We start from the raw sequence: 72,089 nt of genomic DNA on the forward strand, positions 1-72,089 counted from the left end.
ATATTAATATATTATAAATTATAATATATTAATAAGTCACAAATATACTATTCTCATAATATTATCCATATAAACAGTTCGGGTGAAGTGCAACCCAAATGGACCATGCCGGGTCGGGTCAAGTATATACCAAATAAGTTATGGACTTAGACACCTTATCCAACACAAATATGTTGGGTAGAACATGGGTAGATGAGATTGTTGGTGTGTGAAAAAAGATGAGTTGGATAATGAGATAAAAGGGTGAGGAGGTTAGTTTTAGATCCGGGAGTACGGATTATGTATTTTTGAACTATACGTTCATCCGATAAGGTATCATGTGCATAGTCCCTTTCATGGACATGACTTTAATACAAGTATTGATTAAAGTATTAAATATATATGTATGTGAAGTATTTGTTATTGCCCGAAATACGTGCTAGATATATTTGATGATATGCAACGTGCGAATCAGTTATGGTTCAATATGTGTTAAGATGTGAATATATGATATTATTACTTAAAACTTTGTGTTAAGTATACACTAGTTAGCGTTGCCTAAACGGAGATAGCATCGAAAATTGATTATAAACTTCGTAGGTTTGCCTAGTGATGGGTTAAGACTTAAAAAGGGATGTTTAGTTCAATTAAGTTTGGACATTGGGTAGCCTCTTATTAAGAGTACGTGTGTGGTGAGATCGATGATCGGTGGAGTACGTCTTACGTACAAAAGTACATTTTATGTATGAAGTCCTTTTCAAAGCCATGTGTCTTTGGTGCTGCTTGCGCCGAGGTATTATTATGTTCTCGGGTACAAGTCCTACGCATACCAGAGTACTATAATGTGCCAGAAGTACTATCATGTACAAAGTCTTTTTGACACTATTGTGTGTCGGTTACGGAAGCGTACGGGAGTACTCTATTAGTATTTCCCCATAGTTTTTATTTTGAAAGAGCTTTGGAGTCATCGTTTCTTTCTTTTATGAAGTGATCGAACGAGCTTCATATGTCAGCGTTTCTTTTCACGAAGTAATTGAGGGAACTTCGTAGACTGCCTAATAAAGTGTGTTGGTAATAGACCACCAATAGGTATGTCTGGTGTTATATTGCTGGATAGGGTGAGTCTGGGGGTAAAATACCTCACGATATTCAGACCACTGCTAGGCAAAGTTCGATGTTGGATAGGGTGAGTCTGGGGGTAAAATACCTCACGATATTCGGACCACGGCTAGGCATTTTTATCTAGATAACTACCCCTGACTTAATTGTCTTGTGGTTCTTTTTACGAACGGAGGTTCGTGGTATTTTCGAACTGAGTGTTCACCAGATCTTGTCACATTTGGGCCATTTCCAAGGCCAATCCGAGTATTGAGCCTGGAGGACGAAAAGGACTTCAGATCTGAGCATTTCTGAGCTTTAGGAGCTCTGAGTGGGTAGCTTTACCCAGTCATGGCTTCATTCCATGATGAAGACATCCATTTTAGCATGGATTTAGTGTTTTAGCTTCATAGCACCTTGCATGCACGTAGAGTTAGCAACTTTAAACTATGTGTTTATCAGGTGTTTATCAGGTGTTTGTGAACTATGTGTTTATCAGGTGTTTTTGAACTATGTGTTCATTAGAGGATTGTGTTCATTAAGTATTTTTGAACTAGATGTGTTCACCAGATGTTTTGAATTAAGTGTTCACTAGGAGTGTTAGAACTAGGTATTCACTAAGTATGTTGAACTAAGTGTTTACCGGTTGTAATTTGAGGACCTGGGCAGTGGTGGACTTTGTGTCAATTCCTTAGGTCAATCCTTAGGAATAAATGAAAAAAAGGATAGTTGATTCTTAGGGTAAATCCTTAAGAAATAAAAGAGATAATGGGGATGGGTAATTTGGATTGATTGATGATTGAATATAATAAATATATTATTGTGGGTCGAAAACCCTATATGCTCACCAGGATCCCAAGCCTGACCCACTCAGTTTTCTTTGCATTACAGGTAAAGGCACAAGAGTATAAGTTGGTTGACTTGACGAGAGATTCTGGATTATAGACCAGTAGTTGTAAATAACTACTGTAAGGTTAAATTGTACTGTTTATGCTTTTTGGTCTGTATCGGAACATGACATCCCAAGGTTTTATTATTTAATGAAAAGTACATTCTCTTTGAGAAATGTTTTGATAAAGTTTTATCATATTTTGTTTGGGAACAAATTCTGCAACTGTTTTCTTTAAAAGATTACTCTGATTTTAAAACAAAGCATAAACAAATCGGTATTTTCTGGCCGTGAAATTGGGGATGTCACACTCGTCGAGCCCTTCCATCTCCGAGTCCTAGTCCTGTCCAACCCACTGAGTCACCACTCAACACACTGATCTGACTCATGACCAGAAGAGATTAGGGTTTGTGACCCGACTCGCCGAGTTCAAGAACCGACTCGCCGAGTCCACTTCGTGTCATCTCTATTCTGTCGATTACAGTCCATTCCATTGCTTCCAACTTGTAGATCTGGACTCCTAAGGCTAGCATTACACGTAAAGTTGCTAACTCTACGTGCATGCAAGGTGCTATGAAGCTAAAACACTAAATCCATGCTAAAATGGATGTCTTCATCATGGAATGAAGCCATGACTGGGTAAAGCTACCCACTCAGAGCTCCTAAAGCTCAGAAATGCTCAGATCTGAAGTCCTTTTCGTCCTCCAGGCTCAATACTCGGATTGGCCTTGGAAATGGCCCAAATGTGACAAGATCTAAGCTAAGAAGGGGATCTATCTAATGAATGCTCAGGGTACTGACTTGTTACCTTCTACCAGGTGCCAAACCGAGATAGAGGCTGGATCTACACTTTCTTCCTCGTTCCTTTCTCCCAAACCTTCAAGATGCACTCCAAAGGGACCTTTAATCTTCACAAGAGCTCAAGAAATGAAGTTGGGTGGCTAGGGTTTCGGTCTGGACTAGAGAGGCTGTAAATAAAACCCTAGGGAGGAGAATAGGATGTTTAAATAGGGCACCAAGTCCCGAAATTAGGGTTTCCAAACCCAGACCAGACTCGCCGAGTCGTTTCCCCGACTCGCCGAGTCGGTCACTTAATCCGCGTACCAATGATTCGCCCCTACTCGCCGAGTCGGTCACTTAATCCGCGTACCAATGATTCGCCCCTACTCGTCGAGTTCCTCCCTAGACTCGCAAGTAGACTTCTTGACTTGGGGGTTTTCCTTTCCTTTCTAGGTCTTCTGAATTCGGGGTGTTACATCTATGTGGTCAATGTTTATTTGTTTCTTCTAACCTATGGTAAAAGCAATATCCTTGGGCCCTTTGATTATTTAGCGTTGACACTAAGTGTATAGTCGTGCTCAGATTGGATTAAAATTGGATCAGTTATATATTATGCTTTTGAAGTCATGACATATCTTTATCGATAAACAAAATATTAAACATCTTGAGATTGACATAATTCCATGTCTCGTGTTTATGTGGATATCATGAATAAATATATGTTTGATAACTTACCTATATAATTGATTAATACTAGCGAGTTTTGATTTTAATAGGGTCCTTTTTGGCTATACATTCATTTTCACAAAGAGATTGTCCAAGACTAATGATTGTAGATGTCTCTTCATAATAATTGTAATGGAGAAAGTACCACTTCAAATGGCTTGTCCTGAATGACATACCCGCTATTCAGGGGCGGATCCAAGGGGTATCCCGAGATACCCCTCAAAAAAATATCGGTAGTGTAATTTTTTTAGAAAAATTTCATTTTATGTAGTGTGTGTGTGTATATATATATATATATATATATATATATATATATATATATATATGCATCCCTTCACTTATAAGCACAAACAAATAGTTGGTCTACTGGTTAAGGTGCTGGCTTACTGAAACAAAGGTCTTGAGTTCAATTATTGCTCCTTACAAATCCTTTGTTTACATTTTTTTTTCAACTATTCTATTGTTTTATTTTCCCAACTATTCTATCCCACATGCCAAACACATGTAAACTAAGTTATTTTCATTTATTATATAAACTTGTTATCCTCATGCTTCATTTGATATCTACTTTGAGTCTCACATAGATTCAAGTATCAAAAGATACTTCAACTTCATGTTTATATAACAAGACTTGAAGTTAACTAAGGATTCGATTAAGGTTTGGGTTTAAAACCAAAACCAAACCGGGAAACCCAAGTACAAACTGAAAACTGAAACATCGAACTGATGGGTTTGGGTTCGATTCGGTTTTAAAAGTTTCAAAACCAAGGCTGTCGGTTTTGGGTTCGATTTTAGGTCAAAACTGACCCGGCCCGCCCCATGCTCAGTCGTTGCGGTGATACCCAGAAAAAAAAATTGTGATATCCCTTTGCTTTGAGCCTGGCTCTGCCACTGTCGCTATTAACTTTGGGGAATTGATGTAAACCATTGTTATTGTTACCATATCGTTATTGTGTCACGTGAAGTGGGAGTCTGTTAGAGATATGCCCATTAACACAACAAGATGTTGACATTACATAAGCATATTTGGTTGTATACAGATGAACAAGTTAAACATTAGAGTTTACCTATAAAATTCCCCCATTGATCATGTCATACCATCCTGGCATCCTCCTTCATAACTCATGAGTTCTCTCTTGTCTTACTTTCAGCCAAGCACGCACACACACATTGTGTGCCTTGGTCTTAAATAAATCAAGTTCAAGCATTAGAGAAGAAGGGTTTCAAGCTATTTTCATTGATTGTCGTCTTTGGGTGTGAACCAATAGATGAACTCTACTTTGGATTCTTAAGATCACCCAAGAACATCACAACATAAATGCATGGAAGATCTTGATGGTTTTATGTATTGCTTCTCTTGGCATGCTTATTTTAGTTTATGTTTTAAACTACTATCAAGATTCAACATAATAACCAATTGAGGTAATAGTCCCTCTTTTCTTCCTATTGGTAGGAAACCAATTAGATGTAAGTGAGTTTATAAAATTAAGTACAAGTCTAGTGCGGAAGTATATAGATACTAAGAGTATGCTTGTAGCAAAATGTTACAATTAGAGAGAATGTACGGATTATGAGGAGACATTATCTTGTGTTGCTAAGTTGGTAATTGTTCAGACATTATCTTGTGTTGCTAAGTTGGTAATTGTTCGTTGTATTTTAAGTTTAGTTGTTAATAATAATAATTGGTTATTGTTTCAACTACATGTAAATAATTTTATCCTTTATGGACTTCTTATTGTAGAAAAATGCTACCATTAGAGAGAATGTATGGATTACGAGGATGTATTATCTCTTGTTGCTAAGTTGGTAACTCTTCAATGTATTTTAAATTTAGTTGTTAATAATATTAATTGGTTATTGTTTCAACTAAATGTCAACAATGTTTTTCTTTATGAAAGTCTGAAAAAAAGATGTATATAAGATTATACAAAAGGAGATAAAAGAGTTTGCAAACTAGTTAAGTCTTTATATGGACTTAAACACAATCCTAAGAAGCGAAATGAAAAGTTGACTTGTCCATTTCAAGAATATAGATTTATCCAAAGCATGAATGATTGTTCTCGGTTTATTTTGTATAGAGGAGAAATTATTTTTATGTTGGTCTTTATAGATAATATTGTACTTACCGGTAATAATAAAGACAGATTGAAAATGTTAAAACTTTTCTAAAAACAAAGGTTCTTATCAAGGATTTTCGAAATTTAAAGTTTTTTTATTGGAATTGAAATCATTGAGAGCAACTAAGGAATTTGTTTATCTGTCGCTTTAAGCTGCTTCAAGACTTTGGTATGTTAAGTTTTAAACCTGTTTCAACCCTTATGAATCAAATTTTGGGTCTTTATAGATAAACTTTTCTAGTGATGAATTGCTGATTAATGTTACCAAGTATCAGCACATTATTGTAAACTAATATACTTAACCATCACTAGATCTGACAATGCATTCTTTGTTGTTCAAACGTCGAGTCAATGCATGTATAGTCCCATTTTTCACTCATAAAGATAGTTTTGACAATTCTTAAAGACCTTAAAGGCTGTCCCAGTAAGGATGTTAGTATAAACAAGTCTTAGTCCCTAGGCCTTCAAGCTTATGTGGATGTGGACCATGTCAAATATGTTAATCCTCATAAATCTATATTGGTAGTTTCTTAGTGATTGTTTGGTCTCTTGAAAAAGCAAGAAACAAACTAGTGTATTTAGATCTTCTACCGATTCCAAATACATAGCAATGTTTGTAGTTACTTGTGAAATGTATTTGATTCATGTTAGTGTTGGTACGTGATAATAGTTTAGCTATTCAATTTGTTTTAAATCTTGCACTTCATGAACGCATCAAACATCAAAATTGATGTTCATTTGGTTCGAAAAAAAGTCGCAAGTGGTGTTCGAAAAATCAAGAAAATCGACTATTTGGAGCAAAACAACAAATATCTTCACAAAGTCCTTGCGTACAAGTCGACATGGACATTTTTCAACAAATATGACACCCATTATATATGAAGACATTTTTTGTGGATTTCAGAGTAGAAGTTGTAGATGTCTAAAAGTTGGAAAAGGATTGATCTTAAAAACTTTTGTTTTACTTAATGTTAGTTTTATGATTTGATCTTCCAAAGTAGAAATTTTTTTTATATGTATTTTATGTGTTAAAGCTTCATCGTTGGCTCTTATAATCTCAACAACGTTGTTATTTTGAGGTTGTAAACCTAAAAAGGGATAACTGATAACATTTAGTTGGTGTCACAAAATTGTATAAACGAGTTAGAAATAAGTAAGTGATCGACAACGAGAAGATTCCTTTTGTACAAAACAAAGTAATGGCATATGACAGGTTGGGTTCACGAGGACTCCACTTTCTAGATACTTCTTTATTTGTTACTTTTGGTAAAAAAACGATTTTCACTCTTTTTTATATTATTAATTATTTTATGAAAGAATACTTTATCTTATATAACAGATTCAAAATACAATAACAAAATTTAATTATATAATTTCACACTACAAAACAAAAAAACAAAACTTATAAAAAAAATTACGAAAAAAGAGTTATTAGACATTAAAACAAGAACCCAAAAGTGAAGCAGTCTATCAAAGAAAGTACAAAAATCAAAAGTACATTACATACCTATTTTTATTCAGGCTTTTTACATGTAATGATGGAGAATTTTATTACATCTTTCTTAAATCCTTCAATCATCGATGGCATTACCATTGCTCCTTTTATAGTCTTCCATCCTACCCAATTTTAATAAAATAAAAAAAGAAAAAAATCATTATTAAGAAAAAGAAAAAAAAAAGTAAATCTTAATTACCACTCCTTAGCAATGACGTAATGCCCTTCCAAGACAAGGCTGTTTTTATCACTGCTGGCCAAAATGGTGCCACATTTCCTGACCAGTCTTCTGCTTTGATGTCCTAAATCAACAATGCAGCCATTTTAGAGACTTTAAAAAGGTAAATACGGTTTAAGTTTCATCAGCTGCGGTATAAGAATTTTAATTCTGCTCATATGACAGTGTGGTGTGGGTCAGCTCACAATAACGACTTTTTGTAAAGAAAAGGTAAACCTAACACTGGGTACCCCACCAACCAATCTCGTACTTGATTTATTGATTATTATATTTTACTGTTAGGACAAACATGTCGGATATACGGCAATGTAGTTTACCTGAAGGGAAAGGGATTCGAGTAATTTTACATAATCAGCGGTAGAACACCAGGCAGGAAGATAAAATCCTGAACAAATCTTGTTTAGGATTTTTTCTTCCTCTGGCCGTAGGGACTTTTCGGTAGACGAAAGGTCCCTATGACACCATGTGACTATGATAATTGTGGCTCCCGGAGCAGCCACTCGAGCCAACTCACTAACAAACTGCCAATTTAAGTAGAGTGAAATTAGAATATGTCAGTGTATGTCACCTTTGTGAATTCAGGAATATTAAAGATTTTTTTTAAGAAAACAAGAACCTTTAGTTTGTCAGGCATGTGTTCTCCACTCTCCATTGACCAAACTAGGTCAAACTTTCCATCAGGAAAAGGTTGATTCAAAGCATCCGCAACTTGAAATGAAACCTGCAAGCTTTTCATGCTTAGTTCAATAAGTTTATTACTATTACATTTCTGCAACTAATAGAAGCTCATGTTATGCAACGTTTTTTTCATCAAGGATAAGCAAAATTTGTCCCCAATTTTTTAGATGAATAAATAATGATTGTTACCTTGTCAGCTAATCCTTGGGCAGCAGCTAGGGCTTGAGCCCTTTCAGCTTGTACAGGGCTTAGGGTGATGCCATGGCATTCAGCTCCATATTTTTTTGCTAGGTACCTTGAGCTACCTCCTATGCCACACCCAACATCAACTATGGTTTTGGGCTTCTTTACTGGATCATCTGCAAAATAACAAGTGAGAAGGAAAAGGGCAACTCATGAGATCGATCAAGTACGATTTATTCTTTCCATGTGGTATCTTATTATTATTATTTTTTTTTTCAAATTGAAGGTTGTGAATCTCAGAAAAGTTAACCAGAAATACATAATCGCAAAAGATATCGTTCACAAGCTACTGTAGCATGAGTTAATCAATGGAAATAAGTTCATTCGTAAAGGTGAATGTGAAATATATAACTAAAACCTTGATTGATTCAAATTATCATAGATATCATCACTTTTTTGTCTCTAGTGAAGTACAGAAGTCGATTTTGAAGTTATGCGGAAGAATTACGAAGAGATTGAGGATGAAAATTAAATTTGAAGCTTCGGATTTGGAGAAATATTAGGTAGAAAATGGATTGATCGAACTAAAAAGAAGAAAGTAGAAAAATATTATACCAGGAACAGAGGCAAAAAGTAGGCTTTGTTCGATCATACGGATCTGAGCAGCGCGGTGGTCGGAGAGTTCTACGACGGCATCGGTGTCGTAGAATCCGTGATGCATGTGTTCTCCCCATATATTCTCCCACATCCCCGAAGACTCGTCGTAGAATTCTGCTATTCCTTTTTTAAGCTGTTGTTGCTGCTGCTCATCTGCTGCAGTCGCCATTGTCATCGGAGGAACTGTTGCATCAGCAACCACCGTACTCATAACTCCTTGAGTGACTGCAGAAGCTGCCTCGTTGTGGTGTTGGTATTGCGTCAACAATGGCACGTAGCAGAAGAAATGCTTTTATTTATGGACGAGTGGCCCAAAACATATTTTATAGTATCTTTATTTATTGGGTTTTTAATATTATATTATTTTTATTATTATATATATATATTAAAGTTGTAAAAGAAAAGAATAGTAAAGTTCACATACTTTGTCCAGCTTTGGCCCCTTGATTTACATATCCGGTCCTGTACTTCTTTAATTAATTTATTCATGTCCTTTTGTTTGTGTTCATTCAACTTCCCATTTTTTTGGCAGAATTTGTCTCTGTATTATTGTTGGAAGTTAGTAATACTAAATTTGGATGTTTTTTGACAACTTTGTTCATTATTCTTTACCAATTTTGACATTTTTGGTCCTTGCAATCAATATTTTTACACTTTTTTTGAACCTTTTAATATTTAAAGTTTGGCCACAAAACTTTAACGGTTTGACAACTTTGATCCATTTTCTAAAAAGTTGCTAATTCCTACCCATTTAATTCTTTAGCCATTTTCACACTTTTGGTCCTTGCAGTCAAAACTTTTACATTTTTTGTCCGGGGCAAAGCCCGGACTTTTCATCCTTGCACTTTCTATGTCTGTCATATTTATCAATTCGGAAACAACATTGAAAGCTTCTGGCCCCCGCGTAGCGGGGGTAACCTTTCTAGTTTTTATTATTGATATTATATTATTATTTTATAGTATCTTTTTTTATTGGTTACTAAAATGGTGAAATGGAATCAAAATAGAGAAGAGAGAGACATAGTACTCGATGATCTTATTAAAGAATTTAGGGAACTTGTTAAATCAAGTGATCAATTTAAAAATGAATAAATATGATGTGACCTTTTTACTAAGGTAAATTACTATTATGAAATAATAAATTTTGTTGTTCAAGTCAAACAAGATTAAATAATCCAAAAGAAATATAAACTCATATCGTATATTCTAATGTGTGAATTAGGTAAGCTATAAAATGAATACTGTTACATAGGGGAAAGAGGTTGAAAGTAATACACTCACAATGCCATTGGTAATGGTATCAATGAAGGTAAATCATAGGTACTAGAAAACAATAGCGGCAAGGAAGTGAATGTACCCAACGTACAAGATGATCATGAAATTACGATGTTGATTAGAATATGTGACGACTTTTTAGCATATAGCAAGCATATATTACAGCAAAAACACATTTTAAAGATTAGACAATTCTTGAAAAACATCATTAGCTTATATTCTAACATGTATTTCTAACAATTCACATATCAACGGATATAACAAGTATGAATATATTGGAAATCATTTTCTTTCTAAACTTCGGCTGTCTGTACGCATCACATCTTTCATTCTTTTTTTCAAAAATGTTTATAAAATCTTTTAGCCCCTAGTTTGAGTTTGAAATCATGCTAATGTCCATCCAAATCATTCAAATCAAGGCTTTAAGAACAACTTCTAACGTCCCAAATTTCAAACGAAAATTTCCATTTTTAAAATAAGATAAACAATTCAAAACATAGATAAAAACTCATTTGTTCAACAATCATAAAAAAAAGTATCCAAAATTTGAGTAATATTAATAATAGCGGGAGTCAAGAGAAATCTATCACTAATGCATGTGTACAGTCACATCGCGTCCTTCTTTTTGTCAGAAGAACAGTCTGAAAAATATTTAATCAACAACTATATGCATAAAGCTTAATGAGTTCCCAAAAATATCACATACTACGATACATATACATTGTATATAAACAATGGCTTACAACCTTGTGACGTTTCGCTAGACTCGCAGCCTAGCATCGTGAGTTCCGTCATCAACAGTCGACTCGTAGTCTAGCATGGTTCTGTCGACGACTTTGGATATCTAGGCTCACAACCTAGTGTCGTTCCACCACCAACCCCTCAAATATGATACATAAATGCACCATACAATCAAACAACATACATACAAAAGACTAATATAGTCTACTTATGTAATTATATACTAACAACACCTACATCCTATCATGCAAATGATATATATTGTCACATGCAGTATAACTAGAAAACTCAGCTGATATGAAGAGTTGAAGTCACAAGCACATGTCCTCGAAGGAAACAACTACACGAACTACCTAAATGTCAATCTAAGACCAAACCTCAGTTTAAAGCTCAATTTTATCAAAGTTTAACAAAAAATCAATACTGGTTAAAAAGTCAACGGTCAACAGTCAACACGTCGCGACCTAACTCTTGGTCGTGTCATGGACACTAGGTGACAAAACAGTCACAACAATCCTTGAAGCTTCGCATCGTGACCCTTCCGTGGTCGTGTCGCGCTTTACAAGTAAGAACTAACTTCTTGTTAAGCACTTAATCTCTTGAGACCAAGGCTCATATTCTCAAACATGAACCCAAAAAGGGTCTTAATGGATAAAGTTTCAAACTTTATCCAGATTCATGGCTCAATCACTCAAGATCTCAAACCCTAACACAAAAAAAGCCTTAAATGACTTGATTCCTTTTCATGGGTCCTAGGGATCCCAAACATGCACTCGAATGATTCTAGAATATCCATAAATCATCCTAAGTCAAACATAATGTTTTGGAGTTCTCCCAACTCCAAGAACATCAAGAAATGGACCAAAACACATCCACAATCCTAGATCTATAGAAGAAATGCATAATGAAAGAGACTTCTAACTTACAATGCTCCATAAACAAAGTATAAGGTTGGATCTTTTCTGAAATGAACTCCACAGAACACACCAAGAACACTCAAAGGGGCTAGGTTTTCTCTTATAGAGGTGGAGGCTGAAGATAAGATAGAACCCTAAATGTTTATGCCTTTATATGTGGCATAAGGCCCGAGGCTTAAAGTTTTGGGTTGATGCGGTTCCTCGTCAACCCACACTTGGTTACGTCGCTACTTATCGATGTGGCTCGCGTCATGGGCTAGGTTTTCTCGTATAGAGGTGGAGGTTGAAGATAAGATAGAACCCTAAATGTTTATGCCTTTATATGTGGCATAAGGCCCAAGGCCTAAAGTTTTGGGTTGATGCGGTTCCTCGTCGCAACCCACACTTGGTTACGTCGCTACTTATCGATGTGGCTCGCGTCATGAAGTCCAAAGCACACTCCGTGAAGCCCAAAACCCAATATCCCTTAACATTAAAACAATTTGCTTGATAAATTAAATCATACATGAAAAGTATGTGTTACAATATATTAAAGCTATAATGAACTTCTGCCATAATGACATTCTTTGAGAAGAAAAATATTTGAGAAACAACATAAATAATTTCTACAAGTTTACTCTAATAATTATTACAATACTAATACATGATAGGATGGATGAATAAAAGGCCATCAAATATGGTTTGTTATTAGGGTAAATAGCACAAAAGACACTAAGGGAGTGTTTGGTACAAGGAAATAAGTCAGGGAAAAGGAATCGATTCTTTTTCTCTTGTTTGGATAATAAAAAAGTAAGGAATTGAGAAATAAATCAATTCCTTTTCCATCAAATCCATCCTCTATTTTTAAAATAGAAAAGAGAGAAACGAAATAAGAAGTCGTGATTGAGAATCAAAAGAAAAAAAGTGGAGAAATCAAATTGCCCCCCATTCGAACTCCACCACCTGCAATCGATCAAGATTTTTCAAGCGTGGCTACTGGATTTTCATGCAATCGGCCCACGTAAGTGATCAAAACCAATCTTTTTTGCCCTACATACGACGATACATAGGATCAAAGTCGGCAGTACATAGGATCAAAGTCATTCACGACTGTTGCTCCATTCACGCATTATTTGTAGCTTCTTCTTGGGCGATTTTGGCAATATCGTCTTCCAATTCAAGGTGTGATTGTTAATCTTGATATCAATTCTTCCAATTAAAGAATTTTGTTTTTTGAATTGTGTTAAAATCTTGCCAAGATCGACTCTTTGAACATGTTTGAGTTCTGTTTTTTATGTTAAAATCTATTCTTGAAGTTAAAATCGATTATTGATATGTTAAAGTCAATTGTGTTTCACTAGATAAATGTTGTCTGTCAAAAAAAAAGACAACGAATTTCTTTCATTGATTGTAATCTGGTAACATTGTTAACAGGATATGTTTTACCTGTATGTACAATGGAAATTGTTTTACTATTGCATACTTTTTTTTGAATTTTTACCTTACTTTGAATCACCATAAAAGCTTCATACAAGCTCGTAATGATGCGATTTTTTTTTCAAGTTGTACTCATCTGTCTTGTCTACATTTTAGCATAAAAAAACAGCATAACTGGTTAAGTTTTGGTTGAGTTATACAGCCCCAAACAGGGATTGTTATGATTGTTGTATAATATTTCAGTACTTTTTATAAAAATTTCCAACTTTGAACCATCATAGACGCTTCATACAAGCTCGGAATGATGCAAATTTTTTTCATATTGTACTCCTCTGACTTGTCTACGTTTTAGCATCAAAAAAACAGCTTAATTAGTTAAGTTTTGGCTGAGTTATACAATCCCAAACTTAACCAATTAAGTTGAATTACTATTTCAACCCCTAAACTTAATTGGTTAAGTTGAATTACTATTTCAAGCATTTACTAAGTAAACTTTTTTGTAGGCATGGCAGGGTGAAACAAACACACATGGACTAACGAAGAGGATGCAAAGTTAATTGAAGCATTGTTGGAGTTACATGTATCCAGAAAGTATGGTGGTGCCGACAACGGATTCAAACCCAGTTATTTGAAGGCAATGCAACAATTACTAGATGTAAGTCTTCTTAACTCGGGTTTGAAAGTAGAGCCACATATTAAATCGAGGATGAAGACATGGAAAAACCATTTCAACATCGTGCACGACATGGTATATGGAACAAACACGAGTGGATTCGGCTAGGATACAGATAAATGTTGTGTTACCGCCGATGCTGAAGTTTGGGATGAGTACGTAACGGTACTATAATGATTATGTTTGTAGTATTTTTAGCATCATTAAAACATATTGTAAATGAATAGTAACCAATTAATTTGGTACCATTCTAGTAGAGTCATAAAGGTGCTGCATGTTTTCGCGATAAACCATTTCCCCAATTTGATAATCTATGTAAAATCTTCGGTAAGGATAGAGCTACTGGTCATGGAGCTACTGATCTTGGTGAAGATGTAATTGAAGAGACACAAAGAAACTCACCTATTAATGTGGAAGGGTTGGAAGATATTGTTGAAGAGACGCAACAAACTGCTCGTATCAATAGTAAACGCAAAAGGCCTCCAACGAATGACACCGAAAGCTCTAATAAGGAAGCAGCGAAAAAAATAAAAGAGACTTTCAAGGAGGTTGGTGAGAAACTTAATGAAACAATATACAATATAGGAAGACAAGAAAATAAGGAAGCGTGTGATATAATAGATAAAGTTATCGAAGATATACAACGCATGCCAAATATTTATGTCAAACAGCGAAATAATGCGATTGACATATTTAGCAAAGATCAATTTCACGCCCGAGCATTTTTTAAGATCACAGAAGAAGAAAATATTTGTTACATGGAAATGATTGCAGATGGGTCAATATCATGATTATATTATTTGAAGTTATGTTTTTTTTTTTGTAGTTTTTACGAATAGTGAAGTTGACTTTTTGCACATTCTATATTATACATAGTTATGTTTTTTTAGTTGTTAGGAATATTGAATTTTACTTTTTTGCATATCCTACATTGGACATAGTTTATGAATAGTATGATTTTCATATTTCTTAAAATCAATTTGTAAGTTATTTGTTTATATTAGAAATATGTTTTCAAATACAAGATGTATATAAAATAATATTAATTGATTAGAAAATAAATTATTTAGTAACAATTAATATTAAAATAAAAAAAATTAAAAACATAAAAACGCATATTTTGACTAATTAAGATGTACATCCTAATGCATTTTTATATAAAATGTTGTTTGAAAATGAATATACATGATAAAAAAAACTCATTTCCATTTCATTGATTATAACAACCAAACAAAAGAAATGATTTTCACAAACATTTCTCTAGTGAATTCTCAGTTCTACCAGACAGGGGAGTTAATTCTCTTTCTCTGCATTTCCATTCTCTGTAGCAATTCCTTTTCTCTGTACCAAACGCACCCTAAGTTTACACCAAAATTCTAATTTGATACTTTGTTTTCTTTTGTCTCAAATTTGACACCGTGTTTTCTAGTTTTTTACAATTTTGAGCACTTGATCGGTCAACCAGGTTACCTGCTGAGGTGACATGATGACGTGTCAATTTTTGATGACATGACATGCTGACGTGTCAAAATTGATTTTTTTCCCATAAAAGACACTAAGTTTTCATTTTTTCGATTTTGACACTAAGTTTATTTTTTTTTCAATTTTGACACTCTATTTTTTTGTTCCAAATCGAATATCATTTTTTCCAATTTTGTTCAATGTTGATCATTTTCCATTTGAAACCGTATAATATATTTTTTATTACATTTTAAACCGTATAAATACATTTTTTCGTTTAAAACATGGTTGTCAAAATCACGATTCTGGTCGTAGGATCTTACGACCCTACGATCCTAGGTATTAAAAACGAGTCGGATCGTAAATGGATCGTATTTGGGGTAGGATCGCATGTAGAATCGTAGGATCGAGATCCGATCCGATCCTACCTTCCATTGATTTTATTTTTTATTTTATTTATTTATTTATTTGCAAATGAAACTTTATTTACCATTTTATGTCTTTACCCTTTTTCAATTTACCGTTTATCATTTTGTGTTGTGACCTATGACTAATATTTTGAAGTTTTTATATCGTTTGAACAAAAAATTGAATGTTTGAAATATTTTTCATGTTTTAAAAATTATAAATTAACATTATGTTTTATTTTGTGGGATCTTTGGATCCCGATCCCGATCTTCCAAACCCAAAAAGATCCTACGTAGGATCCCGATCTTGAGAACCTTGGTTTAAAAACCACATTTTTTTTATAAATACAATGTTTTTTTTACATTCAAAGCATAACGTTATGCATAAATATGCATTAGTTATATCATGAGAACCAAACTAACCAAAAGCTTCGAATAAGATGTAAAAATTTCACGGATAGCAAACCTGACATCTGGGTTTTGATCGACTTACACGCCTTCAAACATCCAAAGTCATTTTAAAGTTGCGTGTTTAATATAAATTAAGGTTTTTATATAGCTAATACATATTTATACATAAAATTATGGTTTGAATGTAAAAAAAATAATAATAAAAATTAAAATAAAATTAAAAATTTTTTAAAAAAAACTTTGTATTTATACAAAAATATGGTTTTTAAATGAAAAAATGGAATTTATATGGTTTAAAATGTATTAAAAAAATATTTATATAGTGTCAAATGAAAAATGGTCAACATTAAACAAAATTGAAAAAAATGATGTTCGATTTGGAACAAAAAAAACAGAGTGTCAAAATTGAAAGAAAAAATTAAACTTATTGTTAAAATCGAAAAAAGTGAAAACTTAGTGTCTTTTGTGGGAAAAAATTCAATTTTGACATGTCAACATGTCATGTTAGCATGTCACGTCATCATGTCACGTCCTAGATAACCAAGTTGACCGGTCAAGTGGTCAAAGTTGTAAAAAATGGGAAAACGTAGTGTTAAATTTGAGACAAAAAAATGCAGTGTCAAATTAGATTTTTGGTGTAAACTTAGTGTCTTTTATGCTATTTACCCTTGTTATTATTGAAATAATACAAAATTGTGATAGAAGTTATTGGTATGGATATTCAATACAAAACATCATGATGGAGGATGATTGGATGTGATTGTATTTGCCGTTATATAATAATGTTAAATATTGTATTATTCGAAATAACAAAAACTGAAAATTGAATATTGATTTCGAAATAATAGAAATTGAAAATTGAATATTAATTGAAAATACACATTGAAACACAATTGTTATTTTTTTTAAAAAAAAGGAAAATAAAAACTCAATCAATATTAACCAAACGTGTTTTCTAAAATTTCTATAGAAAACTGAAAATGAAAATCTCACTTCTTTTTCAGAAAACTTTTTCGAAAAATCTAAAAACAATTTACACACCCAATCGTACCATGTTCCCTTTATTTTGATTATAACTTAAAACATACACTCATAAATTTTGATTTTAGAACAATGTTATAATAAAATAAAAATTAATGAAAACATTTTTTTTAACAAGCAACATATACTATCACCATGTATTTACTTCTCAAAATGCAATTTCACAAGCTATAACCAAATAATCCAGTTTTAATATTAGAGTGTGGGAGCATATATATTTAACTTAAACATTTGAGCATTTACTCGAACAAATCTCAAACGTGGATCACATTGATTGTGGCATAAACATTATCGTACCAAAACTCATATTTAATGCGATGGTAAAAAGTAGCTTGCCTTATTAAACCGTAAACATTTATTGAATAGAGTGGTCACCACCTCTGAATAAATCAATAAAGTGTATTCCCATGATGTCTGGTTACATCAAAAATTTATAAAGAAAGATTTTCAAAAATAGAAACTTCACAAAATATATAAATTCAGATATTCTTTTTAGAACGGCTCTCTATTTATAGAACTATATCAATCCATTAGAAAAAGACACCTTTGTAACTCCTTTATACCAAAATAAACATTTATAAAGACCAAGGTGTTGTTTGTTTTTTTAGAAAAACCTTTTCAAATCATTTTCTGTTGCGTGGCACGGCACACGCGCAGCACTTTCTCTCAGCAGTTTGTTTTTTGGAAGACTTCAAACTGCAAAACCTCTGCGGGTGTATTGCGTGGCGCAGCACTTGACTTGCCTCTTTGAAGTGTTTTTTTAGAATTTTGGTATAACTTATTTTTTTAAAACTTTTTTTTAAAACTTGTATTTACGGATTTGATACAATTTTTTATTATAGTTTCCACAAAAAATTTTAACATTTTTTAAAAAAAAAAGCTTTGATTTTTATAATTTTTTTACCGTTTCTGTTAATAATATTTTCAGTTTCAGTTTCATCTTTTTTAACGTGTGTAATTTTTTACGAACTTTGTAGATATCGTTTGCAATACTTTCTTAATTTTTTTTTTTATTATTTTCTTTTTTATGTTTTTTAAAATTAGTTTTTTTCTAGAATAAAGCTGTTAGCTTCTTTTATATTTTTGTAAGTTTTTTTTTTTTTAAGTTTTATATTTTTGTTTTTTTTACATGTTCTTTTTAGTATTATTTCAATGTTTTAATACTAGAATTATTAAAATTTCGGTGTTGAGAACTATTTAAGTTTATAAAATTAGTTTATTTAAATTTCAGTTTACTGCAGCAGTCTGCAGATGTTAAAAAACAAATATGCTTCTTATTATAGGTTGTAGCCGTTTGTTCCACCTCTTCTGCTACAGATGATTGCAGAGATGGTCCGCAGACTTCATGAATTTTCGCTTCGAAAAAACAAACAGCACTTAATATTCTTTAAAGAATATAAGTCCCCATGCTATGGTAAAACATGGTTTTTTATGGCTTATTACTTATATTCTTCGACCACATAATATTATTCAAAGTTATCTATCTATTATAGTATTTAATATTATTCAACCACATAACAAAGAAGAGGTGAAAAACAAAAAGTTTCTTTTTCATTGTTAGTGATTGTGATTGGAGATGAAAACGATGGAAGGCATAGAAGAGTCGTCGTTAGGCGTAATGAGTTTTGTCGTTGGAAAGGGAAGGGTGGGGAGGGGGCCGACACAAAGAAGATGAGCGATTGTGGAGGCAAGGTATGGGTGTTATGGTTTTATTTTTAGGTTAATAATAATAATAATAATAATAATAATAATACAAAGGGTAAAAATATCATTTTAACATAATTAATAGAGTAAACCTAATAGATGTCAACTCAAAGGGACTAAAAACACAACCAAACTTTGGCACAAAGACTATTTTTGCAAGTTAGAAACTTTTTTAAACCTTATACAAAGAAATTGCAAACCATATGAATAATTTTTGCAGTTTTCTGAATATTTAATAATCGGAAAAAAAAACTTTTTAAAAAACTTATGTATTGAAAAAGATTTATAAAAAACATTTTTTTTGTTATTGATGTAACAAAATAAATAAGCTTAAGGGCATTTTCAAATCACAACTTTTAGGAGCTTCTAACTTTTAAGAAAAATGTCAATTAAAAAAAAAAAACTTCGTTCAGCACTAAAAGTCTCTAGTTTTTAGCTAAAACAAAACTTCAAATCCGAAAAGCTATTTCAAATAGTGTTTAACAAAAACCTCTTTTATAATTTTGCAAATTGATTTAAATAGCTTTATTTTAAAATCAGTGATGTGTTTTTGATAAGTCTTTTTATTTAATTTTACATGTATTAAAAGCTTCCAACAACTTTTGTTGAACACTCGTAAACAAATAAAAGCTACAACTTCTCGCTTCCGGCTAGTCGATGAAAAAGGAAACAAGAAAAGGTACTTGTTAGTGACAGCAATCAACAAAAGGGAGCTCTATTTCACATAAATTCAAGTCCACAAAAAGAAAGAAACAAACAAATCTTACAATTGACAAAATAATATAGATGCACTAAATCCAATATACTTAGAAACAAAATCAAATTTTGTGGGCCAATTATGACAAATTCGTTGCTTCTAGATCTAGGCAAGAACAAGAAAATAACTTCCTTTTCTCACTTGAAAGGCAATTATTATTATCATCATCATAAAAATTATAAGCTACATATGCAATTATATAATTTTTGACACTTACTATACAAGATACATAAGTTGTTGTGAATTTGACTAAGAAGTGCCACCAGCTTTTGTAGATTCTGTGCTACTTGTTGTCATAAAAGATTCACCACAACCACACTGCCCTTTTGAGTTTGGATTAATAAATATAAATTCAGATCTGCAACCCAAAAAAAACTAAGTCGTTCTTTCTGTATTAAGTAAAAAAGAAACACAGATAAATAACCAAAATTTTTACCTGAGCTTGTCGTCCACAAAGTCCATTTTGGTACCAATAACATGCATAAGAGCCTTTGGATCTATCAATATCTTCACACCCTTTTCCTCAATCAGCTCATCAAATTTCCCTTTTTCATCTGTATATTTACAATATCAGTGCTCATATGATTACCATTGCAACTTGTAGCTCTAGAATGAAAATTATTAGCATTTAAAATATCAAACATAGTCCAACGCCATGGTTGTTAGTATATTACTTTCCTCGGCAAAATTACTATTGATTTTGTTGCAAGATTAACAACACCTGAAGACCATGATGAATGGATATACTGCTATTTCCACATTCTTATAAAAAAGAGCAAATATTTTACAGTGCGTTTATGCACCACAAATCATATTGATTCATGTGAATTCATTCGCAACCCAATTAAAATAAAAAACGATGAAGGTAGAGTTAGGAAGGTTTTGAAGGTGGATACAATGAATTACATATCCACCTTGAGGACAAGGTGGTTCTTCCAATCCAGTGTGGGATATTGCTATGTATCCACTTCAATCACGATTTTATAAGGGGTGAATTGGGAAATAAGAAAAATATTGAGCATCTTATTTGTGGAGGGGTATTTTAGGTATTCACTTAATATAGTTTGTTATGAAAGAATGTTTATAAGAAGGTAGTGGGAAGGAGTGTAGTATAGTCTTTTGTAAAAATATGAAATTATTCCTTGGGAAAGGCTATGCCCTTGAATCACTAGCAAGCATTAGGTTATCTTGTTCATCTGATTTTTGAGATTATCAATCATTATCAGAAGCTGATGTTGATGTTGTTCACAACATTATAAGCTGATGTGGTTGAGAACGTTATAAGTGCAGAATGCAGACCTAGATGTGGAATAGTTCCAACCATGAGGCATAATGACCATCGCCTTGATCAAGAAGGAGAGGAATCAAGTTCTTAGCAATTATGGTGTGAATGAGAACACTCAGTTACAAGTTTCAAATGTTTTTTGCTCTAGGAGGATAAAATCTATTCTCTATTTGATTATACAACAATACATGTTCCATATTCAAGTTGAACAATATCTGCAACTGATGCTAATCAAATATGTCCACATTCACACAGTTCATACTTTACTGAATATCATCTGTGTTTCTTAAATTGATTCATATTTTCTCGATTTCATGATTACAAATTTCGCCAAACTATTGAAACGAACCTGTTAGTCAAAAACCAATGTTAAGCGGGAAATTCTAAAACATTTCAGGCACTAAATTTCTACAAGCATCGATAAGAAGTCAAATTACCAGAAAATTAGATGATAGTCACAGAGGAAATTTTTGATAGACCTAACCTGCGTAATTTAGGGTATATGAAAGGCCGTTACAACCGCGAGCTTTGACGCCGAGTTTAAGGAAAGGGCGTTGGCGCTGCTGTAGGAGGTGGCGTATCCTACCCGCCGCCGCTTCTGTTAGCGTTAGGGCTTGCCGTCGCGTCGCCTTCACCACCCTCTCAGCCGCTGCTGCTGCCAATTTTGAAGTTGCCATGTCCCTCTCGAATCTCGATCGATGTTCAAGAAACCTCGGAAACTAACGGGAATTCCTTTCTACTTTCTATTTTGTGTTTTCGGTGTTTTACTAACCAAATGAAATTAGAATTTAATTAATATTTATATAAATTAGTATTTTAGAGTTTTGAAAAAAATGAAAAAAAAAATATTTTTTATTACCGAAAAGTTAATTACCTTAATAAGCAACAATATCCCACACTCTATTAGTCTATTATCCAAATATTTTTAAAAATAAAATATATTTAATATAATTAAATCTTAAATCTTACAAATATAAAATCAACATTTTTCTCTGTCTAATTTGTTGCTGATATTATTTTAACCTTTTTTTTTTACTTAATATAACTTAGAGATGGTTTTATGAATTCCATTTTTAATTTGCACATATCATGAGATTCACAAAACTTGTGCATAAAGTGCACAAAAATATACACCCAAAACACAAACTTTATGAATGCAATTCATAAAAAATTTGTCCAAACAATGTAACAAATAAAACTCGTCTCTATTTGCAACAAATAGTCCCTCCACTTATTATCCCAAATAAATAATAATAAATAAATAGTAATAATATTTTTTTAAAAGATGTCATAACATACATGTAAGTATGTAACTATTAAAAGCACAAGGTCACGAAGGCTTAGGTTCTAAAAAGTGAACATGGTTTGCTAGGCATATGGGCCTTTGACCCAACTATGTATAACCCCTCTACACCATGGCCCAATCTTTGACCCAAATAGAGGCCCATATCTTATTGAATCTTAAGCACACCTACATCATGTTACATGTACATAATAATTCAAACTCAAAATAAAGCTTAGGGTTAAGTAATAGGTGCATCATTGTACCAGGGTGGTTGAAAATATTCATTTCTTGGCCATAACCGATTTTCGAGGCACATACCAAACCAATGAAAGTCCCAAGTACCATCATGCATTCGGAAATGGTCTTCCACAACACTATCCAATAACAAATAACAAGCTTTAAGATTCTTAATGATGGTAGCTCTTGCTTTTTCTAATGCATGAACACCTTGGAGCACCCTTAAACCTTTCCCATATCTCACCAAATATTTGATTGGAATGTCAAGGTGTTCTTGGAACAAGCTGCTAAGCAAGAAGCAAGACTTTGATTTTTTGTCTTTTAGAAAATTAAAGCTTAACTCCGATGATGCAAAGATAATTGCACACATTCCTTTAACATCATTAGTTATAAAACTATTCTTAAACTGACATATTGATATTGCATCAAACCAAGCATTGTTTTCTCTTATGTCTCAAAACATGCCTGTCTCCGTTTTAAAGAGGAATACCCTTTTTTAGAAATTTAAAAATAATACTTGGAAAACTATAAATATTTTGTAAATGCATTGGATTGAAAAATCAACGACTCAACAAGTAAAGCGATTTGTTTTTGACAAATTCTTTATTCTGATCGGTCATCAAAATCAGAAATGTTGGTTTTTTTAATTCGACGCTCTAAAATCATTGATGTATTCAACAAATATTTTCTTTAATGGTTTTTCATTGATGGCATTTATCAAAATGGCCATCTATTTTAGTATTATCTCCAACAATTTTGTACAAGCAAAAAATAAACAACCCAAAACTAGACAAAAATGGAATCATCAAAACCTAAAACATACAAAATAGATTTTACAGAAGTTTGGGCGGAAATTACAGTGTTAGATGCCAAACTGTCTGTAATTTAAACTGCATCCCATTTTAACACAAGTGCACATCAGAAAAAGCAATCAGTGAAATCTATATGATTAGTCAATAATTTAATGACGTACAAAAAATTTGAACAAAATTTTGAACCTCATGCTATAAGACAAAAACGAAATACAAAATTTGTGAATTGAGGTGGGTGCTAATAGGGTCGGAACTTCCTTTCAGCCCTCATCTGTTGTATCCTTTTCTTGTCCTGCTCGAATTTGCTCTGTAGCATCATGATCTCTGAAAAACACACACACACACAATTTTATTTTTAGCATATCATATCGTATTTTATCAAGGGTTAGTTAGAGTTTTTTTTTTTTTGGGGGGGTTTACCGTTTCTTTGTGCCTCTCTTCTCTGAAAACGATAGAAAGTGAGGCCAACTTGGTCTTGGTTTTGTTTGTTCTTCTTTTTGGAGATGTTGTCCACGACAGCAGCCTGAGCAACAGACCCAACAGTTGTACCACTTTCCACATCTGTCGTCTTTTTCCTTCCTTTCATATGTGTGACAACTGTCCATCCACCTTCTGCAGCTTCACTCTCCCTTTCTTTTCTTTCCTGCATTTTCATTTTATATTCTACACAGTAAGTAACATGATGGATGGATAGATGGATTATTGATAGGCATAATAAAGTAGTAGTACCTTGTCCTTTTGTGCCCAGTAGTCAACTAAGAAGTCATTGATCCTTTGCAACAAAACCTCTGCCCCAGGTCTACCTCCATGGTATTCACCAATCCATCCTATCAGTAACCATCACAAGATGATCTTCAAGATTTGAATCAATGTATATATATAATAAATCTATTTGTAGAAAATACATACTTTTCATTCCTGTTGTCTCATCTTCATCCCCTGAGGAAATTTGATAAACTCCATCTTCATTGTCATTGGTGTTTATTTGAGAGATACTCTTTGACTTACCTATAAGGATGTAAGGTAAGATGGTATTTGTTAAGTAGATCAAACACATTGAATATACTGATTAAAGAAAAGGACATTGCGATTCTCTGCAATACATAATTCAAGTTAGAAAATGAAAGAAACAACATTATAGAGAGTTCATATCATACCGATTTGTTGGTTAGATTTGGCTCCAACTTCACTAGAGTGCAAAAGATGCTCAACAACACCATCTTCTTTTCCTTTCTTTTTCTTTTTTTTCAATTTCTTCTTTTTCTTGTCACTGGTTTTAACATCATCTGGAGTAGGGGGGGCAGCAACTTCACTCGTCTCCATGCCTTTTCTCTTTTTGTTTCTTGCAGCTTTCTTTGGAGAATTTGCACCATCATTATTATCTGCCAAAACTTAAAGGCATTATATTATGTAATGTAGCCATACAAATGAAACAATGCCTTAATGGGGAAAAAAAGAAACAGGACCTTATTAAATTAGTCTAAGTTTGTGAGTGCATACCATTTTGTTGGTTGACATCATCTTCACCTACATTATCATGTGGAACGCCTTCATGATCACCTCCCTCATTATTTTCTTTATTTCTTTTCTTTTTCTTCAATTTTTTCTTTTTGTCACTCATTCCAGCAATGTTTTTACCCTCATTAACATGACTAGTGGAAATAACCAATTCCGATGGCTCTCCTTCTCTTTTTTTCTTGTTCCTTGAAACTTTTTTCATTTTCTTATCTGAAGTTGCACCTTCTGTGATTCTCTGCTAAATTTTGGAGGAAATTATGCAATCAACTATTTAATATCATGAGTTCCCCACAGCATATATATATAAGAAACAGTTCGCCCCTAAACTCCCCAAAATGTAAAACAAAACGCATCTCCACCAAATCACCTCCAATTTCTTAAATATGTCCAACTCATCCTTCCTAAGTGGTTGATGGTTAGAGTTAATGTAACAAATGAATTACCAGGGTTCGTGAATGAAGCTGTGTTCCTTTGTCTTTTGCTCCTCCTCTTGCACGAGCTCTCTGTTCCTTCACCCTGCACATGCAAACTAGTTAGTTATTTATAGGCAATTGCTAGAAACTGTTTGGTAAAATGAGCGATTGGGACTTGTTCATCATGTAGATTTTATATTGTTTGATATGTTAACGCTTAATAGGTAAAATGAGCAAATAATTTCATCACAGATGTCATCAACTATACACCAGTTCATCAATCAAACTTCAAACTTCAAAAAATTTGCCTCACAGATTCCCTAACATCGGAGCATAATTCCATCAAATAATTTAGTAAAAAACAGCAAATAATCAACTTCATAACCGATTTCATTGTATGTTGGGGAGAACATTGCGACTTCATCATCAATTTCAGCAAAAAACAAGAGAAAAAAAGGAAAAACTGAAAGAACATACCTGAAGGCAACCTCTGCTGTGCGACGGCGGCGCTGGAGGTCTGGGAGGGTGACGATGGCTGGAGAGGAAGAGGTGGAGGAGTGGACCGTCGGCTGTAAGGCGAGAGAGAAGAGGCGACGTTTAGGTCAGGCCAATTTTGAAAGCGAGGTCGTTCCTCATTTGTTTGTAGGGTTTTTGAAAAACCCATTCAATGAGTTAATGGGTGTTAACTGTATTTTTAAAATTACTGATTTTTTAAAAAGTTAAGAAATTAAAAAAATGTTTGCACAATATTAATTTTTTAGGCAAAAATGTGACATTTTTTAAATGTACAAAATTTTTGTTTTTTCTTTAAAGTCAATAAGTAGATGGGAAAGCTATTTCAAACATACCCTGAATAATCTTTATAAAAAAAATTAAAATATTTTGGAAATTGACTTATAGGGTAATTATATTTTTTGTTTTGCTTATATTTAGGTAACTTTTTTTTGTGTATAGGTCTAGTTAACCAACTTGTTGGAAGTATTCACATATGACCATTATGACCAGTTGTGTGACAACTGAAATTTTTTGAAACAAGCAAGGTCTAAATTGTAACTGTCTACAAGTGAATTCACAACGTAATTTGTTGCAATAAAACTTTATAAACCAACAGGGGCATTATTTGTATAAGTAATATATATGCTTTGAAAATCATATTCGTAATAAACACTTGAAAGTCAACAAGATGGACCAAGAATTACGAAAATTCCATTGGCATTTAAAGTGTTATAGGCCTAGGACCCCACAACCCTAGTGATTTCGGTTTACTTAGGACCGAAATCAGTCAAATCACCCTTTAGTGGGAGTGACCTTCAGCTGGGAGAATAAACAAGAAACTGCCTTCCAAACGCTTAAGCAAGCTCTGTGTAGCGCTCCAATCTTGTCTCTCCTAGAAGGGACCGAAGACTTTATGGTCTACTGTGATGCATCCAAGAAGGGCCTAGGGTGTGTGCTTATGCAAAGAGGAAAGGTCATTGCCTATGCCTCAAGACAACTCAAGACTCATGAGGTCAATTACACCACACACAACCTCGAACTAGGAGCAGTGGTGTTTGCCCTGAAGATCTGGAGGCTCTACCTATACGACACAAAGTGCACCATCTTTACAGATCATAAGAGTCTTCAACACATTCTCAATCAAAAGGAGCTTAACATGAGACAACGACGATGGGTGGAACTACTAAATGACTACGAATGTGAAATTCGTTATCATCCAGGCTAGGCCAACGTAGTAGCAGACGCCCTGAGTCGAAAAGAATACTCGGGTCGCCGAGTAAAATCATTAACCATGACCATCCATTCACACCTGTCCGCACAGGTCAATGAGGCACAGCTAGAAGCCTTGAAACCCGATAACATCTCAGGGGAGGCATTGCGGGGAATGGATAAAAACTTCGAAGTTAGGGATGACGGAGCTCGTTACTTCATGGATCGAATCTGGACACCGAGATTCAGCGGGTACAGAGACGTTGTCATGAACGAGGCTCACAGGAAAAAATACTTCGTTCATCCCGGTTCATACAAGATGTATATGGACCTAAAGAAACTTTATTGGTGGCCAAACATGAAGGCAGAGATCGCTAGCTATGTGGGAAAGTGCCTGACTTGTGCTAAGGTCAAGGTAGAATATCAAAAGCCCTCAGGTTTGCTTCAGCATCCGGACATACCCCGAGTGGAAGTGGGAGCGGATAACTATGGACTTCATAACCAAGTTGCCCAAGACGACGGGTGGACTTGAAACCATCTGGGTGATCGTTGACATGTTAACCAAATCCACACACTTCCTACCAATAAAGGAGACCGACAAGATGGAGAAGCTTACATGGACGTACATTAAAGAAATTGTACGACTACATGGTGTGCCAATATCTGTTATCTCCGACAGAGATAGTAGATTCACTTCACAGTTTTGGCAATCACTCCAAAATTCCTTGGGAACCAAACTCGATATGAGTACAGCTTATCACCCTCAAACAGACGGTCAAAGCGAAAGGACCATTCAGACGCTGGAAGACATGTTGAGAGCATGTGTGATAGACTTTGGTAAGGACTGGGATACCCATTTACCACTCGTCGAATTCTCCTACAATAATAGCTATCACACTAGCATCAAAGTTGTGTCATTCGAAGCCTTCTACGGACGCAAGTGTAGATACCCTCTGTGTTGGGCTGAAGTGGGTGACACACAACTAGCAAAGAGGCAAGTGCCTGATAGCACACTCACCGGCCCAGAGATCATACGATTAACTACGGAAAAGATCGTCCAGATCTGTGAACGATTAAAGGCATCCCGGGATCGGCAAAAGAGTTATACTGATAAGCAACGAAAACCCGTGGAGTTCTAGGTTGGTGACCGCGTTCTATTGAATGTCTCACCCTGTAAGGGAATGATACGTTTTGGCAAACGTGGAAAGCTAAATCCAAGGTATATCGGGCCATTCGAGATCCTTGCTAGAATCGGCCTGGTAGCTTACAAACTCCGACTACCACAAGAACTTAGTAACGTATATCCCACCTTCTACGTGTCCAACCTAAAGAAGTGTTTGTCCGACGAGACTCTTGTAGTCCCACTCGGCGAAATCGAGGTAAACAAGAGTATACACTTCGTAGAGGAACCTGTGGAAATAATGGAAAGGGAGATCAAGAGAACGAAACAAAGTTGTATACCAATAGTGAAGGTCTGTTGGAACGCCAAGTGAGGGCCTAAATTCATTTAGGAGCGGGAAGATTAGATGAAACAGAAGAACCCATAACTTTTCCTCTAGTTGCAAGAACCTGTCCAAGATGCTAATTTCGAGACGAAATTCCCTCTAACGGGGGGATGATGTGACAACTGGAAAATTTTGGAACAAGCAAGGTCTAAATTGTAACCGTGTACAAGTGAATTCACAACGTAATTTGTTGCAATAAAACTTTGTAAACCAAAAGGGGCATTATTCGTATAAGTAAATATATATGCTTTGAAAATCATATTCGTAATAAACACTTGAAAGTCAACAAGATGGACCAAGAATTGCAAAAATTCCATTTGCATTTAAAGTGTTATAGGCCTAGGACCCCACCACCCTAGTCATTTCAGTTTACTTAGGACCGAAATCACCTTTTAGTGGGTACACACAAGACCGAAATCACATGAACCATATGGACCGAAATCATGCTAAGGACCCAAACTCCATGTCAAGACCGAAATCACCCTTAGTGGGTGATGACATGGCCGAAATCCTACCTAGGACCGAAATCACATGTGATTTCGGTCATACTAAGGGGTTTTCAATGAGTTCTCGCCTGGAAAGAAGATAAGGAGGTTTGACTTTATGATTAGATATTTCACCCTTTTCCAATAACAAAGATTACCCAACAAATATCCATGCATTACCCAACAAATAACAAAGTAAATGTCACCTCACTTCCCCTCCTTATCTTTGGACGAGATCACTCCATAAACCCCACCCATTCCATTTTCTCTAAGGTTTACTCCATTCTCTCTCAAGAAAGTTAGCCAAAAATCTTCCAAGGATTAAATCTCCAAGCTTATTCTTAGTATTTTGGTAAGTTTTTCTTATTAATCTAGTGTTTTTATACACTATCATGTTAGTTTCATCTTATTTACACATATTATTATGTGTTAAAACTCTTAGGATAACATCACCTTCAAAGAGTTCATCAACCACATTCAAGTGTTTAGGCTTGGAAATCTTCACACCATCTCTTCAAACAACCCACAAATCCACTCAAGGTGAGTTCATACCCCCACATTTTCGAGTTTTTCCTGTTTTTAAGGGGGGGGGGGATACAAGTAAAACTTGGTTTACCACACAAATACTTGCAGAGTTTCATTCTTAGGTTAAAAATAAGGCATTATTTGCATGAGTTATGGTTGTTACTAGCTTTTATACAATTATTAGAGATATATTAGTTTTGAAATGCAAAACTAACAAAAACAAAACATAATCTATGTTATAAAAATCATAAGAAAAATTATGATTTGTAAAACTACAAGGTTTATGGAAGCTTTTTACCAAAATATAACTTTTCTAACAAAAAGAGTTACATTCTAGATCATTTCACCATTTTGTGGGTTACAACCCAAAAATATGATGTTTTGACCATACATTTTGACACAAGACAAGATAGCTACTATGTATTTATATAAAAGATTATATAAATAGTCTCAACAAACAAACAAGATAAACTATAATTGGTATAGTTTGGGGAGTCACAAACACCACATTATCATTTCGGAAGAAACATATAATTATTTAAAGGTATAATTTTTTTATTTACAAAAGAAAAAGGATTTTTAGTTCATCACACGTAAACTCATTAAATCAATTATTTATGAGACACGTCTTCATATACTTATCTAAGTACCAACAAAAGTCTTGAATTATAACCAGAGTCTCTTGGAGGGAGAACGAGACAATTGTGTATACATCTATATGGAACTGACAATCCCGCACCCTAGCTGCTAGCTACAGCTGGACCGGCAGGTCTGGGGTGACAAATGTCGTTAACTTTCCGACGCCTGAAGAACGTCACAACATGCATATCAGTCATAGTATGGTTATAAGAACTCACATGGGGAAACAACGACACATTTGGTTTATGGAGTTAACATACATTCAAGCAATTTTATATAAAGATAAAACTTCATAACAACATTTTTCAACACAGCATTACTTACATTTTTAGTCTTGGGATTAAGACTTATAGCTCAATTCAAATGAAAATATTGGATTTTCTGAAAGTATACGCTATCATTTTTACACAAGACAGTTACAAATCCTTTTCATACAAAACGCTTATGAATTCACCAACTTAATTGTTGACACTTTTCAAAATCACTTGTATTCTTAGGAAATCAGTAAACAGGTAACCACAAGAGTTTTTGGTGGATGGTACGTCGTCGCATCACGTTATTTACTTTTGTGATATGCAATTGATACCATGTAAACAATGTTTTTGAGCACAATGTAAACTTATTAAATATTCAATACAACGGTTGTAATGCTTTGATTCGCTACTATTCAGTTGTTATGATACTGTACATGAAAGTCATCCGCCCCCAGACGTTTCCGCCGTTCTGGTTTGGGGTGTGACAGATTGGTATCAGAGCATTGTTTATAGCGAACTAGGTATATCAAACCATTTAAGATATACAACTATAAATACAATGGGGCTAAAACACTCTGACGAAGAAGTATACTTTTAAAATATAATTGTATTTTTCTAAAAAGTATACGTACATGCATACATACTAGAAACATTGTCATAATAAGAACCGTATAAAAGTATTTAGAGGAGTTAAACACTATGGTTAAGCCTAGACAGTTATGTAATCATATATGCGATAAATATAGCCTGATCAACTATATTTATACGAGATATGACCAACATGTGTTTAGGAATAGTCGTGGTGGGCAACGAATCTATATGAGTATTTTAGAATACTACAGAATCATACACTTAAGCCTTTCATGTATTTCTCATATATCTATTCTCGCACAGACGACATGGCAGGATTTCACATGCCCGGAGACCCCTATTTTCCTAACCAGGGAAATGGTGGGTGGATCGAAGAGGATCCCGAAGAGGATCCTGAGGAACTAATGGAAGAAGAACCCAAAGAAGAACCCGAAGAGGATCCAGAGGAGGAGGAAGAAGAAGACGAGGAAGAGGAAGATGAGGACTCAGACGCAGAGTCCGAAGTCATAAATCCTCCTTACATCGCTCGAGTTCCCGCACACCGACTACGCTATCAGGGACCCACGCCCCGCTGGGCAGAGGACCTGGAAAGATGGAGCAGGCACTAGAGTGAGCAAAAACCAAACCGCAAACCGAAAAACCAAAACCGAAACAAAAACCGACGATGCGGTTTCTAGTTTTGAAAAAACCGCAAAAAAACCGAACCGCACCGATTTATATATATATATATATATATATATATATATATATATATATATATATATATATATGTGTGTGTGTGTGTGTGTGTGTGTGTAAAAGAATACAATAAATTAATTATATATATAGTGGATTTAAAATAATATATATATATATATATATATATATATGTGTTGTGTGTGCAAAAAAAATAAAAGAAAACGTGTAAAAAAATGCAACAGACAAATTGCTTATATGTTTGTTGTCGCTATCCCACATTGCTTGATAAAGAAAAAAATGAGGAATATAACTTATAAATGGACATAGCTAAAGATACTATGTATAAGAGATTTGGTTTTGTCGACCGGTTGGTTCCTTTGAACCAAGTGGTTCCATTCCACAAAGTTAAACTGTTATGGACCGAGTTGGTTCTATTTTAGTCCGAGTTGTTCTCATTTCAACTTTTGGTACCATTTTTGATCGAGTTGGTTTTATTTTGGACATGAAAAATCATATCATTTTAACCGCAAAACCAAACCAATTTATTTTTCGGTTAAAAAAACCGAAACCGCACCGAAATAACCACAAAACCGCAAGAAAAACTGCAAAACCGCACCGAAACAAAACCGCAAAGTTCGGTTTTTCAATATGAATAACCGCAACTTGCGGTTTGCGGTTCGGTTTGGTCCAAAAACCGCACCGAACCGCACCATGCTCACCCTTAGCAGGCAACAACATCAGTGGTCTCCATACGGCATGGAGCGAGGTTTCTATAACCTCAGTCACGGAGGACCGGCGGACAGGGCCCTCCCTGTTATGGTTCAGCGAATCACACACCTCGGAGATCAGAAGAGGGCGTCAGCGAATCGGATCATGGAGCTAGGGGCTGCTGCTGAGGCCACTGACGCACATGCTCGATTACTGAAGAGGGCTACCCTCGGGTATGTCACCTCATTGACAGTCTCCATGAGGACCTTACCACCGCTCGACCGGAAGTAAGGGAGTACCAGGAGAGGCACTCGGCTCTCGAAGAGAGAGTGATCGCAGCTGAGCGTCGGATAACAGAGATACAGGGCGCCTCTACTTCATCCTATGACCCATAGGAGATTACCCGTCGTGAGTAGGGCATGTACTACTCATATCTTGTTTTTATTTATGAGTAACCGTTAGTGCTACTCTTTCATGTAGACCTTCTTAAAGGTCAAATTTTCAAAAACTATGTACTAGTACTATAATATCAATGAAATGGATATGCATTTTTATTTCATTGGATGTTGCTATTTGTTATGCAATTGTTTACTCATTATAGTAAATTTCATTTGTAAATTGCTTGCAAATTTAATAACAACTAAACTTGATACATATATAAAACAAGGCATTTCATTAGGGTGATGCCCGATTCATAACTTTTCTCAAAAAGTTATCGTCATTCCACCTTTACAATTTATGGCAGAAGTATGCCACCAAGGAAGTCAAACAGACGCAAGAACAACACACCAATAGCCCCACCACCGCCACCACCTCCACAAATGGCTTATGTTGTGTTCCAGGCTGCCGTAACAACCGTTGTGGCTACCGTTGTGGCCCAAATCAGCAGTAACAACAACGGAAGCAAAAACGGGACTGATAGTTCCAATCAGGGAGAAAACCAAGGGCACCAGTGGATGTGCTCATACAAAGAATTCATGAACTGCAAGCCCAAGACGTATCATGGCGACGACGGGGTCGTTACTTTGACAAGATGGTTTGAGAAAACTGTGTCCATCTTCGAAATATGCGCCTGCCCAGACGAGTTCAAGGTCAAATATGCCGCATGTACATTTGCAGACTCAACCTTGTCGTGGTGGAACAGCCACGTTAAGACTTTGACTCTAGCCATGGCAAACGCCATGAGTTAGGAGGAATTGAAAGCCATGATGCTCGAGGAATACTGTCCAAGGAGCGAGATGCAGAAGCTGGAACAGGAACTGTGGGAACACTCCATGAAGGGCTCTGATATTGTCACCTACACCTCCCGCTTTAACGAACTGGCAACTATGTGCTTAGGAATGGTCACCCCAGAGGCCAAGAAAGTGGAACGATACATTTGGGGGCTATCCCCACAGATCCAGGGAATGGTCAAATCTGCCAACCCGAGCACCCTCGACAGTGCCAATCGTTGCACAGACTCTTGTCGACCAGGGAGTTCGTCAAGGCATCATAACTCCCACGCCCGAACAACCGAAGAGGGAAGACAACAAGAGGAAGTTTTGGAACAAAAAGAAGAGCCAACCCACTCAAGACCCGACCAAGAAACAACAAACTGTGGTCGTCCATGCCATCACCGCCCCTGCACCAGCCAAGCGATACGCTGGAACCCTTCCAAAATGCGACAAGTGCAACCTCCATCACAATGGAGCCTGCTGGGAGATGCACTGCAACAATTGCAACAAGAAGGCACATACCGCCCGTTACTATAGGACACCCACCCAACTAAACACCCAAGCCGCTAATGTCGGGGTGAGCCGCACATGCTACGGTTGCGGCAAGACGGGGCATTTCAAGAGGGAGTGCCCGAAGGCACAAAACAGAAATGGCAGAGGCATGTGAAGGGTTCTAGCAATGGGACATGAGGAGGCCGTGAGGGATCCCACCGTGGTTACTGGTACGTTTCTCCTAAACAACTCATATGCATGCATACTATTTGATAGTGGTGCGGAGAAAAGCTTTGTGAGCCACCATTTTAACCACTTACTCAGATAGAAACCCCAAACACTAAATGAAACATTCACCGTAGAAATGGCCAATGGAAAAACAGAAAACACTAAAGATATATACATAGGATGCACTCTAACTCTAAACAAACATTCCTTCCAAATTGACCTGATGTCAGTCACCATAAGGAGTTTTGATGTTATCATCGACATGGATTGGTTGAGCCCTCACCATGCCGATATCTTGTGTTATGAAAAGGTCGTTCGCCTTAATCTGCCAAGTAGCGAAACCCTCGTCATTTATGGCAACAAACCCGGCGCGAATCTACAAATCATCTCCCGCATCAAGGCTCAGAAATATCTACGCAAAGAATACCACGCCTTCTTAGCTCATGTCATTGATAAGAAACAAGAAGTGCAAGACATCAAGGATATTCCCGAGGTTTGCAACTTTCCCGATGTATTCCCATAAGACCTTCCGGGAATCCCACCCATATGCCAAGTCGAGTTCATAATCGACTTAATCCGCGGAGCCACCCCCATAGCCAAATCCCCATACCGTTTAGCACCGGTTGAAATGCAGGAACTGTCCAGCCAACCAAATGAACTAATGAGCAAAGGATTCATTCGACCGAGCTTCTCACCTTGGGGAGCACCGGTCTTGTTCATGAAAAAGAAGGACGGATCATTCTGCATGTGCATAGACTACCGAGAACTGAACAAGCTCACTATCAAAAACCGTTATCCCCTACCTCGAATCGACGACTTATTTGATCAACTGCAAGGATCGAGCTACTTCTCAAAGATTGATCTAAGGTCGGGGTACCATTAGCTGCGAATTCAGGATGAAGATATTCCGAAGACGGCATTTAGAACTCGCTATAGCCACTACAAGTTTGTGGTGATGCCCTTTGGTTTGACTAATGTACCTGCAGTATTCATGGACCTAATGAACCGTGTGTGCCGACCTTACTTGGATAAATTCGTGATAGTATTCATCGACGACATAATAATTTATTCATGAAGTAAGGAGGAACATAGTCAGCATCTACGGCAGGTCTTGGAGACGTTAAGGGCAGGAAATCTATACGCAAAGTTCTCAAAGTGCGAGTTCTGGATTTGAAAAGTAGACTTCTTGGGGCACGTAGTCAATGAGGAAGAGATACATGTGGACCCTTCCAAAGTCACAGCGATTGAAAACTGGGCAACACCAAGAACACCGACAAAGATCCGCCAGTTTTTGGGTCTTGCTGGCTACTACCGAATATTTATACAAAACTTCTATAAGATCGCAAAGTCGCTCACTACCTTGAATCATAAGGGAGTGACCTTCAGCTGGGAGAATAAACAAGAAACTGCCTTCCAAACGCTAAGCAAGCTCTGTGTAGCGCTCCAATCTTGTCTCTCCTAGAAGGGACCGAAGACTTTATGGTCTACTGTGATGCATCCAAGAAGGGCCTAGGGTGTGTGCTTATGCAAAGAGGAAAGGTCATTGCCTATGCCTCAAGACAACTCAAGACTCATGAGGTCAATTACACCACACACAACCTCGAACTAGGAGCAGTGGTGTTTGCCCTGAAGATCTGGAGGCTCTACCTATACGACACAAAGTGCACCATCTTTACAGATCATAAGAGTCTTCAACACATTCTCAATCAAAAGGAGCTTAACATGAGACAACGACGATGGGTGGAACTACTAAATGACTACGAATGTGAAATTCGTTATCATCCAGGCTAGGCCAACGTAGTAGCAGACGCCCTGAGTCGAAAAGAATACTCGGGTCGCCGAGTAAAATCATTAACCATGACCATCCATTCACACCTGTCCGCACAGGTCAATGAGGCACAACTAGAAGCCTTGAAACCCGATAACATCTCAGGGGAGGCATTGCGGGGAATGGATAAAAACTTCGAAGTTAGGGATGACGGAGCTCGTTACTTCATGGATCGAATCTGGACACCGAGATTCGGCGGGTACAGAGACGTTGTCATGAACGAGGCTCACAGGAAAAAATACTTCGTTCATCCCGGTTCATACAAGATGTATATGGACCTAAAGAAACTTTATTGGTGGCCAAACATGAAGGCAGATATCGCTAGCTATGTGGGAAAGTGCCTGACTTGTGCTAAGGTCAAGGTAGAATATCAAAAGCCCTCGGGTTTGCTTCAGCATCCGGACATACCCCGAGTGGAAATGGGAGCGGATAACTATGGACTTCATAACCAAGTTGCCCAAGACGACGGGTGGACTTGAAACCATCTGGGTGATCGTTGACATGTTAACCAAATCCACACACTTCCTACCAATAAAGGAGACCGACAAGATGGAGAAGCTCACATGGACGTACATTAAAGAAATTGTACGACTACATGGTGTGCCAATATCTGTTATCTCCGACAGAGATAGTAGATTCACTTCACAGTTTTGGCAATCACTCCAAAATTCCTTGGGAACCAAACTCGATATGAGTACAGCTTATCACCCTCAAACAGACGGTCAGAGCGAAAGGACCATTCAGACGCTGGAAGACATGTTGAGAGCATGTGTGATAGACTTTGGTAAGGACTGGGATACCCATTTACCACTCGTCGAATTCTCCTACAATAACAGCTATCACACTAGCATCAAAGTTGTGTCATTCGAAGCCTTCTACGGACGCAAGTGTAGATACCCTCTGTGTTGGGCTGAAGTGGGTGACACACAACTAGCAAAGAGGCAAGTGCCTGATAGCACACTCACCGGCCCAGAGATCATACGATTAACTACGGAAAAGATTGTCCAGATCTGTGAACGATTAAAGGCATCCCGGGATCGGCAAAAGAGTTATACTGATAAGCAACGAAAACCCGTGGAGTTCTAGGTTGGTGACCGCGTTCTATTGAATGTCTCACCCTGTAAGGGAATGATACGTTTTGGCAAACGTGGAAAGCTAAATCCAAGGTATATCGGGCCATTCGAGATCCTTGCTAGAATCAGCCTGGTAGCTTACAAACTCCGACTACCACAAGAACTTAGTAACGTACATCCCACCTTCTACGTGTCCAACCTAAAGAAGTGTTTGTCCGACGAGACTCTTGTAGTCCCACTCGGCGAAATCGAGGTAAACAAGAGTATACACTTCGTAGAGGAACCTGTGGAAATAATGGAAAGGGAGATCAAGAGAACGAAACAAAGTTGTATACCAATAGTGAAGGTCTGTTGGAACGCCAAGTGAGGGCCTAAATTCACTTAGGGGCGGGAAGATTAGATGAAACAGAAGAACCCATAACTTTTCCTCTAGTTGCAAGAACCCGTCCAAGATGCTAATTTCGAGACGAAATTCCCTCTAACGGGGGGATGATGTGACAACTGGAAAATTTTGGAACAAGCAAGGTCTAAATTGTAACCGTGTACAAGTGAATTCACAACGTAATTTGTTGCAATAAAACTTTGTAAACCAAAAGGGGCATTATTCGTATAAGTAAATATATATGCTTTGAAAATCATATTCGTAATAAACACTTGAAAGTCAACAAGATGGACCAAGAATTGCAAAAATTCCATTTGCATTTAAAGTGTTATAGGCCTAGGACCCCACCACCCTAGTCATTTTAGTTTACTTAGGACCGAAATCACCTTTTAGTGGGTAACACACAAGACCGAAATCACATGAACCATATGGACCGAAATCATGCTAAGGACCCAAACTCCATGTCAAGACCGAAATCACCCTTAGTGGGTGATGACATGGCCGAAATCCTACCTAGGACCGAAATCACATGTGATTTCGGTCATACTAAGGGGTTTTCAATGAGTTCTCGCCTGGAAAGAAGATAAGGAGGTTTGACTTTATGATTAGATATTTCACCCTTTTCCAATAACAAAGATTACCCAACAAATATCCATGCATTACCCAACAAATAACAAAGTAAATGTCACCTCACTTCCCCTCCTTATCTTTGGACGAGATCACTCCATAAACCCCACCCATTCCATTTTCTCTAAGGTTTACTCCATTCTCTCTCAAGAAAGTTAGCCAAAAATCTTCCAAGGATTAAATCTCCAAGCTTATTCTTAGTATTTTGGTAAGTTTTTCTTATTAATCTAGTGTTTTTATACACTATCATGTTAGTTTCATCTTATTTACACATATTATTATGTGTTAAAACTCTTAGGATAACATCACCTTCAAAGAGTTCATCAACCACATTCAAGTGTTTAGGCTTGGAAATCTTCACACCATCTCTTCAAACAACCCACAAATCCACTCAAGGTGAGTTCATACCCCCACATTTTCGAGTTTTTCCTGTTTTTAAGGGGGGGATACAAGTAAAACTTGGTTTACCACACAAATACTTGCAGAGTTTCATTCTTAGGTTAAAAATACGGCATTATTTGCATGAGTTATGGTTGTTACTAGCTTTTATACAATTATTAGAGATATATTAGTTTTGAAATGCAAAACTAACAAAAACAAAACATAATCTATGTTATAAAAATCATAAGAAAAATTATGATTTGTAAAACTACAAGGTTTATGGAAGCTTTTTACCAAAATATAACTTTTCTAACAAAAAGAGTTACATTCTAGATCATTTCACCATTTTGTGGGTTACAACCCAAAAATATGATGTTTTGACCATACATTTTGACACAAGACAAGATAGCTACTATGTATTTATATAAAAGATTATATAAATAGTCTCAACAAACAAACAAGATAAACTATAATTGGTATAGTTTGGGGAGTCACAAACACCACATTATCATTTCAGAAGAAACATATAATTATTTAAAGGTATAATTTTTTTATTTACAAAAGAAAAAGGATTTTTAGTTCATCACACGTAAACTCATTAAATCAATTATTTATGAGACACGTCTTCATATACTTATCTAAGTACCAACAAAAGTCTTGAATTATAACCAGAGTCTCTTGGAGGGAGAACGAGACAATTGTGTATACATCTATATGGAACTGACAATCCCGCACCCTAGCTGCTAGCTACAGCTGGACCGGCAGGTCTGGGGTGACAAATGTCGTTAACTTTCCGACGCCTGAAGAACGTCACAACATGCATATCAGTCATAGTATGGTTATAAGAACTCACATGGGGAAACAACGACACATTTGGTTTATGGAGTTAACATACATTCAAGCAATTTTATATAAAGATAAAACTTCATAACAACATTTTTCAACACAGCATTACTTACATTTTTAGTCTTGGGATTAAGACTTATAGCTCAATTCAAATGAAAATATTGGATTTTCTGAAAGTATACGCTATCATTTTTACACAAGACAGTTACAAATCCTTTTCATACAAAACGCTTATGAATTCACCAACTTAATTGTTGACACTTTTCAAAATCACTTGTATTCTTAGGAAATCAGTAAACAGGTAACCACAAGAGTTTTTGGTGGATGGTACGTCGTCGCATCACGTTATTTACTTTTGTGATATGTAGCTGATACCATGTAAACAATGTTTTTGAGCACAATGTAAACTTATTAAATATTCAATACAATGGTTGTAATGCTTTGATTCACTACTATTCAGTTGTTATGATACTGTACATGAAAGTCATCCGCCCCCAGACGTTTCCGCCGTTCTGGTTTGGGGGTGTGACAAGTTGTAACAAATTACAGCTTACGTGACATATATGTAACAACGATAATTACACAGTCATGTGACGTGAGTAGCCACTATCAATATATCATTCAGAATCGTACTACTCGTCACGAGTCACTTGCACAATTAAGGCAATTTAGAAACTCAAATCTTCTTGGGTTCGGATGAGATTTGAGATTTAGAGTCAACAAATGGAAAAATCTTGGTCTTCTCAATCCAAACGATTTTATAATCGAAACATTATTCATATCTTTCATCATTCTGTAAACTTCAGTCTTTTTGTCACAAAGATTGATTTTCATAAAAGTTCTTTTGTTTTGAATAAAAGCTTTTATTTTCGGAATCAACTCTTTTGGAAAACCTTTTTTTTTCTTCCTTTTGTCTTGTCATTTTTGTTTTTGGAACAAACATTTGTATTGAAACATTTTTCTTTTGAACAAGTTTTTGTTCTGAAACCTTTTTCTTGAGGACAAACTCGTGTTGCTTTGAAACATCCTTTTTTGAAATAAATTGTTGTCTTGAAAAATTCTTCTTTTGTGATACTGATGGGTTTTAGACAAAAGAACATCCTATGTGCTCATGCAAACCCTAACGCTTGGATCTATGTTTCTCTAATTGTACATGCAATTCATCCAAGGCTCAAGAACCCTAATCTATCATATGTAATTCAAAATTATCAAATAAGAATACATATAAATGATTACCTCTTCTTGAATAGTTTGAATCTTCTTGTCTTGGAGCTTAAAGTCACAAATGTCACTCCTCTAATGGCTTACAGACACCACAAGCAAGAGAATGATATAGGAGAGAGAGGATGAGAGGGAAAAACGGCTCTAGGGTTCCTTAGAATTAAGTCTCCCTGATTTCCCTTGCCCTAGGGGTCCTTATATACTTGTGTTGCTAGGGTTTTAGTCCAAAACCGTAATGGATAGCTTAGGCCTTAAGCAGTCCAAGGAACCTTCTGGAATAAGGCCCCTTTGGACGAAATTGGATGTCCAAGCCTCCAAGATTTTGTCCACCCTTATTCCTTAGGGTTTCCCAGCCCAAATTCAACTATCATACATTTGACAGTTTTAGTCCCCTTTATTTAATTAATTTCTTTTAGTCACAAAATCAATTATTTATTAATTATTGACTAATATTAATTAAACAATATGATTTCTCCTTCAATATATTATTCTCATAATATATTATTAAATCATAATTAATCCTCTTTCTTCATAAATCATCCTATCAAGTTGCTTTGGCGAAGGCAACCCAAAAGGACCATGCACAATCGGGTCAAGTACATACCAAATATAGTTATGGGCTTAGACACTAATCCAACAGTCTCCCACTTGGATAGGTCTAATAACTAAATTTACAAGTATGACTTCGGAATCCGATTAGCAATCGTAGCTCTCGAAGACGCTGTTCAACTCTGATCTTATGAGCAACATGTCCTTTAGATAAGGGATCATATATTCCTCCATTCTAGATATCGTATGAACTGAGACATGGATTTTAATCATACTCTTTGTTCATGTGTTGTTTCCCGATTTCCGATTTACGACGACTGACAACAGACTATAACTGAACACATCAACTTAGTCCCGGTTTGGCCAAGCGCTTAGGGTGTCATCACTAAATCATCGAGGGGCCCACATATATCGCTTTTATCCCACTTTGGGTAAAAGGAACGGATAAACTTCGACTCAATGCTCGCTTGTACTAACTCAACGAATCACACACAACAATACGTTTTATAACACCAAGTTACTGATGCGTTTACATATTATCAATGTGTAACCGACTCGCAAGATACAACTCACACATCTCGATTTCAAGAATATAACATATTACCGTCTCACCAATCACTCGTGATAAAATCCATGAAGCGATCCAAGTGAGCGTGGGTTTAATCCAATACTCTAATCTTATAGCAATACTCATGAACTCTGCAACAAACTTGTGCTATGTCTAAACATTTTAGACAATCTATAGACGAATTCATGACAGTCTTCTTTCATACCTACTTCCAAAGTATGAGCGACTGTGGAGGGTTCGAATAATTTTATTATTCAGGAAGTCAAAACATGCAAAGTGAAACACAAGAATAATACTAATCCTATATGGCCCCAAACCTTTGAGTATAAATAAAACACCTTTTATTTAATCACCATATTGATTACTCATTATTTGTTGTTTCGGGTAATCAACTTCTTACTTGAATTATAACAACAATTGTCCCATGCTCTTAGCATGCACACTACGTTTTTCCTATGGTCTTTACTTTGTGAAATAGATCAAATGAACACATTTCTAATGATGTTCATTTCACAATTCCTAATCTTAATCAATTAGTGTAAGAGTACATATTCTCGCCACTACTAGAATATGTTAGATTCTAACATTTTATGCAACGGTCCATATTCATGAAGTCTCACATTCAAAATACATTCCTTTGCACATCCTTCATGCATAGAAGTTTCTAATCTAGACATAGATTCTTAACGTCTAACTCCCAATAAGGAAACATTTCCATATTTGCGATATGACAACTCATTATAAATAGAATCTTATCTATTCATAATAATGTCAATATGGTCCATCCATGACTATACTTCCAACTATCCACAATGTAACGATTCTAGGTATGGATTTAAATAAAAGGTTAATTGGTTTAATGTCCTACTCGACGAGTTGGTTGCCCTACTCGTCGAGTAGCAGCGGGGTCGGAACGCGTGTTTAGTGACCTACTCGACGAGTCCACTAAGGGACTCGACGAGTAGGAGCTGACAGATGAAACCCTAAATCTCGGAGTTTTGCACCCTATTTAAGGAATGATAAGCCTCCTATGGCCTCTTTGCAGTCTTTGAGAGCCCCTTAAAACCCTAATACGTGTGTGTGTGTGCCCATTGTGTGTTTGAAGCTTGAAGAGAGGATCCTTTGAGGGAGAAGGCTTAGAGGAGAAGGAGATTGGAGCAAGTAGAGTGTTGGAATCAACTCTTATCTCAGTTATCATCTTCTGGAGGTAACCAAATCGCCTTTTCTTTGTGAATCTCTTCTATTGGTTGAGTTTTAGGGTTTTTGTGAGATATTAAGTTGGAAAGATGAGCTATGGGCTAGATCTGAGGCTGTAACTTCAGATCTGGACCCTCCTTGGATTCTATAAGCATAAAGTTTCAGTTTTGGCCATGATTAAGGTCCCTCTTGAGCATGAAGTTCCATTAAGAACTTAAAATAGGCATTTAGAGCCTTTATAGCCATGCATGCACGTAAAGTTTGCAACTTTACGTGATAAGCATGCCCTAGAAGCTTGGATCTGTGATTTGGAGCCGCTGCATGGCTCAAAACAAGTCTGTATGGAAAAAGGACTGAATGGACTCGGCGAGTCGCAAGGTTGACTCGGCGAGTCACATGAAGATGGCCGTGAACTCGACGAGTTGGATGAACAACTCGGCGAGTCCGATGAAGATTACCATAAGACTCGGCGAGTTGAAGAACAACTCGGCGAGTCGGATGAGTTTTCCCCAAGTTATGAATGTGTGTGTGTCCGTCGTGTGCAAAGAGGAAAACTCGACAGGTGGCCTTAGAGTTGGTTGAGAATCGGAGAAACTCGACGAGTCACCTCGATGACTCGGCGAGTGGGATAGTGCTTCAAGGAACTCGACGAGTAGCTGAGGGTACTCGGCGAGTAAGGTCAACATGGACTGTTGACCTTGACTGAGGACTTTGACTTTGACCAGGGGTTGACTAGTGGGTTATGGAGTACCTTATAAGGTTAAGGACTTATGAGTATATTGTGCTATGGTATTAGGTGGTGGAGCCTGTGCCAAGTGATTCGAGAGTTGGGTTTTATCTTCCGGGTCGACATTTGCGAGGTGAGTTATCCTCACTATACTAAGGGGTCTAAGGCACCAAGGCCGGCCCATTGGATATGTTATCCTAGCAGTGTTAGATGTTGAGTATGAGTTAGTTTTGCATGCTAGTGGTTATGCCAGTTAGGTAGACCTGTAGGACTACCTGTGATGTTATGTGATTATTGCATGCTCAGTGGTTATGATATGTGTTTGTTATATGGGATGGGTTGAGGTTGTACTGCTTCGTGCGGTAGCCAACAAACCCAAGGAGCAATCCAGTTACGGGCTAAGGGAGACTCGTACGGTGGGATCGGGAGCAATCCAGTTACGGGCTAAGGGAGACTCGTACTATGGGCTCGGGAGCATTCCAGATACGGGCTAAGGGAGACTCGTACTATGGACTCGTGGGTATTTCAGTTTGTAGGGCTGTGGACCCGTTATGTGCTGTTCTGTTCAGTTTGTTATGATATGTTATTGCTGACATGGTTATGTGGACTGTATGTGTATCGGTATTTTGGGGGTAACTCACTAAGCTTTCGGGCTTACAGTTTCAGTTTATTGTTTCAGGTACATCAGGGGATCGTGGCAAGGCGAAGGCATGATCGTACAGCTCCTCCTGTTATGTTTATGTTTTTGGGAATACTCTGATAGAATGTATTTTGAAAACAAAGTTGTAATGTTTTGATGAACTTGACATGTTTTGAAAGTTTAAAATTTGTTCGAAATTTTTGGGTGTTACACACAAGCGACCAATCATTGGCGAACCTTAGATTGTCCTTGACAGTTGTTTAATTATTTTAGTCAAATCCGGTTCTATTCCCTTTTTCCTTCTAAATGCCCTAGGCATTTGGAAAAATTTAGAACGGTCGAATATTACAGCATATGCAATCGATCCTATACCCGAAGCGTATGGGATACGATTCATAATGAAAAACGTGATACTTTACCAGGTTCTTGCTATAATATTGTCATAATATTTCTAGTTGCCGTGTTCTCAAAGTTCGAACTATAAAGAGGGATGCCGTAATCATAATCGAACTTTGAGAATGCAATTAATAAATATACCCTTGACTAAATTCAATTAAAATTTCTCGATCTAAGCTTTTAGATTGTAAACAAAGTATAACATGCTCTCCCTTAATTATAGAAAAACAACTTTTCAACCCTTGCAACTTCGCACAGTGAACCTTTTGTTTTCTATAATTAATATTGCTAACTTGTAATACTTAAAATAATAATCATGCTCCCACTAACATGATGATCATATCCATTCCAGCATAACATTTATGCTCCCACTAGCTTTGACATGTATTCAGAAAACAGTTGAACTTCTAGAAAACAATGCTTATTGAATTTCTTAAGGTCATATTTCTAATACTAGATGCTTCGATAAAACTTTATCCAAGCTTCTCATACTCATACACCTTTTCTTAGATAGCTCATATGTGTGTGTCTAAACAATTCTAGAACTTATAGCAGTAAGTCTAAAATGTTCGGACCCATTTTCCATTTCCCACAATTCGAACTATGAAGAGGGATGTCGTAATCATAGTCGAATTTCAGAAATCCAAATTATATAATGCTATCTTCAAAATCTCTCTTAGTGAAAGCGTTTCCTCACAATCATTTTCATGAAGGAGAGAAACTTTATGACACTTAGATTTAATGGCGTATGTGTTCCTATCCATGTGAATTTGTCATATCCATAATCATTGTGACAAATCCAAACTCTTATGGATCGATCTTAACTAATCTTAATTTCTTGCCATCAAGGGTCCCACCATTGCTTCCAAGTTATTAAGCAACTTACTCCTATATATCAATGTACTTTCCATTGATTAAGATGCTTAGCCATTATGCATTCAAATGAGAATTCATAGAACTCACATGCATCGTTGACTTAAACTGGAATGGCACAGAAAACAAAATTTTGTCAACACGATAGGTTGTAAACCTCAAGTCGTGTGCTGGTGATTATTGATTAGGTTTATTCTTGATTTGTTCTTGAAACTTTTCAAGATCATTTAGACTCCCACTGACCTCTTGACATATACAATTCTCTTGTCAAGAAACATTTCTAGACAAATGAATATTCAAGAGTTAGTGCGAAATCTTATCAAGACTAACACTTTACTTGTTCGGTTCTAGTTGGTCTTTGTCTTCTTCAAGACATCTCAACTTACCGATTTCAAATGTGTAAGAATAAAAATACTTTCTCTATTCCTTATTTAATAAGTGTTACTAACCTATGAAAGACGTGTCACTCAATGTCACAGTCTTGATTCTTGGGAACGAAGTATGATCGGTCTTTTGATTTAAACCATTTCCACAATTTCCAATTCCTCTTATTAGTCTTACAAAAGCACTAAGGCATCTTAGAGGATCAATTGAGATATGGTTCTATAATCACTAAGACGATCATAAAACATGATACAAAAGTACTCTCCCTTCTTCTTAGATTGGAGAACTTTTTATCTTTCTGCCTTCATTGATTCTTCTTATTCGTTCTGTCATTCATTAAACTTTTCATTGATTTAGAATCATGTTTAATCCTATAAGTATGATCATTTCACTAATCTTTTAGTTATTATTTATGATGGACTCGACTAGTGCACAACATTGTGAACTCGATCTCCTAGTCCTTAATTTGTTTCACATTCTTATGTGAATAAAGAATTATCTAAGTACCAAGATTTCCATACATCATATGATTCCAAGCTTCTGTCCAATTGAAATTTGGGCGATGGGAATCTTTTCTTACTTAGAGAATTTCAATACTCCCATAAATAATATAACTAAGAATCACATCCATTCATTGTAGAAATACACAAACATCAATTTTTCATAACGATTTCATTGCAAGGATATAAATAAGTCAAATCAAAATTTATTTTATTCATAGAAAGCAGCGGAAAACATGTCCTTACAATGCAAAACCAATTGAAAAACTATGTAATCAAAATACTCCTAACAAATCTATCATAACTTCCTATGCTAAAAATCTGATCTTCGAATCCATGCGATCGTAATCCATTTCTTCGTGATCAGACTCGTCTTGCTCTTCCATCAAGCTTCCTCTCCTTTCTTCAATCCTGCAAAACATCCAAATGTAATCTTATCAAATCATGTATTAAGAATCAATGAATAGGAGCTTAACAGAGTTAGATAGTGGATTTTACCTGAAGCAGAGCCATACTCATTGACTCTCCCATCTCTTGGATTCCTCAGGTGCTCAGGGCAGCTTCATAGCCAACGTCCCTTCTCTTGGCAGCAGAAACAGGTGGGTTCCTCTGGAGTGTCCACGAAAGCATGGTTGGTTGATTCACCTGACAAATATGCCCCACTGCTTTGCCAAATCATTTCTGATTCAGCAGCAATGAGCATGTAAGTCAGGTCAATGAGGGTCGCGTCAAGATCCATCATATAATACTCTCTTACAAACTTATTATATGATTCAGGGAGTGACTGAAGAACCCAGTCTACAGCCAACTTCTTTAGGAAAGTCACACCCAACATTATCAACCTATCGATGTGTGATTTCATCCCTAGGACGTGAGCACACACGGGTTTACCATCTTCATGTTTCATCGCCAACATGGCTTCAGTGATTTTGAACTTTTCAATCCTTCGATCTTGTGGGTTTAGGAGAACAACGGGAGGAGGTGGAGGAAGTGAAATCAAGCTAGTCCACGAGGAAGGGATTGATCTTTCACCTTCATTGTGGAACAGACTTTCACTTTGAGCAGGAAAACCTTTTCCATGGGATTCGGGAAGACCATTGTTAGAATCAGACATCTACAAAACGGGAGAATAATTCAAGTTAGTTTATTGAATCCTTAATAACACACCCAAATGAGATATTAAGGCTAGGATCCAACATAATATCCTACAAATTGGAAGAGGGATGTCATAATCCAACTCGCAGAACATTTGAAGGTAGGTAAATGACGATTTACTAATTGTCACCATGAAAAACGAAAAAGGAGGTTAAGTTTTAAATGTATTGAAAACTCCTAGATCTTTTGAGATTCATTGAACTTTTCAACGGCATGTTTAAATCTCGATATGCCCCTCGATTTGTGACTGGGATGCCGAGGATCACAAAACAGGGTGTGAATAACCATGCAAATATACACGGTGCCCCCAATGTTACAATCACCTATTCGATGTGTCGGTTAACCACACACGCTCCATCGAACTATGACAAACATCGAGTCACCCTTTGCCACCTTTGCTTAGAACCCAATTAGTGTGCCGGTTAACTACACACGCTCCACTAATGTCTTAGCAAGGGTACAAAGTGTAATTTCATGGAATTGCATAAATTCACTTTTGCCTAAAGTAACTAAGATTGGGAATTTTGTAAAACATTTAGTTACTTAATTATTCATTATACTTTTAATGAGGAGAGGGTTTGCCCAATCCTACCCGTTCGGCTAACGACCCTCCACCAATCAAGGAAGCGGTGGGTGAGAGTGAACACCCATTAAACGACCATTTTATAGGCCATAACCTTATACCTCCCTTATAGATCGGTTTCGTGAATGAGGCTTACTAACGGTAAGACTAGAAGTTTAAGTTATACATATATAATATTAGACTTTTAATGTTGTATATAGTATAAGGGTGTATTTTACACTTTATAATACTAGGTGGTTTAAACTATTAATAAATTATACCTTTAATTCGATTAATCTTAAACCTATTAATTTATGGCTTATTAATTCTTTCCTTTAATTAAACTTTTAATTAAATCAATAAACCACAAGGGTGAAATTTGAATCTTTTCAAAACTAGGGTTTTAGAATTTAAAATTTCAAAGTTATACTTTTAATCAAAATTTAAATCCCAAAACTTGAGGGCAAGTTTTGAAACCTTTCAAAACTATCTATATCAAAATACAAATAAGGCAATTAAACAATTAATTAGTGATTATCTAGTTTTGACCTAATCCAATTTAATGCAAGATAATTCAACAATTAATTCAAATAATCAAATATTATAAAATAAGGAATTTATTATTCAAACAATTGGTAATTATCTTTTGATTTGGTAAGGATAATCATATAACAGTAATAAAATTTGGATTTTATTAGTCAAAAATGATTTAGGAAATTATCCATAAGCAAAACAGCAAGAAATCCCGAAAATCTCTCTGTCTGACAGCTAAACTCGTCGAGTTCACATTGGAACTCGTCGAGTTCATCAAACTCGTCGAGTTCCCAATGGAACTCGTCGAGTTCATCAGACAGACAGCCCAAAAAACGAATTTAAAGCATGAATGAACAATCAAGGCATCAATACAATAGAAACCAATCAAGGCTCTGATACCACTGATGGGTTTTAGACAAAAGAACATCCTATGTGCTCATGCAAACCCTAATGTTTGGATCTAGGTTTCTCTAATTGTACATTCAATTCATCCAAGGCTCAAGAACCCTAATCTATCATATGTAATTCAAAATTATCAAATAAGAATAGATCTAAATGATTACCTCTTCTTGAATAGCTTGAATCTTATTGTCTTGGAGCTTAGAGTCACAAATGTCACTCCTCTAATGGCTTACAAACACCACAAGCAAGAGAATGATGTAGGAGAGAGAGGATGAGAGGGAAAAACGGATCTAGGGTTCCTTAGAATAAAGTCTCGCCGATTTCCCTTGCCCTAGGGGTCCTTATATACTTGTGCTGCTAGGGTTTTAGTCCAAAACCGTAATGGATAGTTTAGGCCTTAAGCAGTCCAAGGAACCTTCTGGAATAAGGCCCCTTTGGACGAAATTGGATGTCCAAGCCTCCAAGATTTCGTCCACCCTTATTCCTTAGGGTTTCCCAACCCAAATTCAACTATCATACATTTGACAGTTTTAGTCCCCTTTATTTAATTAATTTCTTTTAGTCACAAAATCAATTCTTTATTAATTCTTGACTAATATTAATTAAACAATATGATTTCTCCTTTAATATATTATTCTCATAATATATTATTAAATCAAAATTAATCCTCTTGCTTCATAAATCATCCTATCAAGTTGCTTTGGCGAAGGCAACCCAAAAGGACCATGCACAATCGGGTCAAGTACATACCAAATATAGTTATGGACTTAGACATTAATCCAACAGATACTATTCTTTTAAACAAAATCTTGTTTCACAACAAACTGTTTTGACTTTACACTGTTGTCGTAATAAAAGTTTGGACCAAAATTTGCTTTAGTGTTATCAAATCATTGTGAATAATTTTTATGATTAGAAAACCTTGATGAATTGTTGGACTTTGATTTTTGCACATTAGATTTTGAGCATGAACACAAACAAACAACATTTTGAGTTTTATGAATATTATTCAAAGTTTCTAAATTTTCTTTTTCTCTCCAAAACTTCTTTATTTCATTAATATTTTTCTTATACCTAGCTCTCCTAGTTTGATCAATCTCTTTTTTAGTCTTTTTAGCCTTAACTTCCATATCACTCACTTTGATTTTCCTTTCAGATCACTTGATTCACATTTTTGTTTAGAAATCAATTTCATAATTGGTACATAAGAATTTCCTATATTATTCTGTGAAATGGACTCAACATTCAAAGAACCTGAAATGTATCTACCCTTTACTTTCCAAGATGTATTTCTATGAAAGACGTATTGTCTCCTCAATATTGTCTATTGAAACCTGCCAAAAATGACTTTTGCAATAATTGGAATTATCAATCTTCACAATAGAAGTCAAGTCAACAGTGTCAGTTTATCAAGTCCTTTCATAACGAAAACCTGATTTGGAGTACTTTAGACTTTTGGAAAAACAATAGCCTTCGCAACCAAATTTCCAATTCCATTATTTTCAACAACTGTTTCAAATTCATCAGAATCTTCAAGAATTAAATTTCTTTTTGGGTTTTCATCATTAATCACAAAAAATGGAACAATCAATATCATCTTCAAACGAAATTTCACTCATCTCACTTTCATCAAATTCAGATTCAATAACAACATTGCAAGACTCCTCAAAATTTGGTTTATTACACAACGAAATATGCTTGTCGTTAGAGTTCTTTTGTATTTGTTTCTTATCTTCTTCAGTTAAAGTTTCTTTCGGCATATTCTTTATTTCTTGTCATTTCAAACATTCTTTAACCTTTTCTAAACCATCCCTATAAGCATCACATACGGATTCGTTCGATGAAGCTATGGATTCACATTCATAACATTTATCATCTATTTCTTCTTCATGGAATTCTGAAAATGGTAACATTTTCTTATGCATTGTTATAGAGATCTCGCAATTATGATACAATTTAGTAATATTAGCATGCATACATTTTGCAACTTGGCAAAAAACATTCATTTGTTTCATTAAAAGTCTATAATCACATTTCAACACACAAAGATCATGCTTAACTCTTACTAACTCAATCTCTAGTTTCTCAATTTCAACCTTTTTTCCTCACTTCTAAAAATTGCTCCTGCTAAGATCATCATCAAGGTTAGAAACTTTCCTTCGATTCCATCTAAGAATTTCTCATAATTCTGAAATATTATCTTTTAGTTTATTCAATTCATTATCATATTTATAAACAAGAATATCAAGAGATTTAAGAATGGAATGTACCTTCTCACAAGCCTCCATGCGCTCTCCTGCACTCTTCGCAGACAAGCATGTGTCGTAAGAATTTCTTCTGACCTTTCACCACCTTCGTAATTGTATCCCTAACTTTCAGATCTCGAGCTTGGCAATTTTCCATCTTTCACACATGTTGACAGATTATAAAAAAAAAGAGCAACATGAGATGGTCTATGATGTAACATCCCAAAAATTTCAATAAATTTAAACTTTTCAAAACAACCCATTTACTAACAGAAGTGTTTACAAAACCATTATTTCCATGACATTATTTAAACTCAGAGTCTCCCAAGATCCAATCAGTAGTAAAACCAAGGATGTGTACGGTCACACCTTCGCCTTGCCACGATCCTCTGAAGAACCTGAAACCATAAACAAAAACTATAAGCACGAATCTTAGTGAGTTCCCCCAAAGTACCATTACACGAACATATAACATATACAAATAACAGCATGTACTGGGTCCACAGCTAAAAGACTGGATTACCCTGAGCCCACAGTATGAGTCTGGTTTGCCTATCGGGCCCACAAGTCATATCTGGCTTGCTCATGAGCCCACAACATAAGTTTGGCTTGACCTCGGCGCCCACATCTTATGTATGGCTTGCTCCCTAGTCAAATCAGTCATTGGACTGGAATACCAATGTTCAGCCCTCAGTATGAGTTTGGCATACCAACCGGTCCTCAACTCGTATCTGGAATGCTACTGAGCCCTCTGTACGAGTCTGACATGCTCTACCCGGCCCTCAGCTCATATCTGGAATGCTCCAGGGTTTGTTGGCTACAACACAAAGCAGTACAACCTCAACCCAACACAATATGTCGACATATAACAGATAACAAACATATATAGATAATCATGCAAACAGAATCACAGGTAGTCCTACAGATCTACCGTACTAGCATATCGACAACTAGCATATAATCATGCAGATCTATTCCATACTCAGCATATCGATGTATAGTAGGATATCAATCCAATGGGCCGGCCATGGTGCCTTTGACCTGTAAGTATAGTGAGAAAAACTCACCTGAAGCGGCTGAATATCTCAGACAAAAGCTCGGATCGCTGATCCAGAAATCCCCGCGCGCTAGCACCATCAAATATCATCCAATTAATAATTAAATATTGACCCATAATTAAGAATCTGAATTACTTGCCTAATGACCAGGGTAAAAGACCATTTTACCCATTTTTCTTACTTGGTCCAAAACCAAGGCTCGGTATGGCCCAACTTCCTAATTAGGCCCCAAATCCATCATCAATCAAATTCCAAGAAATCACATAATCAATCCATGGCTCAAGGTCAGAAGTCCAATGGCCCAACAAGGCCCAAACCAAAAGACCCAAAATTTCACTTCTTGGGGAGTACGCCCCGCGTACCAGAAGTGTACGCCCTGCGTACTCACCCTCTAAGTGCAATATACAAGTCCTTCAAGCATGAAACTCTATTTACGATGAGCGTACTTCTGATTACGCCCAACATACTCATCAGGGGTCAAAAACTCACATTAAACTCTTACTGGGTTAAGTCAAAGGCATCCAAACACTTCTCTTAACTCTAAATGATGTCTTAAACCAAAAAGTCGAAACCTTTAACCTTTGCATGGCTAAAGAGGACTAAATCTCCAAAATCCTTCATTTCACAATACTCAAAACCACTTAACTCTTTCATGGTGCTAAGGAAATGATGAAGCAAACATTTTTATGGTTCAATACACTTAAAGACCTCAAAAAGGACAGTTAGTATGCTTTGGAGTACACCATACTCACAAAGATCCAAACTTTGGGAAAAAAAGCTTATGAAACTATGCCATAACAAAATCTATGAATAAAGTAATCAAGTTTGAAGCTTTATACCTTTAGAAGGTAGATCAAGATTCACTAAGTGTGGATCCACAAGCTCCAAGCAATCCCACACTTCTCCAAGAAGCTCCTTCTTCTTATATGAGTACCAAAATGCATGAAATACCACCAAGAACTCAAGAACCACACCAATGGAGGCTAGGGCTTCATTTATAGGGTTTGAGGGGATGGAGGTCGAAGATAATAGGGTTTGGTGGTGAGTTAAGGTGCTTAAATACGGTCCAATACCCTAAATTAGGGTTTGGGTCTGACTAGAGTACACCCTGCGTACTCCCTTAAGTATCTGCGACCAATCTACCTAATACGCCCCGCGTACTCCCATGTACACCCAACGTACTAGGCTCAACATGAGTACGCCCTACGTAAACTTATGTACGCCCCGCATACTAGGTTTAACCTTTGAACCACTAACTTCCGAAGGCCATAAATTCTTCGTTCTACGTCCGTTATCGACGATCCTTATATCCACGGAAAAGTAACGAGAAGCTCTACACTTCTATCAACTCATCCTTGCCCTAAAAATTTATGAACAAAAATCTAAAATTCATAAAAATCCCGACTGCCACTTTACAGTTATACCCTTGGGCTCCAAATCACAAACCGAATTCCCAAATCATCAATTGTAACGCGAGTTCCTGGTATGTATTTAAATTATAATTATTCATCTTTATAGAGCAACTCGACGAGTTGGAAGCCCAAACTCGTCGATTAGAGATCAGATGATACGTGGGTTTTAAGTAACCTACTCGACGAGTTGAGAGCCCTCAACTCGATGAGTAGGCTGGCAGAGGTGAAACCCTAATTTTGGGGTTTTGCACCTTATTTAAGCATCTTAATCCCCTCATGCTAGCCTCATACTAGCCTCCAACTCCCAAACCCTAGATCTCAAAACCCTAATGCATTGTGTGAGCTTGTGAGTCAGTTTTGAGAGAAATCTTGTGTGTATGAAGCTTGTGGAAGAAGGAGAAGACTGAGGACTCAAGAATAAGGTTATAGATCCAACAACTTCACTTCATTCTCAGCATTTTCTAGTAAGCAAGTCTCAAACTTGCTTAATGATTACTTAGATCTCTTTCCTATCACTTTTATTGGGTTTTTGGTCCAACTAGCATGATCCTTGGGAATTGGACGTCCCAAGTGAGTATACTTTCAGATCTAGAGCCTTGAAGGGCTTTCGTGGCATAAAGGTCAAACTTTATGGCCATTGAAGCCCCATGCAAGCTTTGGGATATCATTTTGGCCTTTTAAGCTCCAAAAGGCCATGCATGGAGAGAAAGTTGGAGGCTTTACGTGTTCATGTAGCGTCTAGGGTCCAAATCTCAGTTTGTATGCCTTAGCTTGAAGTATTAAGGGCTTTTGGGATCAATATCTTGGTCTTATGGAGTTAGGTTTTGAGCTAAATCACTTAAGGAAGGGTATTAATGGGTAAAGTTGGAAACTTTACCCTTAAAAGGACATTTTCGGTATATATGTGAAGTTTGGAGCTTAGATCTGAAGAATAGGGGCTTAATCTATTAAGAAAGGCTTAACAAACTGAAGAACTCGACGAGTTCATAGAGGAACTCGACGAGTTGGGACGATTTGTCCCGATCCTGTAAAGGGCAGAATTCGACGAGTCTGGGGAAGGACTCGACGAGTTGACTCGTTTTATCACAATTCTGAGAAGCATGGAAACTCGACAAGTTAGAAGATGACTCGACGAGTTGAGTCAACTCGTGGTTGACTTTGACTGGACGTTGACTTTGACATTGACCAAGGTTGACCTGTGAAGGGGTTTTAAGTATGGAATGGTATCTAAGAGGTTGTTATATATAGGGTGTGAGTAGAGCCGGGTGCGGAGCAGAGACGTTTCAACTATTCACACGACATTGAGGTGAGTTTCCTCCTGTATGAATGGGTCGAATGCACCAATGTCGGCGCGTATATGTATGCTAGTATGTTACGGACCAAGGTCCGATGCCGGGCAGTGCCCGATGTAGGTTTATATGTATTAGACTTCAGTCTGATGTCGGGGAGAGCCCGATGAATGTTTGTATGCTTGATGTCTTTGTGATTCTTGCATGTGTTTGTTTTGTATGTTTCCGGACTTCGGTCCGACGTCGGGGAAAGCCTGAGGAATGTTTATATGCTTCCAGATTTCGGTCTGATGTCGGGCGGGGCCCGAGGAATGTTTATATGTTTATGTTATGTGATTATTTATGTGCATTCGTTGATATGTTATTATGTATACCGAGCTTTGCTCGATGCCGGATCTCAGTCCGATGTCGGGCGGGGCCCGATGTCGGACTTCGGTCCGATACCGGGCGGGGCCCGATGTAGCGGGCAAGGCCCATGTTATGTTATTATGTGATTATATGATTATGTGTATGGTATGTGGTAGTTTGGGAAGACTCACAAAGCTTCGTGCTTACAGTTTTCAATTTTGGTTTCAGGTAGGGGTGAGCATAGGCGGGTACCCAACCGAATTTGCTGGAACCGGAACCGGCGGTTCCTAGGATGTTGGAACCAGAACCGGAACCGGTTACATCGGTTCCTAAGATTTTGGAACCGCTCCCGGAACCGCCGAAACCGGTTCCGATTCCGGGTACCTGGCGTCTAATTTTTGAAAAGTAATAATCACAAAATTACATTATAAAGCTATTGACTTTGGTGCGTATATTTTAATTAAAATATAGATTTTTGTTGCAATTAGAAAAAATTGACACGTTCCGAAAATTCCATGCATTCTAACATTAAATAAACTTCATTATTGTTGTAAATGGTGTAACTAAAAACTAGTGAGATTTTGCAGAGTAATCATTTGTGACTCCACAGTTTCACGAATCGCTTTCTTAAGACAATTAGAGAACAAGTAATCATTTTAGCTTCTATTGAGTTCTGCTTATTGTGATTCAGCTTTTCTGTTACAACAAGAAATTCGATTTGTTAGTGTACATGCATATTGTATGTATTTGTATTTATCCTTTAGCCCATGTATTGTTATTTGTATCATTATATGTAGTGTAGGCCTGGCACATGGCCCATATTATAAATTCATTTGAAGTGAAGGAGAATAATCGACTTTTTGATGCCAATATTGTGAGGAGGCAAACCACATAAGGTAAAATAAATACTATGTGTATCCACTAATTGTTGTAGATTCTAAAAACAATAAACGAATTCTGTTTATACAAAGATAATTGTCAGTTTGCGAATATATATATATATATATATATATATATATATATATATATATATATATATATATATATATATATATAAACCGGTTCTGACGGTTACCTGGCGGGTAGCAGTTCTGAAAAAATGAGAACTGGAACCGGAACCGCTTAAGGCGGTTCCAATAATTTAGGAACCGGAACCAAAACCGTATAAGGCGGTTCCGGGTTCGGAACCGGCAGTTCCGAGGCGGTTTCGGTTTCGGAAGCGGGTACCCTGTTCCGGTGCTCACCCCTAGTTTCAGGTACTTCTGGTAGCAAGGGGAAGAGCTCGGGATGACTGCAGTGCACACACCATTTTATTTAGCCTGGGATGTTTTACTCTAATATATTGACATATGTTTTGATATGATACTCTAATTTGATACGATGACTTATGTTTTTGGATGAAATGATTTTGGTAACTATGATTTATTTAATAATTAAAAATGAAATTTTTGGTCATGATTTTTGGGATGTTTCATCTATCCTACCTTATCCACCCCTAAATGGGTCTAAATCTCCCTTTCTCAAAGTCCCTAAGCATTATGATAATAAATCTTCGGGTCACGGCCGCGCATTAGGAAATGATTCGGAATAGGGTATTACATATGAACCTCCTAATTTTATGTGTCTTTGGACCATACTCCAATGTTCCCACTATCTCTTTCATCTTCCTCTACTATCAAGGCTTTTCCATGAATGTTCATTTTGAGAAGATCCTTGATCTTCTGAGCATAATAGGCTTCGTCCTTTACTTTCTCCTTCTTCTCACTCTTCTTTCACAGTACATAGTCTTTTGTGAAGTGATTCTTTCCATTACAGAAGTTACAATCGTAGCCCGAAGCACCAAGAAGTTTCTTTTCTTTCTTATCTTCCTTTTGTTGTTGATAGCAGGGCCGGTCCAAAGCTATAGTGGATCCATAGTGAAAAGAAAAAATGGGCCCCCAAAGTCATAAATATAATAAAATTAAATTGAAAATATAGACACCGTTATAAAATTCATAAAATTCATTATTAATATTAAAAAACACAAATATGACCACAACATACAAAAACAAATAATTTAAATAAAAACATATTTCTCCTATAGTTTTTAGATAAGTTAACTTTTTTTTCCTCTCTCTCTCTATCTATACTAAATACTCTAGAAATTTTGGGCCCCTTAGAGAAATGGGCCATGGGCGACCGCCCGGGTTGCCCACCTTCTGGGTCGGGCCTGGTTGATAGTTCTTTAGACCTTCACATTTGTTCTTTTCAGGCAAAGAATTTCCATCATTATATCATGAACTTTTTCCATCAGACCTTGAGTTTCCACCAAATTATGAACTTTGAGAAATTCTTCTTAAAGAATTATAACACCCGTTTTCTAGAATAGATCAGTTGAGGACTCAGAGCGATCAATGGTAAGATTTTTGGGAAAAATCTAGTGTCACGTTGTGGTGAATGGAGCACCATGGTAATGTGTTTTATTTGCACTAGTTTTTTATTTATAAAGTCATATCTAATCTTAACTAGTCTTAAACACAAATAGGCAGTGTACCTAGTTGTGAAGTAATATATAGTTTAAGGTAAGAAATGGTGTCGAACACCGGGAACGTGATGGTTTAGATCAAATAATTTAAATGTTAACTAAATTAATAACAATAAAGTAAAAAGTGGTTTTTGTGTAAACTAAATTAAACTAGTTTTAACGCTCTATTAATCAAATGAAACTAAAAAACTGAATGGAAACAATAAATAAGAAGTACTTCAATTAGAATACGAATCCCCAAGTTTTTATGTTTGATTTATTTTAAGTGCAATGGATTAATGAATTGATTACAGAATTGTAATATGACTAGTTATCTTGATCGGATTTCCTAGTACTAATAATTAATGAACAACTAACATAATAATTAATAAACAACTAACACAATGATTAATAAATAGGAAGTTGATTATTATGTTGTGTTGTATGTGATATTTTGGGGGAACTCACTAAACTTTGGGTTACACTTGTGGATTGAATGTTTTTCAGGTACCATTGGTGATCATGGTAAAGTGAAGACTTGACTGTACATACTCATTTTTGTGATATGTGCTTTGGACTTGACACTGTGACTTGATGATTCCGATTGGATTGAGTCCTGTAATCACAAAAATGAAGTGATAACGTCGGTCGACGTCTGGGAAGTGGTCCCGTGACGAATCTACCATGGTCTAGTTAGCGTATGTTTGAGAATAAGGTGATTAGGGTTTTGATAGAGAGAGATTGATCTCTTCTTCTGGAGAAGAAGGATCATTTAATACTAGTTGTTCCTTGCGCATGATCCCAATGATGACCTTCGTCTTGTCTTTTCCGACAGGATATAGAGGAGCCCTATTGGTGGATCATGCACCACTAGTGGCCATCTACTATTGGTGCAGAATAAACAGAGGACAGTGCCCTGGGCGCTACACTTGTCACTCTAGGAAACGACCAGTTGTATTTTGTCTCATTATAAACCGAAGGTTATCATCAGGAATTGGACCTGGGCGCGAGAGCGCCAAATGTGAGGGTCTTAGCGCGAGGGCGAGGGTCAGGGGTCTGGCGTAGATCGGATTCATAACCGTTAGCTAGGTCGTCCTAAAGATAACAGTTCTGTTATCTTTAATGTATTCCTAGTGGGATACGTTAACAAGTCCCGTAGGCTATTAGAGGTCAGCATTGGCCTGGAGTAGCTGATTTGTTCTAGCTTAAATCAAGACACGTGTTTGGCGAAGATGGCTCTAACGTCCGTTGATGTGACGGAGCTGTCTACGTAAATGGGTTCTCATGGTAACTGTTCGATTCTCTCGCTTTACATTTAAAACTTTCCTTATCAGGGACAGATTTACTCTTTTCACTTTCCATTCTTCAATTGCTTCTATCTTTTCTTCGTTTACCCTCCATTCTTTTCTGCTTTGGCTCTCAGAGAACAATGGCACACAACTAACTGGAATCAAGCTAACCCCAAGAGAGTTCAAGGAGTTGCAAGCTTAATTCGAATTCTTGCCTGGACACGGGGTGCATTATCCTAGGAAGGGGCGATCACCTCTCGTCCACTGGAGGGTAAGGTCAAAGTCCCCATTTCGATCTTCGAGGCAGGCCTGAGGTTGCCGAAAACTGACTTTTTTCATGACATCATGCGTTAATATGGCTTCTCCGTGGATGATCTGACTCCCAACACCGTCAATAAGATCATAGGATTTGAACTGGCATGTTGAGCCCTTTGAGTGTTGCCTCAGTTCTGGGCGTTTAAAGCCTATTTCAACTCTTCCACCCAATCTTGCGTCCATACCTTTTCTCAGAGGTGAGGCATTCATGTTTTCATCGTTAACCAGAAAGTACCCAAGAAGAATTGGCAAGATAAGTAGCTTTGGGTGAACCGCAACCTGGTTGGTTACGACAATCTCCAGGTGATCGTTTACTCTAACCGGTCGCCCCAACTGTGGGGTGCTAGCCTAACTGTGGCGCAAGCAATGAGACAACAGGAATAACCAATTTCAAAGGCTCTCCTTCTCTTTTTTTTATTATTCCTTGAAACTTTTTTTCATTTTCTTGTCAGAATTTTGCACCTTCGTGAATGAAGCTGTGTTCCTTTGTCTTTTGTTCCTCCTCTTGCACGAACTCCCAGTTCCTTCACCCTGTACATGGCATACCTAGTTAGTTTTTAATATGTAACTGATAGAAACCATTAGGTAAAGTGAGCAATTGGGACTTGTTCAAGATGTAAACTTTATGTTGTTTAATATGTTAACGTGTAATAGGTAAAATGAGCAAATAATTTCATCACAGATGTCATCAACTATACACCAGTTCATCAATCAAACTTCAAACTTCAGAAACTTTGTGTCACAGATTCCCTAACATCAGAGCATAATTCCATCAAATAATTTAGCCAAAACCCGCAAATAATCAACTTCATAACCAATTTCATTGTATGTTGGGGAGAACATTGCAACTTCATCATCAATTTCAGCAAAAAAACAAGAGAAAATAGGAAAAATTGAAAGAACATACCTGAAGGTGACCTCTCATGTGAGACGGTGGCGTTGGAGGTCTGGGAGGGTGACGATGGCTGGAGAGCGCGAGGTGGAGGACTGGAGCGTCGGTTGTAAGGCGAGAGAGAAGAGGCGACGTTTAGGTCAAGCCAATTTTGAAAGCATCCCCTAGTTAGGACAATTGAGGTCATTCCTCATTTATTTGTAGGGTTTTGAAAAACCCATTTTATGAGTTAAGGAGTTAACGGTGTTAGTCATGAATTTTAAAATGATTTATCAATTTAATGATATTTTAAATTTTTAATCGGTTAAAAAAATGTTTGGTAAATATTAATTTTTTAGGCAAAATGTGACATTTGTAAAAAGTAGGAAAACCTTATAAAAACCCAATATATTTTCATCAAAGTCTTAAAAGAACTACTATATTATATTTTTCTACGTTAAAACTCTTATATTTTTTAAAATGTATCATTTAATACATTGAGTTTGGTAAATCCTAGATAGCCAAAAATGCTAGGTAATTGATTCTTAATATTTTGATTGCTACAATTCATTAAATTAAAAAATTTCAAAAAAATATGAGGGTTTAAATGCACTAAAAAGATAATATAATAGGTTTTTTAATCCTTTCATGAAAATAAATTAGGTTTTTCTAAGGCTAGAAAACTTTAAATAAGAATTTCAGAAAATATAAGGGTTTTAATGCACTAAAAAAATAATATAGTGGTTTTTTAAGCATTTGATGAAAATGCGTTAGCGTTTTTGAGGTTTTCCATAAAAAGTAAAGATTTTTTTGTCTTTTTCAAAAGGTTAATAAGTTAAGGCACTTCCAAACACACTCTAAATAACCTTTATAGAAAAAGTTAAAAAATATTCTCGGAGGTTCGGAAATTGACTAATATGGTAATTACATTTTCGTTTTGTTCATATTTGGGTAACTTTTTTGTGTACACATCTAGGTAACAAACTTGTTGGAAGTGTTCACATATGAACATTATGATCGGTTGTAGCATATTACAGTTTACGTGACATATATGTAACAATGATAATTACCCAGTCATGTGACGTGAGCAACCACTATCAATATGTCATTCAGAATCGTACTACTCGTCACGAATCACTTGCAATATTAAGGCAATTTAGGAACCCAAACATTCTTGGGTCCTGGTGAGATTTGAGATTTAGAATCAACAAATAGAAAAATCTTGGTCTTATCAATGCAAAACGATTTTATAATCGGAACATTATTCATATTTTCATCATTTTGTAAATTTGAGATTTTTTGTCACAAATATTGATTTCCACAAAAGTTTTGAATAAAATCTTTTATTTCCGGAATCAACTCTTTTGGAAAACCTTTTTTTTCTTCCTTTTGTGTTATCAATTTTGTTTTTGGAACAAACATTTGTATTGAAACTTTTTTTTGAACAACTTTTTGTTCTGAAACCTTTTTTTGGGGACAAACTCTTGTTGTTCTGAAACATATTTTTTTGGGAACAAATTGTTGCCTTGAAAAATTCTTTTTTGAAACAAATTGTTCGTTTGAGACACTCTTCTTTTGAACAAAATATTGTTTCGCAACAAACTGTTTTGACTTTACACTCTTGTTTTAATAAGAGTTTGGACCAAAATTTGCTTTAGTGTTATCAAATTGTTGTGAATAATTTTTCTAATTAGAAAATCTTGATGAATTGTTAGGATTTGATTTTTGCACATTAGATTTTGAGCATGAACATGAACATACAACATTTTGAGATTTATGAACATTATTTAAAGTTGCTAAATTTTCTTTTTCTCTCCAAAAATTATTTCTTTCATCAAGATTTTTCATTATACCTAGCTCTCCTAGCTTGATCAATTTCTTTTTTACTCTTGTTAGCCTTAACTTACTGATCACTCACTTTTGATTTTCCTTTCAGGTCACTTGATTCGTTTTTTTGTTTAGAAATTTATTTCGTAAAATTGGGACATCATAATTTCCTACATTATTTTGTGAAATGGACTCAGCATTCAAGTCACTTCGTAACGAAAACCTGATTTGGAGTACTTTAGACTTTTGGAAAAACAACAGCGTTCGCAACCAAATTTCCAATTCCATTATTTTCAACAACTGTTTCAAATTCATCACAATCTTCAAGAATTAAATTTATTTATGTTTTTTCATCATTAATTACAGAATTGGAACAATCAATCTCATATTCCCACGAAATTTCACTCATCCCACCTTCATCTCAGATTCAATAACAACATTGCGAGACTCTTTGGAATTTAGTTTATTACACAACGAAATATGCTTGTCATTAGAGTTCTTTTGTATTTGTTGTTTTTTTATGCACTTAACTCTCGTTTATTCTTCCCTTTAAAAAACGATTTGGAAGGCTCAGAATGCTTTAGTGTATCGAAATGACAAGATAGTTGTTATGCTTTTTGTGGATTACATTAGCATTACTACTTTTAATTAGGTTAAGAATAGATCCAAACTTCGTCTTTTTGATTGGTCGGTTTCGGGTATGTCTCCTATTTCAAACTTATTTTTGTAATTTGGCTTGAGCTCCTCGCTTAAGTTTTTTTTAATGTTGTGCTAATGTGTTGCATGTTGTTCAAATAAAATTGTTTTTTATCTTCTTTAGTTGAAGTCTCTTTCTTAATATTCTTTATTTCTTTTGATTTCAAAAATTCTCCAACCTTTTCTAAACCATCCCTATAAGCATCACTTATGGATTCGTTTGATGAAACTAAAGATTCACATTCATAACATTCAACATCTATTTTGTAACATCCCAAAAACAGTGATAAAATTTTCCAGTTTTAAAATCATCAAAACTATACATCATGTGTCTCAAAACCATCATAATACAAAAGTATCAAGAACATCAGAGTAAAATGATTATTGCAGCGGAAATCATAAGGGGATGTTGTGCAGTCAAGTGGGGCCCTTCCCCTTGGAACTGGAAGTATCTGAACATTGTTTAAACCACAAAGCTTAGTGACTTCCCCAAAATACCATAAACCGATAAATGGGCCCAACCCAAACATGTGAATGGGCCCAGCCCAACGTATAACAAATGGGCCCGACCTAATAATAAATGGGCCCATCCCAATATACAACTAACGGGCCCAACCCAATAACGAATGGGTCGAGCCCAATAATAAAGGAGCCCAGCCCAACAAACAATAAATGAGCCCAGCCCAACATACACATGCAAGAGTCACAAAGACAGCTAGCATCATAAATTATAGTGAGAAGACTCACCTCACTGTGAGCCCTTACCTTTGATCCATATGTGACAACCCGGAAATCTCTGTCTCTAAGTTACCTCGATCATTGAAAGTCAGACTCGTTTCTGCTATCTTTTAGCATTGTTTAGAGTCTGTTTGAGTGTTCTAAGCCTAGTACATTCAAGGTTTGGGTCTGGGGATGAGTTATTTTAAGTTCATCGAGTTGCATTCAAGCCAAACACTCCTTCAAGAGGAGTGTATGGCCGCACACATGGGTGTACGACCGTACACTCAAGGTAGTCGTGAACTCACCCCATATGTATCATATTCCTTCACTTCCACCTCAAGAGCTTCTAACCTTAGTGTTTACTCGAGGCTGGAGAGTTTGACTCGTTCCGGAAACCATTCCCAAGGTGTGTACGGCCGTACACAGGGTCTACGGCCGTACACCACCCTTTATATATATGTAGTGCTCATTTTTCTCCTCATTTGTCCCTCCTCCCAACCGAGATCATGTCACAACTGACATTTTAGCTAGGAAATTCTATTCCTGTGTAACCATTCAACTATTGTAAAACTTATATTCTGAGTAAATCTCACTCAATGCACATTTAGATTCACCATTCATGTTCATCAAAGAGTCTGAAGCCCTAAGATCCATGGTTTAAGTCCATATTGGACTAGGAGTTCCTTATTGGGCCTAATGGACCAATAAGTACCCAATTCATCTTTATTGGACTTAGAAGCCCTAATTGGACCCTAATTGGACCCAATTCATAAATCTAAAACAATTTGGACCATTTGGGCCTATAATGATTCATTCTAACCCTAATGGGCCTTATTGGGCCATAATTAATCCAATTAACTATTAGTGAGCCATAAGCCCATTCTTTTATTCTCATTGGGCCGTGAATGCTTCCAAGAGCCCAATGGGCCGAAAAATTTTATGTTTAGGATCCAAATATCCTAGCTAAAGTTAATGGGCCCAATCTACTCCACTCTTTCTTCTTGGCCCAAAATCTCGGCCCATGTATAAAACAAAAAAAAAGAGGAAAAGAAGTGGAATGGGGAGGGTTGACTTTGGGAGGTGCCACCTCCATTTTATACATCATATACCATGCAAGGACCAACATGTATCCATACTAGTCACTTCATCTCTTTCTCCCCTCTCCTCTTCTACTCTCGGCTGAGAGCCACAACACACAAACACACACTCTTCCAAACACTCTCTAAACACTCTCAAAGATCATCCTTGCCTTTAAAGAATCTCGAAAATTTTGCTTGTGTTCAAGGATCTTCATCAAGTGTTTTCAATCTTTGGTAAGTGTTATCTAACACAAACATCTTCTTTCATTTCAACATCAAGAACTCTTTCTTACAAAGCTTTATTCCATGATCACCTTAGAAACTTCTTAAGTTCGAAATCTACTCAAGGAAGCTTGCTAGGACCAAAATCTTCTTCATTTCTCTTCAAAATCGAAACATCAAAGCAAAGGTGAGTTCATGTTGGATAAGGTGTCTAAGTCCATAACTATTTCTGGTATGTCTTTGACCCGACCCGACATGGTCCATTTGGGTTGCATGGCATCATGCAATTGGATAGACTAAATGAGAGAAATAACACTTGTGGTTTATTAATATATTATAAGTTCTAATATATTAATAGTATTATTTAATTAATATTGATCAAGAATTAATCTAGAATTAATTAAGTGATCAAAAAGGAGACTAATTAAATATATGGGTTGATTGTGTAAATCATCCATACTTGTATAGTGGGCTAGATGCTCCATGGATTATCTAGTTGGGTTAAGGTCCATAGGATACTCCATGGATGCTCCATGGGAGTTACAAACCCATAGGTCATGGAAATGAAGAGCCATGTTACATGAGGGTTTACATGGTGTAACCCTAATGCAACATACTATATAAGCATGCTTCTAGCAACCAAAATCGGCTACACTAGTGAGACAAGAGGGCAAGGCCGATTTCAAGTGTTAGATAATTCTCTCAAAGTTTATTCCAAGAGTATTTAGTGTTGTGTGAAACATTTGAGGCATCACACTTGGGGTGCTAGGCTCTCAAGCTTTTCAAGGAATCAAAACAACAACAAGGTATGTAATTCTAGCCATCTTTTATGTTTAAAGTTCCCCATGTATGCTAGATAGGATTATGAACCTTGGAAAAAGTATTTTGCATATATTTTTAGACAAACATAGATCCAAGGTTTTCTATGGTTGCATGTACACTTAGGAGTGTTAGAATGCTCAAAACCCATCAGTGGTATCAGAGCCTAGGCTTGTTTGTTTGATACTTGATGCAAAATTGTGAAAAAAACTCGTTTTTATGCATTTTGTAGCATGAACTCGCCGAGTCCATGGGGGGACTCGACGAGTCCATGAGTAAACTCATCCTACTCGTCGAGTAGGTTTTTGCACTCGACGAGTAGGAGCCCCTGAGTGCAGTTTTTTGAGTTTTGCTGCTGGAAATGGACTAGAAACATTACCCTAAACTGTTTTGGTGTTTTAAAACTTGTTTTAGATGGTGTAATGGTTGTTCTAATCCATTTTTAATGGATAATATCAAAATTACATGATTATATGTGTTCATATGTTCTTGAAATTTTGATATGTTGATTCATGTTCTTTTGAGTTCTTGATAGATCATAGGGATTACTTGTTTAATGCTTAATTCATGATCTTTATGTGTTTTAATGGAGTCCATAACTTGTCCTCAAGTTATGGATAACCAAAAGTCACTTTGTATTAATTCCATTAAAAGAACACATAAGTTACAAAAATGAAGAGTCTTCATTTTAATAACTCATAAGTTATGAATTGAAAGGTTTTGTAAAGTTACAAAACTTGCCCTCAAGTTTTGGAACATGTAAAGTCATCTTAATAAACATTAGTTCCAACCCCAGAATTTTAAAAGTTAAAATTCAACCCTTATACTTTATAATATTATAAGTTAATAATATATATATATATATATATATATATATATATATATATATATATAAGATCAAGTCGTTTTACCGTTAGTAGGCCTCATTCACGAAGCCGGTCTATAAGGGGGGGTATAAGGTTGTTGCCTATAAAATTGTAGCTTAATGGGTGTCCACTCTCACCCACCGTTTCCTTGACTGGTGGAGGGTCGTTAGCCGAACGGGTAGGACAATGACTTAAAATTCTCATTAAAAAGTATAATGATTATTATAAAGTAACTAAATGTTTTATAAATTCCCAATCTTAGTTAGTTTAGGAAAATGTGAATAAGGTGCTAACCCATGAAATTACACTTTGCACTTTGATTAAGTCGTTAGTGGAGCGTGTGTGGTTAACCGGCACACTAACTTGGACTTAACAACGTAGGCAAAGGGTGACTTAAGGTTTTTCATAGGTCGGTGGAGCGCGTGTGGTTAACCGGCACATCGATTAAGTGAAAAACATTAAGGGTACCAAGTAATTTGCATGGTTACTTCACACCTTGTTTTGTGATCCTCGGTATCCCAGTCACAAAACATGAAGGGCACACTCGAGATTGAAACATGCCATTGAAAAGTCCAATGAATCTCAAAAGAATCTAGGAGTTTCTAAAAACCAAATAAAACCTAATAATTTATATATTTTGTAAGGGTAAATAGAGTTGTAATCAGTCGAAGGGTTTCATGTCTTCGAATGTACTGAGTCTTCGTATCTTATGTAATCTATTTTACTAGGGCATTGTATTCAAAGCTTAACGCATAGTCCTTAGTATATTTTTTGTACGCTTTCCTCTCCTATAAATAGGAGTGTTTACTAGAGTCATGGATAGGAGTCTTTACAGTATTGTCATTTGTACTCTGTAAAACTTGAGAGCGTAATAGAGCTGAAACAAGATCATATTTACATCTGTGTTCAAATCTCACAATCCTACTTTGATCATTAAACTCTGATTCATTTTATACTCGATTCATTGTTTCATCAATTGGTATCAGAGCAGGAATCACATCTCTGATCTGATTTTCATCTTTTCAAAAGTTTTTAAATCAACTTTTTGGTTTAAGAAATTCCGCACTTTTTGAAAGTGAAAAATTCATTGGATCTAAGTCTGTGATTCGATTCTGCACTTGAATCATTGAATCGAGTGTTCTACTAGTGATTCTGATTTGAATCATATAGTTTGTTGTCAAATTCTCAAAGTTTCTTAAAAAATTCTCAACGATTTATTCCGTACATCAATGGCGTCTTTCAATCTTAATTCCATGACTTCATTTTCTTATATTCTAGGATCATCCACCAAAATTCCTATGCTAATCCCTGAGTATTACGATCAATGGGCTGATCATATGCAGGATTATCTCAACGGATTGGATGAAGAACTGTGGAATTGCATTTCTGGCAATCTCAATCCACCAACGAATGTTCAACCAATTGGATCATCTTCTGGAAGTTCCGAAGTTGAGAATCAGTCTGATCGTCTGAAAAAGCTAGAGAAGAGATGCGTGAGAGAGCTAAGAGGTGCTTTGCCTCCAGTTGTTTACAACTATGTGAGGAGTTGTACAACTGCAAAGGAGATCTGGAACATTCTCAAGGAGAAATTTCAGGGGAGTGAGAAGACAAAAGTTAACTCTGTGAAGCAATGCTTAGTGGAACTGAAGGACTTCAGACAGAAAGATGGTGAAACGATTGAAGTTTACTATGATCGTCTTAATGAATTAATCTATTGATGCAATCGATATGGTATCACCAGATCAGCCATGGAGTTCAATTTAATTTTTGTTATGGGTCTTCGTAAGGAGTGGCGTAGTGTGAGCGTGATGGTTAAGAATCAACAGAGCTTTGATACGTCAACTTTGAATAACTTGTACAATCAGCTGAAGTCTCATGAAAGTGAAGTGAACGAAATTGCTGAAGAATCGAAGGCAACTTTAGGAGGTCCACTAGCTTTGGTTTCGAAGATCTCTGAAAGGGAAGCTGAGAAAGATGTTTCAGATGAAGACGAAGGGTTCATCATGAATTCAGATGATGAGGCGATTGCTTTCTATTCAAACAATCGTGTGAAAAAGTTCTTCAAAAAGCCATTCAATCCGAAGGCAAAGTCATCTGAGACAAAAGGGAATTTTATGAGTAAAAGTGCTGGGGATGAGAAGAAGAAGGAAGAGAAGAAAGATACGAAGTTTGTTGAGGGAAAAACAGAGAAGAAGTTAAAGGGAGATGCTGGGATTGATTGTCATTATTGCAACGGGGCTAATCATTTAGCTAATGATTGCATGCTGAGGAAGAAAGATGAGAAAAAGAATAAGACGAAGGATGAAGCGTACTATGTGGAAAAGTTGGAGGAGGTGCGTGCGAAGGCAAAGAATCTTTGATTAGTTGCTCGTGGTGAACAAGAAGAAGATGGAACTTATCAAATTTGGTCATCTGGATCAGATGATGAGGAGATGCGAAATCCAACCCATGGAGCAATGTTTGCAAAGATGGAAGAAGAATCAGATGAGGAGGCATACGAAGTTCATGGGAGATGCTTCGTATCAAAAGCCGCTGACAAATCTCCGATGACCACGAAGGTACGTAATATTCTTGAATCTTTCAATATTCCAGTACATGCTTATAATTCTGAATTAGTATCTTTCGATGAAATTGTTACTTATTTTGATTCAATTGTGGTATCTGCTAGCAATGAGGCTAAGAAGCTGTCTATGCAGTTGCTAGAGACACAGAAGAAACTAGATTCGAAAATTACTAAGATAGATTGTTTAGAACTTCAAATAACTAATATCATGGTTGATAGGGATAACTTGTCTAGTGAATCTAAACTGTTGTTAGCTCAGAGGAACATTTACTGTAATTCGGCTAAAAGATTATATGGGAAATTAACTAAACTACATCATTCATGCGAAATCAGTAAAGAACAACATAGAAAATTGCTGCCATTTTTAGCTTATGAAAGAGCTACGGTAGATAACATTTCGTATGACTGTGAAAAAGAAATAGTTGATTTTAACAAAGTTCTGAATGATAAGTATAGATATGGAATAGTCAAAGTAGATGAATGTCTTGATTCAACTGAACTGGTTAAAATTGTAAATGACACTTTGACAAAGTCTGAACAAATTCACATCTTGAAAAAGACTGAGAATTCAACATCTGATTCTCAATCTAATTTTGCTGATATTGAGGATAATTCTGACAATATTAGTGAAATCAGTGATATTGAGGATGTTGATTGTTCTCATTTGTCTATTATAAATGTTGCATCATCATTTAAAGGAAAATAAAAAGGTAAGGATTTGTTGATTGAGATTGACACTGATCAACCCTCAACTTCGAAAGTTTGTGATGTGGACTTTGTGGAAGTCAGAGACAGCCAAACAGATGATAGTGATGATGAGAAAGAAGAGAAACAAACGAAGAAAAAGGAAGTTACAAAGGAAAAAGAAATTCCTCGTATAATTGTTGACCAAGTGTATGGAGATACACAAAAGTTCGAAAAAGTGCTGACTGAACAAGGTGCTCATTACCTAGAAGCAAATACGGTGGTTTACCCGATTTTCAAGTGTACTGATGATGTTGTTTTTCCAAACCAAGTCTTCGTAACTACTGGAAATGTTGAAAATATCAAACCCGAATTAAAGAAGTTAGTTGAGGAGGATAATTCAAAAACAACTGATGAAGGCTTTTTCGCAAATCAAAACACAGTTGAAAACAACTTAACAAAGAATTCGTATGTGTTTCAACGACAAAAACCACAAAGCCAATGGGTTGAAAAATCAAAAATTGAAAAAAAGAATACAAAACATGTTGAAAAGGAAAATGAAAAAGTTGTCAAACTAAACTCTAAGGAATTTAAAGAACAAATTGACAAATTTTCAAAGGAAAACAACATTTAAAAACGACAAGCAAGAAAGAAAATATTTTGGCAAAATGTTGAGTCTCAAAAGATGTCTGAATCACAATCAACCAAAAATGTTTTCAAAGCTAAAAATTCCTCTTTTTCATTAAAAACCCAACATTCATCTCAGTCAACTCATACAAGGTCTGAAGTGAATAAGCAACCAAAGTTTTCGAAAGTTTCTGACACTAACAAATCAAGAGCATTTTCAAATAAATCTAAATCAAATCAACAAGTCTTTCAAAATCAACATTTTAAATCAACTGTTGATACATCATATGCTCATTCTTCTCTAACAAATCCCAAAGTTAATTTTGTTCCTCAAAAGCCAAATTTTCCTAATCATACGAAGAAACAAACACTAAAGGCTTCGCATGAAAAATGCATAACTTCAAGGAAAAATATAGATCACTGGCTCGAAGGACGAGAAAAAGTTTATCAATCCAACAAATACTCAGAAAAACAAATCAACGAAGCTTATGAAAAGTATGTCAATACTTCTTCGAATGGAAGTTCATCCTCAAAAGATTCGAATATCTCCATCAAAGCTTGGAGACCAGTCACAAAAGCGAAGACAGTTCAGTCACAAACTCAAAATGCGAAGGGTAAAGTCAGTGTACATCCGAAACCAACAAAATCTTATGTTTCGGTTCCTACAAATGATGATGTGGACATTATTAATAGTCTCAAAACTAAAGTTTGTGACTGGGTCAAAAATTCTTCATTTAATTCTATGTTGAAATCTAATTTCCAAGGACCCAAAAAGTCTTGGGTACCTAAATTTTTCCACTGATTGTAGGTACTATGTGACGAGTAATATGATAACAAGTGGTACATTGATAGTGGTTTCTCTCGTCACATGACTGGGAAGAAGGAAAATTTACGAGATTTTCGAAGTCTAAAAAATGTTGGAGTAGTAAAATTTGGGAACAATCAAAAATGTCAAGTTAAAGGATATGGGAAGATCACAAATGGACAATTCACAGTGAATCGTGTTGCATATGTTGAAGGTCTCCAACATAACTTGATAAGTGTTTCTCAACTTGTTGTGGGCACTGGCAATCAAGTTCTCTTTAACGAAGAAGGAAGTATTATTTCGAATGTCAACACAAACGAAGTGTTACTGAAATCCAAAAGGAAAGGTGACATGTTCACTCTGGACATCAATCCTATTGTAGGCAAACCTGCTGTATGCCTTCTTTCGAAAGCCACATCTGATCTAAGCTGGCTATGGCATCGAAGACTTTCACATCTCAACTTTCGAAACATCAATAAACTGGTGGTACAAGATCTGGTAAGAGGTTTACCTGTACTTAAATTTGATAATGATTCTTTATGTGCAGCTTGTGAAGTTGGCAAGCAACATAAACAAGGTCATCCAATTACGATAGATTTGAAAATTGTTGCACCTCTGGAGCTTTTACATATTGATTTGTGTGGTCCTTCGACTGTTTCAACTCTCAACAAGAAACGGTACATTCTAGTTATTGTTGATGATTTTTCTATATTTACATGGATTTATTTTCTCAGGCTTAAATCCGAAGTTGCACAAATCATGATTGATTTTATCAAAAAGATGGAAACA

The 72,089-nt window shown here is 36.0% G+C and overlaps 3 protein-coding genes across 4 annotated transcripts; all 3 read right to left on the reverse strand.

Annotated features, from left to right (window-relative positions):
• Positions 1-7,003: 7,003 nt before the first annotated feature.
• On the reverse strand, positions 7,004-9,135 carry LOC145133266 (gamma-tocopherol methyltransferase, chloroplastic-like). Its single transcript, XM_079068203.1, has 6 exons — positions 8,799-9,135; positions 8,190-8,359; positions 7,939-8,043; positions 7,640-7,843; positions 7,284-7,386; positions 7,004-7,206 (listed from the first exon to the last, which is right to left on the reverse strand). Exons 1-6 carry the CDS (start codon positions 9,049-9,051, stop codon positions 7,103-7,105), a joined length of 939 nt encoding a protein of 312 aa, XP_078924329.1. The 5' UTR covers positions 9,052-9,135; the 3' UTR covers positions 7,004-7,102.
• Positions 9,136-19,655: 10,520 nt separating this feature from the next.
• Positions 19,656-21,688, reverse strand: LOC145128802 (iron-sulfur assembly protein IscA-like 1, mitochondrial). Its single transcript, XM_079063606.1, has 3 exons — positions 21,413-21,688; positions 20,080-20,197; positions 19,656-20,001 (listed from the first exon to the last, which is right to left on the reverse strand). The coding sequence occupies exons 1-3, from the start codon at positions 21,603-21,605 to the stop codon at positions 19,893-19,895; spliced, it is 420 nt and encodes a 139-aa protein (XP_078919732.1). The 5' UTR covers positions 21,606-21,688; the 3' UTR covers positions 19,656-19,892.
• Positions 21,689-23,368: 1,680 nt separating this feature from the next.
• Positions 23,369-25,841, reverse strand: LOC145134833 (ribosomal RNA-processing 7 protein). 2 transcript variants are annotated; one of them, XM_079069652.1, is made up of 8 exons: positions 25,671-25,841; positions 25,224-25,296; positions 24,763-25,015; positions 24,420-24,644; positions 24,172-24,270; positions 23,992-24,089; positions 23,683-23,905; positions 23,369-23,586 (listed from the first exon to the last, which is right to left on the reverse strand). In XM_079069652.1, exons 3-8 carry the CDS (start codon positions 24,980-24,982, stop codon positions 23,501-23,503), a joined length of 951 nt encoding a protein of 316 aa, XP_078925778.1. In that variant the 5' UTR covers positions 24,983-25,015; positions 25,224-25,296; positions 25,671-25,841; the 3' UTR covers positions 23,369-23,500. The 2 variants fall into 2 exon arrangements, with proteins under 2 accessions (XP_078925778.1, XP_078925779.1); XM_079069653.1 differs by having other exon boundaries at positions 24,763-25,018.
• Between the last annotated feature and the right edge of the window lie 46,248 nt (positions 25,842-72,089).

Source organism: Lactuca virosa, chromosome 8, assembly GCF_052849685.1.
Source record: "Lactuca virosa cultivar CGN04683 chromosome 8, Lactuca_virosa_CGN04683_v6, whole genome shotgun sequence".
Lineage (NCBI taxonomy): Eukaryota > Viridiplantae > Streptophyta > Magnoliopsida > Asterales > Asteraceae > Lactuca > Lactuca virosa.

What these genes read in the sequence shown, in the direction of transcription:
- LOC145128802 (XM_079063606.1), bottom strand. Translation starts at nt 21,605, where the DNA reads ATGGCAACTTCAAAATTGGCAGCAGCAGCGGCTGAGAGGGTGGTGAAG. An exon ending in ATATACCCTAAATTACGCAG is followed by an intron (nt 20,198 to 21,412) that starts GTTAGGTCTATC and finishes GTAAATATACAG; the next exon opens with ATGAAAAAGGGAAATTTGAT. An exon ending in TTTGTGGACGACAAGCTCAG is followed by an intron (nt 20,002 to 20,079) that starts GTAAAAATTTTG and finishes TTTGGGTTGCAG; the next exon opens with ATCTGAATTTATATTTATTA.
- LOC145133266 (XM_079068203.1), bottom strand. Translation starts at nt 9,051, where the DNA reads ATGAGTACGGTGGTTGCTGATGCAACAGTTCCTCCGATGACAATGGCG. An exon ending in ACTTTTTGCCTCTGTTCCTG is followed by an intron (nt 8,360 to 8,798) that starts GTATAATATTTT and finishes GTTATTTTGCAG; the next exon opens with ATGATCCAGTAAAGAAGCCC. An exon ending in CCCAAGGATTAGCTGACAAG is followed by an intron (nt 8,044 to 8,189) that starts GTAACAATCATT and finishes AAAAGCTTGCAG; the next exon opens with GTTTCATTTCAAGTTGCGGA.
- LOC145134833 (XM_079069652.1), bottom strand. Translation starts at nt 24,982, where the DNA reads ATGAAAAAAGTTTCAAGGAACAAGAAAAAAAGAGAAGGAGAGCCATCG. An exon ending in TGAGACAACAGGAATGAAAA is followed by an intron (nt 24,090 to 24,171) that starts GTATGTATTTTC and finishes GGTTACTGATAG; the next exon opens with GATGGATTGGTGAATACCAT. An exon ending in AAGAGAGGCACAAAGAAACG is followed by an intron (nt 23,587 to 23,682) that starts GTAAACCCCCCC and finishes TGTGTTTTTCAG; the next exon opens with AGATCATGATGCTACAGAGC.